Below are 53947 nucleotides of genomic sequence, written 5' to 3' on the forward strand. Positions count from 1 at the left end.
GCCCCTTGTGGTCCCCCGAGACCCGCCGCAGCCAGTCAGGCGGGGTGCAGGGCGCGACGGCGAAGGGGGGACACACGCTTACCCGGGTTTGAAACCCCCTCCCTTGCCGCACCGGAGAGCACCCGGTGTGGGGGCAGCGGGGAAAGCGGGGAGCAAGCAGCAGGCCGCCGGAGCTCGCCGAGGCCAACAGAAGCCGGAGGCTTTTCTGTCTTGCTCGCCGCCCCCCCGCCCCAAGAGCAGAAGGGTGTACCTGGGGAAGGGGATGCTGCGCTGCCAGGCCAGGTGGCCGCTTCTCAGGGCTTCGGTGGGATCTCGGGGGGCCGCCCAGGACAGGCCTGCTGGGGAGGGGGCAGCAGGGATGCTTCCCGCCTGGCCGGGCTCAGTGGTGGTTGCACCAGCTTCGGTTTCAGGCGTGCTCGGGACCTGCTGCCTGCATTGACTTCCCCAGATCCGCCAGCATTTAGCAGGTGCGGAAAACCAGACCCTTGGGGGGGTCAGAAACCAGCACATACTTCAGACAGCCGAGGCGAAATGCAGTCTAACCGAATGAGAAGGGCTGGACCCACTGCTGCTGGGAACACACACCCTGTTGCAGAGCTTTGTAGCAACCGACCAGTTTAGTCCCACCGGTCAGCCGGGCACGTTGGGAGGTGCAAGGTCCGGGAGGGAGATACATGTTTAATACAGCACGGCACAGTCCCTGGAGGGAGCGACCATGCCTGGCGAGCCGCTTGTGGCCAGGGAGCAGCCCAGTTGCAGCCACAGCGGGGAGGGAAGCTGCGGTCCTGGCTGGGCTTGGAGCTCTGGCCAGAGCCACTGCCCCGGGGCTGTGGGCATCCACAGGAGGAGCGCAGGGAGACGAGGGCCTGCCCTGAGCTCCCGAGAGCTCTGCAAGCCACAGTGCTGAAACTGCTCAGTAGTATCCACACAAAGCCAGAGCTTCCCACAGGCCGGGCGCCGTGGGAGATGGGCAGCAGGGTGCTGAGAGCACCGCTGGGCAGCGGCTGACTGCACCGCTCCCTTTCAGGCCATGCTAGCACACCTGGGTCCACTTGGCTCCTGCAGCTGCCCTGGAGAGCCGTTTCTTCTTGGAAAAAAACCCCTTAGCAATGCTATTGCCACTGAGCTGGTTCATCATCTAATAACTCAAATGCATCTTCGCTAGAAATCGGACAATAATGGCACATAGTCCATCCTGCATTCATTTCCCAGTTTCCAGTAAAATATAAGAAAATAAACCAGCCCTGGCATTTCAAGGCAATTATTCAGAAGGGTCAAGAGACACAGACCAACAGAGAGGGACTGGACAACGTCAAGTCTCTTTAATGCGTAGGGATAACGTGATAAGGCTGTCAGTTACCCTGCAGTGAGTGAGGCAGGGATCAAGCAGTTGTAATCAAGTTTCGGGCTTCTCTGACCTTACCCGCTCCTCAGTGGTTATTATCCACTGCACGCAGTAAAAGATTCTGATGCCGTGATCATGCCCTGGGGACTGCAGTGGGCGTGCTGGGCCCCTGCAGAGCCACAGACACAGAGCCGCCACGCAGGCAGCGGCCCGGACACACAGCTGGCTGCGGCTGGACGTGCTACGTGCTCTCCTTCCTTTAGTTCTTTATTTACCGATTTGCAAGGCGCTGCCCAACGCAAGTGGAATCTAAAAAATTGGCAGCATGGATAGTTTTTCTGTACAAACTCAGGTAAACTAGCGACTCTGCTGTGAAGGGAGGAAGGGAAGGGTCCCCTGTGATATTCCCACGGAGGGAAAGCCGCTCCAACAGTTGCTAATAGGAAACGTTGGCTCCGCAGAGCCACGCTGCTGGAGAGAACTGTGGTGAGCAATGGATTCTTTTCTGGTGAAATTGGGGCAAATCTTTTGCTGGTATAACACGGGCTAGCAGCACCCAGGCCAGGCAGGCGATGCTGATTTATGCTAATGAAGGGGCTGGGCCAATCTCCTCATGCTATTTGAGTCAATAGGAGCATTGCCAGTAGCTCCAACAAGGGCATGATTTCATCCTGGTGTGTGTCGCCTTAGAGTGGAGCAGCCACGGAGCAGGCATCTCCTCCCTGCGCTCTCAGGGGCGGAGTACAGGAAGGAGCCACTTGCCCTCCAGAACTTTCCCCTCCAGTTTTAAGGTCTTTCCCTTCTCTGTAACACCAAGCTTGCGAACATTTGCAAACTGCCCGTTTGGTGATAACGCAGCCCTCGGCCTGGTCAGGGGCCCGGTAGAAGCAAGCAGTGACAAAAGTTGTATACAGCCGTATGGCTGCGTTTAACCCAGCAACATTGTCTTGCATCAGGCCGAAGTCATTCCTTGTGCTCTGAAGGCCCCCGGGAGCAAACGACAAAGCAGCGGATTGTACTGAAGCTGCTGAGGGCTGTATTCACTGGTCGAACACAGCCAGCGTGGGGATTGCGCAAGCTGAAGTTCAGCGACTCTGTGCCAAGTGATGATGTTACCGGCTGTGGAAGGGAGCCAATCCGAAATGATGGAAAAAACATTTTTGTAGAGAAACATCATCTCTGAAACCATATAAACAAATCAGTTTGGGCACAACGGAACAAAGAGCTATAAAAGGAGAGTGTGGGAAAAACACCACCAACGGGTGATAATTCACATGGTGCCCGCCAGACTGTATTTTTGTAATTTCTGTTCCTTGGGGACACTGGCCTATGATTTCCAAAGCACAGAGAAACACAGAAACAGCGCAGCCAGATGTGGGGCCACACTCGGCACCCCTTGTCTGGGAAGATGCTCCAGAGCAGGATGCAGCCGAGCAAGCAGGGGGCTAAGCACAGGGGGCTTTGCAAGAGCTGCAGGCGATGGCCTAGGCTGCTCCCCTGGGTCCACGGCCAGCAGGACCTTTGCGCTCAAAGGCTCCACGAGCGGAGGCAAAGCGTTGTCCGAGATGTCTGCTTCATCTGTGCGGCCTTGTCTTCGGGAAGAGCAGAGCACAACAGCCGTGGCCAGGCAGCTTCACAAGAAACTAATCACTTCTAATGCAGTTAGAGAACTTCAGCCCTTGGGAAAACACAGCGCACCTTTCCGTGGGTCTGGGAGGAGAGACCACTGGAATTCAGGTTTAGAAGAAAGAAATTAAATTTGTATTAGCGGCTGAAATCCTTTCTCTGCTTTGAGAGACTATTTCAGAGAGCAGAAGAGCAATAACCTCTGAGGAGGTGAAATCCACAGCAGAGGAGCAGGTCCTCCACACGCTGCAATGGCACCGCTACCGGGGACATGATTCCGGCAAGATCAGCTGTTATTAGGTTCCAATTTTTGTTTTGTTCTTTCTCAAAAGATCTGTTTCTCTAGCATGCCATCTCAGACAGCAATAAAACGTTACGAGCTGCTGCTCTGTGGGGCACACCAAGGCTTTTATGAGCAGAAACCCCAAGACCCCAGAGAGCCTTTGGACAAACATAAGCTGGGTCTGGAACTCAAGACCTGTTGAATTCACAATTTGATCAGACCAACATAAACCGGGGAAGTCACACAGGGCCCCTACTCCTACCCCATCTCAACTGCTTTTGTTTGTCAAAAACCCCGTTGCCTTCACCACTGCACGTGCTGGGCCGTCAGCTGTAACACAGTCAGCCAAGACGTGGTGCCTCTGTGTGCCAGGGAGTAAGAGCCCCCATTCCCCCTGCCGTCTCTCCTGTGACCAGGGGCAGAGGTGACCTTTGGCCCCTAGCACAGGGCACCTAATGGGCCTCGCACCCTGCACAGATCGCACCCAGGTCCCCCGACCACATGACTGCATCAGCAGGTCTGGCCCAGGCCCTTTTCACACTTCCATTTTCAGGCATGGTTTTCGGTGTTATTCTAGCAGCACCAGCTGCATCAGGACCCAGCAACACTTCTTGGTCCAGCTCAGCATTTTCCCAGCTGAGCAGCACCCCATTCACCCCAACCCAGGGCAGAGCTGCAGGGCATCGTCCACACCGCTGCTCCAGCTGCACATGCCTGATGAGCTCAGCACGTACATCCCCCCACCACCCTGGGCTCTGCTCACTCTCCCACTACCACCGTTAATCCTGCAGCTCTGCACTGGCTAGCAGGGCATTGCCCCGTTACAACAGGACCCCGAGCAAGCTGGGTTTTGCACCACAGCTACAAAGTCCCTCTCTGCCCTAAGCCCCAGACAGGTCGCTGCCAGCCGCAGGTTATTCCCCCCTGAACTCACTGAGCGGCAAAGACGTTATGAAGTGAAAACAGCCCCTTGGCCTCTGCACACCCCCTTCACAGGAGGCTCGTACACACACTGAGAGGTTTCTGGGTTGCTTCTTTGAAAAGCCATTTGAGGTCAGGCTGACTCAGTGTTTCCCAAAACGCAACAACTCTTACTGCTTTGGTGCAGGTCTAGAGCAGCCGCCAAGCACTGCCTTGCGCGCTGGGGCCTGCTCCGAGTCCCACGGAGATGTGGCTGCTTTCTGCACACGTAGAGCCAGACTAGACCTGCTATTCCAAAATTCAAATGCAAACTGCAGCTCTCTGCCTGCAGATAACCTTTTCCACAGCAGGCGGCCAGTTCTGGGAACCCGGGTGATGCTCCCAGGAGGTGAGGAGGGGATGTGCCTGCGGCAGCCTGCGCACCCTGAGAACTTTGCATCTTCACTTTGCAGGTAGCCTCTGCAGCTCCGGAGCCCCTGCACGGCTGGAGACAGCAGTCTCCAGCACACCTATGGGAAACGAGCCTTCCCAGTCCACAAAGAGCCAGGTGGCCCCGCTGCAAGTGATGCGGGTCAGAAACCAGGCTGCCTGGCCCATGCAGAGTCCAGTACTCGCATCGTTGAGGGAAATTATGTTTCCAGTTCCTCTGCAGGACGTACTGGACACCACAGCACAGAGCCTTCTGCTCGGGGTTTGCCCCCCCACACCACACCAACCTCCTTCCCAAGGAGGGAGAGGCAGGCTGCAGCAGGTGGCCATCGTACTCCCATGCTGGGGAGAGACAGGGCCACTGCAGCCGGAGCTAGCGGCAACAGACCTGTGAGGCCGATTCAGACTATTTCAAAGAGAGCAAGTGAGCTCCCCAAAGCACCAGTCCCTCCTTTAATGTTTCCAGCTGCAAGAAGACAGGTTACAAAGAACCACTGCAAGTAACCTTTCCTCCTCCTGAGGAAAATTCAAGCCTAAATGCTCATTACTGCCATTTCTCTAACACCGGGCAATTGCACAGGCTGTGCAGCCTTCTCAGGAAAGCGTTTCATTCTGGTCCACAGCATTCACAAGCTGAATTCTGATATGGCTCTCCTCTGGGCTCATGCCCATGGATCCACTCCCCCCCTCCAGAGGCTTCACCCCCACACGACTCCATGCCTACATTACCTCTGTACCTGAGCACCTACTGCCAAGCCCCTGTAAGACCTAAACCACCCCCTTTCTCCCAGCAGTCTCTTTGAGCAGTAACCCAGAGGGTGAAGGGCAGGAAGGGCTTTTGCAAAAAGCCGCTCCATCACATGCACCCACATGAATGGCAACCGCCATGAGGCAGCTCAAGAGCAGGTGCGCATTGGAGTGCTGAGCACATGCCCACAGACCTGTGGGGCTGCACATGGCTGCAACCCCCCCATGCACTTGCTGCACTCCAGTCCCATGGGCCCACCGCAGTGTGCGTGGCCTTGACACTGGGGCCCAAAGAACCGTGAGGAGAGGGGCAGCCCTGGAGCATCACAGCATGGTCTCCAGCCAGGGCCAAGCCCTCCCTGTTCCCTGGGGCTCCCTTGTTACCTGGATGCTGGGGCTCACCAGCTTCCTTTCCAGCGTGTCCCAAAGAGCCGTCTCCACATGGAGCACTACCAAAACGTTTATTGAGAAGAGTGCAAGGTGGCCAGGCTCCCCAAGACCCCTCTGCAACTGACCACACATCTGGGGAGAGGAGCGTGGCCTCGGCAAGGGGCAGCCAGCCTCTGCCTAGCCGATGGGCACTGCCACACTGGGGATCTCCCGTAGCGCCTTGTGTGCCTCAAAGCATCCACAGGGAGACACGGACACTTGTTTCCTTGAGAGGAAATGTGTCCCCGCTCTGGTGTGGGCAGGGAGGTGAGACCGGCTACGCGATCCCTGCGTGCTCAGCAGCCGGAGGGAGGAGGCAGCAACCCAGCACAGTCACTGAACAACGAGCCGTGAGATCCAGCGACTGGCTCACACTGGAGAAGGGCTGGGCGCTGCCTGGTCTGCATCACGCTCCACCTCAGACCTTTGGCTGCTGCTGGCTTCTGTCGCACCTCCCACGGCCATCCCAGGAGAGCAGACCTGCCCCACACCGCTGCCGAAATCCTCATGGCAGCAGGTGGGGGACGGAGACCGGCTGCATGCAGTCCTGGGAGCGAGTGCTTGCTCGGACCATATCCGCGGCATGGAAAAATAAACAAACAGGTATTTCTCTCACAGGGAGGAACATCATTTCAAAGGCGCTTCCTAAACCTATCTGCAAACATGAGAGCAACTACTGCTCCTCCCAGAGGGTGGTGTAACTGCACTGCGGGGCTCCCCTTTGCTCAGCCCTCCCTGGAGAAAACAGGGAACTTGGCCTCGCGGGTGCGGGCAGCTGCTGCCCGCCAGGGCAGCATGGCACACGGCTGCACCATGCCAGCTGAGCCCCGTCCCATGCCCCAAGGTGGCACAGCTGCGACATGGCAGCAGTGTGCGAAGGAGAGTGCTCCCTCACCACGGGCAGCCCACTGCTCTCCTGTGCCCCACAGCTCTCCTGCTTGCCGTTTCCATCCGCAACCTCCACCGGATCGACGGGCAGCGCTAGCAGCCCTTTGCCCGCCGAGCGTGCCGCGGTCCTGCCAGGAAGCACTCGTGACAGCCCCATCCGGACACATCTATTTACACGAGAAGAATCACAGACCCAGGGCAAGGAGGTGCCTCCCAGCTGGCACAGGCTGCTGTCCCCTGCGTGCTGCCAGCTCAGGGCTGGCTGGGTGCTTCGCCCAGCCACCGCCAGGCTACCTCCTCCCTTGCACTGGGTGAGGGCAGAGTCACTTTGCAGGTGCCATATTTTCAGAGGTTGGGGGCAGCAACAGGTCCCTGGCTGCACAGACAGTCCAGAGATAGGCAGGGGGATCTGCTGGTAGCATCATGCCCTGGCAGCAAGCAAGGGCAGGGGCCCATGCTGGCAGGAGAGGCATGGCCCAGGCAAGTGTCTGGCCCAGTCTTAGTCGTTCTCACTCTGCAAAGGAGAGAGGGGAGAGCAAGGGTGAGGTGCCGAGGGCTTGCGGGGGGCGGGGATACAGCCCCGCTCAATGCACCAGGGGCCACCTGGTAAGTCTCCCTGCCGAAGCACAGCCCTGCCATGCCACCTCACCTCCATTTTGCTGTATATCCAGCTGAGAAGCTTTGTCACACGCGTGTAAACACCGGGCTTGTTCTTCTGGCCACATCCTGTCCCCCAGCTTGTGACCCCAGCCACATACCAGCGGCCGTTGTCCTCGCAGACCAGGGGCCCTCCGCTGTCACCCTAGTACAGAGGGGCAGAGCAGTGAGGACAGGAGACAGGAGACGCCCCTCTGCCGGTACCCAGCCAGCGGACACTGGCACACAGGAAAAGCGGGCAGCCCTGTCCGTCCTGCATCACCTTGCCTGGTGGGACCGTGTGCCCCTGGCTCACCTGGCACGCATCTTTCCCCCCCTGCAGGTACCCGGCACACATCATCCGTGGGGTCAGGTAGCCCTCGTACACCTTGTCGCTGTTGCAGACCTTGTAGTCAATCAGCTTCACCTCGGCCTCCCGCAGCTTTGGGGACGTGTTATCTGCAAGGCAGGAGCAGCCATGGGGCAGGGTGGGCCTCGTCCCCCCACTGCCCCCTGGGCCCCTCTGCAGCACCAGGCATTTCCGTGGCAGCGAGGGAGGAAGCTGGTATTTCTTGCAGGCCTTATTTCTGCTGAGCTGCATGGCCAGGAGGGCAACCACTGCGAGTCACCCCTGTGGGAATGGCCCTCAAACACAGCAGCAGAGCCACGCTCACTCCTCTCGCGCACTGCCTTCGTAGGTCAGGCTGCGGCACACAGGAGCTGCCTGTGGAGAGCCGGCATCCTCCCTCACCTTCGTTCTCCCTGGTCTTCCCAAAGCCGGTGATGAAGCAGGACCTGCCGGTCTGGAATTGCTGGCCGTACATGGGGAGGCAGGCTGGGCGAACCTGAGCTGGAGGGAGACATGATGAAAACCAGGAGAGGAGAGAGGGGTGAGTCACCCAGGAGCAAAATAGCCATTGTAGTCACTAGCCCTGCAGCTAGGGAGGAGCGTGGTGTGCAGGAAGCACTCCCCTCTGCACCCACCCAGGCAGGGTCTCTGCCGGATCCCCCCGCCGCACTGCCCATGTGGGGCACGGTGAGCGGCACGATGCTGGCTGCGCAGCTGAGCCCACGGCTGCATGTGTGTCGGGCCGTGCCGGGGGAGGACGGGCCGGTTCCTGACCACAGGCCAGGCAGGGGAAAGCAGTGTGGCCACAGCAGAGCAGGATGCTCCAGCTGGCAGCAGCCCCATGCAGCCCAGAGGACGGCTCCAAGGGGACCCGAGCTGCCTCTTGCTCCTGCCCGTCCCCCGCAGCCTCTCTCTGTCCCCCATACACCAGCCCCTGCCAAGCCCAGCCCTGCGGCATGGCAAGATGAGAGCCCTGACCTGAGAGCGTCAGCGGCCTGGAGAGCTTCATGAGTGCAATGTCATAGTCATCGTGATCGTCGCTGTAGTTGGAGTTAATGATGACCTGGGAGACGGGAATGCCCTCCGCATGCTGCTTCAGGTCCGAGACCCCGCCGTACACCTTCCAGTCATCGAGGATCTTCATGCTGTTCCTGGGCAGGGAGAGAGGTGGGGGCAGCAAGGAGTGAGACGCTGGGCAGAGTGCTGGCGCAAGGGCTGCCGGCCACAGCCGGTGCCCCTGGCTGGACAGCAGCACTCACATGAAGAAGCAGTGGGCCGCGGTGAGGACCCACTGCGCGTCGATGATGGTGCCGCCGCAGATGTGGATGGGCCCATACTGCACACTGACTTGCCAGGGCCACTTGGTCACGGAGGTTTCCTTTCCTCCAATGATTCGGCCAGAAATCCTCTGCCCGCAGGCTGGAGGGGAAAGCAGGGCTGAGAGAAGGGCTCAGAGAGAAGGGAAGGCTGGAGGGGAACGCGCATGACATCCCCACTGCCCGCAGGCACCAGCAGTGCTCAGTACGTTCGCAGGGGCCAATGGAGACCATGGGAATGCAATCTTCATAGTTTTCTGTTACCCAGAAAGTTTGCTGGAAAATGCCCCATTTGCCCAGCCCTGTTCAAAGAGGGGAGGAAAGCACTCCCAAGCCTGTGTTTGGCCTTGCCCGCCCTTGGCCATGTGCCCTGCCAGACAGCCCCCTTACTTGTGCATCGGAGGGAGACGTACTTTCCCGTCAGACAGTGGGAGCTGCAGCAGAGAAGAGGGAGATGCGGCCTCAGCCCCTGCCCTGCGGCACCAGGGCAGGGGCAGGGCCAGGAGGTGACACTGCCTGGTACCTGTTGAGGCTCTGCTGGATGGTCTCTCGCTCATCAGTCACAGTGAGGCTCTTGCCGGAGACGTGCAGGGGAATGTATTCAGTCTGCGATGCACTGGGAGGGGAGAGGAGAGAGGAAGTGAGGGTGTGTGTCCCCGGCTAGGCACTGACTGCCTGATCCCTGCCTTCTCAGAGAGGCTCTGCATGCTAAACCTGGGGGGGACAGACTGAAACACCCAGACCAGTGCTGGACGCATGGCCTCCCAGAGGAAAAGCACAATGCTGGGGGAAAGAGCACAGCCGACTGTGTATGCAGGCAGGGCAGGAGGGTCAGAGCAATGCCCAGGAGGCCGGGCAGGGCCCCAGCACCTGAGCAGGACGACCCAACCTCGGGGAATTACTTCTGAAATCCCAGCTGCTGGCAGGTCTTTCTGGAGAAGGAGTCATCCCAGGCGCTGCTGCACACCGGCAGCCACTGGCTCTCAGCACTCGAGTAGATGTGGAGCAAGGACTCGTCAGATGCGAAGCGCACTGCAGGGATGGAGCAGGCAGGTCAGTGGTACCCAGCACCCTGGGGGCTCCCCTCACTCCCACCACCCCTGGCTCCCGGTGCCTCACCGCAGCCCAGCTCGTCACTCCTCTGGGAGCAGTCGACGATGCCGTCGCAGCGCACGGGGCTGTCCTTGCAGCTCTCAGCAGGCTCCTTGTACACGATGCCGGTCTGCGACCGCCAGAACATAACTGGAAGCAAGTGAACGCCGTGGTGAGGCTGGGGCTACCAGCAGGGGCTTGCTGCGGGCGAGGGTGCTGTAGGACACCCGGACGGGAGTCCAGAAGAGGTCTGCCATGCACAGGGACATTGCCAAACACGAGGCGTGAGCTGGGGTGCAGGGCTGCCGTTTGAGCCAAGGCTGAAGAGATGCAGGATGCAGGGCTGAAGGAGGACTGGCCAGCCCTGAGCATCCCCCCATGCCAGCCAGCTGCTGCTGCAATTCCCTCTCCCCTAACCCACTTCTAGCTGGCTTCTGCAGAAAGGTGCATCCAGCCTGCCGAATGCTTCAAGCCCACCAGCTACAGCAGCTGGAGAACTGACAGCTAGACATTACGAGGATTAAAGCGATTGCCCTGGTATCTGTGCCTGTTCCATCGACAGAACACACTGTTTTTGACAGGTCCTGCCTGCTAACCCTGGTCCTCAGGGAGGGCGAGCGTGGGTGCTGCTGGGGGTGCCCCGCCGCCCACCGAAGCAAGCCCAGGAGAAGGAAAGCACGGTGCAGCACATCTCCTCTCCCCAGCGATCCTGCTCCTGCCTGTCCACCAGATGTCAGGAACACTCAGGAAACGGGAAGAAGACATCTCTGCCTGCTCCCTCCGAGCCTGCATGTCTCCCTAGCATCTGCTGACCCCCAGCCCCTCTGAGGTCTTCCCCCCTGGGGAGCCCCAAGCCGGGACCCCACTCACACAGCAGGATGAGAGCGATGAGCAGCACGATGAGGACGGAGATGCAGAAGATGAGCGCAAGCCGTCGCTGGCTCATGCAGGGAGCTCTGAACATGGAGGATCCTGGCAGCAGGGCGGAGGCAGGGTCAGGGGGAGCTGCTGTCTCCCCAGGATGCCCGCATCCCACTGCCCACTAGCGTGTGCCAAGAGCTCCCTGGCTCCCCATGCACCTGGCTCCCCAGAGGGCCCACGAGATGTGGGAGAGGAGGGCTGCACACACCCCGCACCATCCCGTGGCGTCCCCCCATCCTGCCACAGTCACTGTCCTCCCCCTTGCCCCCGGCACCCCTCACACCCCCAGGGAAACACCAGCCTGTGGCTGAGGCTTGTGCCAGCTGTGTGCACAGGCACCCATTCCCTGCCTCTCTCCATCCCTCCCCACCCTCGGTGGGACCGGGGCCAGGGTGGCCAGAGACCACCCTCGGCACCATCCTCTTACGTGCGCTCTCACAGGTCGTGCAGGGGGCCGGGGCTGGGCTGGACTCCGGGCTGTAGGGCTTGAAGCTAATGCCGAGGACGCTTTCTCGAGGCTGCGGCGGTCGGGCACTGAAGATGTTGCTGACTGTGGAGGCATGGAGGCTGGGAGGGACACTGCTGGACGATGCCGTGGTCTGTGAGCAGAGGAGACTGTTACTGGCAACAACCGATGCCCACCGGAGAGTCCCTGCAGAGTCCCCAGGTGGCCGTGAAGGCAAAGGCAACAGGGAGCCGAGCTCCCCAGCAGGGCCAGCTGTTGCCACTGGTGGCTATTCTTCCACAGTACTAGGAACCGCATGGAGAGTTACTGCCACGGTCCCTCTTTCTGTACCATGGAGCCCGAGCCGTACCCCCTCTGTGATGGCTGAAAACCTCTTTGTCACAGAGCTTTTCCCCTTTAGGTGGCTGCTGGCCAAATTTCCCAAACTGGTCTCTTTGATCAGAGCCATCAGCCGGGTATTTGGCATCGGGTCAGTCACGCTGTGGCCCAGTTCCACGGGGCTAGTGCCCCAATTTATGCATCTATCTTTAATTAGCCATTTGAAAAATACAGTGCAATTTCCAGCTGTTATTTAGTAATACTTAATAATCGGTGTTTTCCAAGCCCTGAAACGTCCTGCACCCTGGAATGCTGTTCTGCAGTTGCGTCACTCCTGATCCATGAATTTGCAAAAGAACATGCATTTCTTCCCTTTCCTCAAGATACACTCTTCCCAGCGCTCCGTCAGCTTTGATCAGCTACAGAAGCGAGAGCCTCTCATTTGCCTTCAGAGAGGACCTGTGCACAAAGCCCACAATAAATGCCGTTCTCGCTGCCATTCGTAAAATCTTATACACATCTTTGGCAGTAAGAAATGGCTGCGTGCCTTGCAGAAACTGCAAGGGCATCGCCAGCCAGCCCACAGCACTGAGAGCCCGGCCTGGGCTTCGTTCTCGACAGGTGCTTCCCACATTGCCTCGCTCCTCCTGCCCGCCATCTCCCAGCACTGCTCCCAGTGGCACGCAGCCACGACCGACCGCATTTGCACTGGGCTGTTCAAGGGAAGCCAGTCAAATTTGGACTACGTCTGTCCCTACAGACAACCTCGCTGCTGTCCTGCAGAAGGGGCACCGCAGGGAGAAACGGAGCTGCCATCCTTTGGCAGCAGAGTGCAGCCAGCTTGGCACCCACACCCCAGCCCACCTCCCAGGAGGTGGGCTCAAACACGCCCCTCTGGAAACCTGTCTCTGATTTTTGGCCCTGCAGCTGCTAGAGATCACATTTCCCCATAACCAGAAAACATCCCTTTCCCTGCCAAGCCGGCAAGCAGCACCTGGGCTGCACGGCTCTGGAACAGGCAGAGAGGACAGGGACCTTGGGCAGAGCAGGCTGCCACCACCAAGTTGTCCCCTTCTAGCTGGATTTTCTTTGCTCTCCTGTTTCCTGCTGGGAACTGAGGGCCGTAATGAGCACGTCGGGAGCCTGCTCAGGCTCATGCTTTGTAAATACGGCTGTGCCCTTTCTTGCAATGCGGTGGTGTAACTTCCTGGGCATTATCCCGTGAGTCACAAACCCCGGCGTGGCCACGCATGCTGCCCGCGCAGGGTCTGCGTCTGCCTCAGCCCCCAACTGAACATCGCGGGGGGACACACACCACCTCTCGAGCTGTGCCTCTGTAACTGCTCACAGCCCTGGTGCACCAGCCGCAGAGCCGGCAGGCACAGCACCCCGGGCTCCCGGGGAGGCTGCCTGGCCACCTGCCCTGGCCAGCGGCAGGGTGCGCAGGGCCACCCCCCGGCACAGACCTCCTCCCGCTGCCTGCGGGGCCCTTGGCACGGGCACCGCTGAGGTCTCCCGGCCATTGAGAGCCACCTTCCCGCTCACGGCCAGCGGCTCCCTGGCCTCCTGCACGTACCGGGAGGAGCAGAGGCAGTTTCACAGCACCGCCCATCCCTTCTCGCCCCTTCCCCGTGTGAAAGCGATAACAAACCTGAATTTGCTCAGCCTGCAGCTGAAGACCAGCTTCCCCTATGCCTGAATTTCACAGCATCCGTGCGGGCAAGCCCGGGACAGCCATGCTGCAGGCTCGCCTTATCCTGGGCTCTCCCAAAGGTGCCAGGGAGCCCAGGGGAGCCCCTCGGTGTGCTCCACAGGGCTGGGCTGGCACAGCAGCCAGGAGGGCTGGGGAGTGCCCCAGCAGCATCCTCTCCTGATGAGTCTGAGCAGTCATGCCGATGGGATTCAAGTTCTTGCAGCAAGTATCGCACGTCCACACCATGAAACATCCCTGGGTACCTTTGGTGCCCATTGTTAGAAAGCGTACGGGATCAGCGAGAGAGCCAGAGCTGCTGCAGGTCCTGTGCCACTGCTTTGCAGAAACAAAGCAAGGCATAGATGCCAGGAACCCTTCCTAGGAAAATAATTTCTCTGGTCTATGTGTAAACAAGGTGTTTGTAAATACCCAGACAGTATGATTTACATTGGCATTTGTATGCTATCTCCACATGTCTGATATTTCACCTGCCTCATCCTGCAGCAAGGGCAACCCTTTGGTTATCAGATCAGCAGAATTACAATGCTGTTAAGGACAAACCTCCCCATCGTACTAGAAAATGCAGCTCAGCTTCACCAGTAAGCCAGTGATGCTGGATGCTAAAGCATTTCAATCTCCAGCGTGCAAACGTTTCAAATTAACATGTAAGTATTCTATAGTTTAAATTGCTCTTACTATTCTTTAGCAGGAAACACATGCCCTTTCTTACTCTCAGGTGAACTATTAGCTACTTATTTCTCTAAAAGTCTAAAGTCCAAGTATTTTTTTTCTGTCTGTCGCAGAAGCTAACAAAACTTTTACCACAGGCTCCCGGTAACCAGCATAACTGGTTGCTGTTTGTATAACCACTGGAGCAGAGAACAAACAGCAGCGGCTTTACGAAGATATTTCTGTTAAGGAGTGTGCATTACCCCGGTGAGTGAGCTGTGACTTCTGCCCACAAAACCTTTACTCACTCTTTGCTGGCTTTAGAATAAAAGTCAGACCCGGAGCCGTGCCTATCTCACACGTGCGGCTGCGGTTTGAGCCCCTTTTTCTGACGTCCTCTCTGCAAATGTTCCACCAGCCACGAGAGTGTTAAGCGCTGCTGTGGGCTGGCATCTGAAAGTCAGGCGTGGGGAAGGGGAGAACAACCGGCTCCTTTCCGTGACAGGCCTGACTTTCAGACAACCGGGGAGGAGGGATGCTGGGGATGTGCGGGCAACTGCTGCCCAGCTCTGCTCGCCTCATACCCGGCCCAGGCTGCCTGGGGGATGAGCAGACAGTGCCAGTCTGCAGCACGAGTCCTTTGCTAAACCTGTCACAAGCGTAAACACCGCCTCACTCTGCTCTCAGGCTTTAAGCAGAGCTGGGAAAAGCACCTAACCCACAGACAGCAGCGCTGGGGAAGCCCATCCCCTTTGCACCATGAGCTACTATGTGCACCAACCTCCAGCTCGACTCCCTGCTGCAGAGGGCAATCACCAGGTGAAAGACCCAGTCCGGGCTGGGTTCAAGGCTCAGGATCCACGCGTGATGGGGAGGGAAGGCTGGGAAACCAGCCAGCAGTCACCCATAGTTTCGGAGCAGGAGGGAGAGCAGAAGCGAGGCAACACCTGGGGTGTTGCAACCAGACCCAGGGCCAAGCCATGTCTCAGAGGAGCAAAAGGGCACAGTGACTACCAAAAACGTGGAGCATCAAGAGTGGAGAGAGGCAGCCTGCCTTAAATAAGCTGGAAGGAGCTGCCTAAAGAGGTGATCATCTTTCCCAGCTGAGCTCAGCAGCCCACCCCTCACCATCGCTCTCTGCTGCTCACAGCCCCCTTGTTTGGGGCAGGGAACTGGCTCCTTCACCTGGTTGCGGAGCCCTGATTGTCCAGGGCAGATTAGCTCAGCAAGCACACAACAGCGACATTGTCCTCGTGCTCCCTTGGGACCCGTTCCCTCCCAGTGACACCCGTCCCACTCGAGTGCCGCAGCTGAGCGATGCCTCAGCAGTGCCTCCCTGGAAGGAGGCAGACCCCCCAGTCCCAAGGACGAACTGGGCAGGAGCTGCGAGAGGACGCTGCTGAGACCCGGATGCCGTAAAGCGGCAACACACGGGGAAGTGAAATCCCAGAGCACAGAAGGGCCATTTTGCAAGTGCAGTTGACAAGCCGTGTTGATTGAGTCAGCCCGATCTGGCCAGGGAGAGGCTGCCATATGCCAGTGTGAGCAGCCCTTCAGGCAGGGATCAGAAAATGTTCCAGCGGGTGAATAATCGCTGCTCACCCCATTCCATGGAGGGGCAAACAGAGGCACAGAAAGATGAAGTGACTCTCCTGCAGTTGCAGAGCCAAGGGTGGCACCCAGGAATCCTAATGGCCCATTTAATGCAAGTGACAAAGCCAAGGTGGCCCGGTGGGCATGCCCAATACTGGGTAATTGTCTCCATATGTGGGCATCCCAATTCCTGCCCCGCTTTCAGCAAGACACAGTGCTGCTGCCCACTTTCAGGGCCACCCAGAGCCAGGATCACACTGCAAGGCAGTGCTGGGGGCAAGCTGCCCCTCCTTTGGGACCCAGCCAGGATCTGGTAAGAGCCCACTCTGCCCCTGCTCCTGGCTGCCTCTGAGGCACCTGCACGCCAAGAGGCAGGAAAAGGGTGGCTTTTACAGCTGGCCCTGCCTCCCCTCGAGCCCCATCCACTCCGTCACTGCCGCCTTTGCATGTTCCGGATGTTGCTGGCACAGCCAGCAGCGCTCGGCGTGGTAATTACCTGCTGCCTCACCCGGGCAGGCTGAGCCCAGTGCCCAGCCGGGGATGGATGTTTTCCTCATGACAGGATGCTCAGCAAGGTCCCATAGCCGAGACTGAGCAGGACCCAGTCAACCCAGCCCGAAAAGAGCATGAGGAAAACTGCCAGGAGAGCGGGCGAGGGAGTGCAGCGGGTGCCAAGGCCACCAGCGTGCTGCCGCTGCTACCGATGTGCTGGCGGGAGGTGCCAGAGGGCTCCAGGATTGCACAGTTTCCGTGGGCGCCAAGCGGCACCAGCAGCGCCAGCCCACTCCACCAGCCTGTACCCCCTCAGTTCACAAATTTGCTCCAGCGTGGAAAAGCAGCGGTGCCAGGGGCCCCCAACACCTCCTCTGCTGGCACGGGGCTGACACCGGGGATGCTGGTGGCAGTCCTCCCTCCGTGTGCCGAGGGGATGCTGGAGGCAGCAGCCCCACAGGCAGCTCGCCCCGGGTCTTCCTCTGTGAAGGCAATGCCCCAGAGAGCAAGAGGCAGAAACTGGGCACTCCACCAAACCCCAAGGAAAGCAGGTCCGTACGGCCACAGAGCAACCCCCAGTACTTCTAGCTGGGTCAGAGCTGGGGGAGCTGCCCACGCCTTACCAGAGAGGTTTTCCCGTCCATCGGCCGCTGCAGGGCTGGGCTGGGATCACAGCTCCGGCACAGCCATCCTTCGCTGCGCAGCGCGGTGCAGAACAAAGTCAGGTCCGCAGGGACGGGGCAGAATCTGTTTGGCGAGCGGGCTCGTACGTCAGTGCCAGCGCCGGGTGCGGAGGGAAACCAGTCCGACCTGCCGCCCGGCTCTACCGCTGCCTGTTTCCCAACTGCTCCAGGCACAGCGTGCAAAATACCTGCCTCTGCTGCCGGTCACCCCGGCCAGGCCCTGAGGAACGCTGGGCAGGGGCAGCAGGAGCCTCGGCTGCTGCCAAATGTCTGGGAGTCTGGGAGCAGGTGGGGTCTGGCCCTGGGAGAGAGCAGCATCCCAGGCACCTGGGGATCCTCACTGCTCTCCCGGCTGCTTGCCCGCCCAAGGCCGCCCTTCTGCACTGTGTGCCTGCCCCGCGCTCGCCCACAACTCTCCTGCCCCAGGCTGAGGGCTGTGCGCGCCAGCCGAAGATGGGAGAGGAGGGGATACGCAGCCATGTCCAACCCCGGTAAAAACCCTCTCATGCGCCCCGGGTGACCGAGAAGTCCGGAATGCCCTGTTTCAAGGGAAAAGAAATGCCATTTCCCTCCAGTTTCTCTAGAGGCTTTGTCACTCCTTTGCTAATGGAGCAATGCTCTCACATTGTGCAAGGAGAAAGCAGCGGTCTCCCACTTCCTTCTGTGGGCATGAGCCAAGGGATGCTTTGCTTAACCCAGAACTCACATTTGGGTGAAACAGGTAAAAATATCCAGATTAAAAGGAAAAAGGCCCAGCTACATTGTGCGTTTTCTGATGTCCAGGCCCTGGACCCATGACCCTCGGTGCCACATGCCCCTCTCGCCCCAGCCCCTGGCTGCCAGAGGAGCGACTACAGGGTGGATGAACGAGGCTGGTGGGGAGCCTGTGCCCGCACTTCTTGCTGGCCAGGGCTGCACCGCGGTCTCTGCTCTGCACCGCGCAGCAGAGAGGCGGGATGGTGCTTCATGTAATCCAGGCTGCTCCCAGCTTTGGCCAGCGTGTGGATGAGCAGCCTCTGGGATAAGAGGTCATTGCAAGAAATGGCCCCCCTCCTGCCTGCCCACTTGTGAGGGCTGGCACTGGGCAGTGTGAGGGCAGTGCATGGCTCGACCAGGAGGAGGGCAACCTCTTCGATGGCTCAGTCCTGGGAGGCTCTGTCCGACAGCGTGGTGCCTCCTGTGAGCCCCATCCCAACACTCTATTCCAGGCACATTTCTCCCGGCATTATTCATAGCATAAGTCCCTTATTCATCCGGCTCCCCACCCACACCTGCTCATCGGAAGCGCAGGAGACAAGCAGGGCCATCCAAGCTTGAAGGAAACCTGCTTTGAAGCCCCCTTGATTTCAAGGCTGAAAAGCCCGGGATGGATCCCGCTGTCCCCTCCACCCTGCCCCGGGGCTCCCCATCCTGTCCCTTCCCAGAGGGGTCAATTCCTGTCCTTCTCCTGCGCACTGCCTGGGGCCAAGCCCCGGTGGCCAGAGAGGGGGATCAGGGAGCTTGGTGGAGAAGACCGACACCCAACTCCATCCTGATCTTGGTGTTTACCCCTCTTCTCTTCTGGCGAGCTTATTGTCAAGCCCTTTGCCTGCCTTTTTCCAATGAGCCCACGCAGGGCCTCGCTGCCCTGGCAGGTCCAGCACGTGCACTTCAACGCATGGGGCAAACACTTGCCCAGTGGTGGCCACGAACCAGGCCACCTGCTCTGGGGATCCCCTGCCTCCAGGGTGGTTTCTGAGCCAGCCCTCGCCCTGCAGCGCACTCCTCCCTAGTTTCCACGTGTAGGACTAACAGCATTTTGTTTGCTTTTTGCAGCTACCCCATGCCGCTGAGGGCTCTGCCCTGCTGGGGTGCAGGGACAGAGGGAGGCAGGGGCTGCCAAGCAGGGAGCTATGTCCCCTGAGCTGGCCTTGCCTGCATGCCTGTGCAAGCTGCCACGTCCTCTTCTGAAAAGGGATTCTCAGAAAGTAGCTCCAGGTGGCAGCTCCAGGAATGATTGCTTGCTGGTGTTTCTACAAAGCCACCTACGGAAAGCAAGTTACAGAGAACTGTTGTGTCTGGGCTTGACCCCATCAACCTGATGTTAAATGTCAGGCATGTGCAACACTTCTCAGGTGAAATCCTCACACTTTCTTGCTGATAACCATTCCTATGAGCGCTGCTGCACCCTCCTACCCTCCCAGCTTGCAGACCAAGGCACAGCTGGAGCCGGTACCACCAGCCTGGGAGAGCCCAGCGGCACCTCCGCTCTCTGCTCCAACCTCCAGGCATGAGAGAACTGGGAAGGGAAGAGGATAACTCTGCTCTTCCAGGCAAGGTGCTTTGTCCCACGGCAGGGCTGTGCCCACGCAGAACCAGGCCTCCGGCCCCAGCCCTGTGCCGCAGGGTGCAGCATTGCTGCCCGATCCTGCCCCTCTGGGGCTGTACAATCCCCCTGCCGCCCTGGGCAAAACTCCACGAAGTCTGCAGTAGTGGAGGGCAGGGAAAAGCAGAGACCAGCTCCCCCAGGGGTTCTATGGGCTAGGTTTCTCTGTGGTGGTGTCCGAGAGGAGCTGCAGAGGCTCTGGGGAAAGACCTGCTGTGCAGTTCTGACTCAGGTGATTTCCAGGTTATTAAAACCAGGGCTATTCCTATTCAAAGATTAGTCAATTATTTTGAAGATGAAAAGGAAACTCAGCAGCGTTCTCGAGGGCTGGTTTGACCCATGAACTCAAAACCTCTCCTGCTGACATCAAAAAAGTGAGGCTGCTCTTTTCTGCAGCACCCTGTTTTTAATGCAGTGCTTCAGGTGGTCAGCAACGCCTGCTACAAAGCTCATCTGCGATTATCGCCGGCTCCCCTGCCTGTGCTGGGGCTGCAGGGGCTGGGGGTGCCTCAGCACAGTGCATGGCCATGGGACAGGGCTGCATGCCGGGCAGGGGCTGCTGTGCCCACCTGCCTCGGGCTGGGAAGACAGGTCTGCCCTCCTTTCCCTGTGAGACAGCGGCTCCCTCCCTGGGGCCCCTTGCAGCAGAGCTGGTGCCAGCAAAGGTAGCGGGGAGACAAGAATTCTGCTGCCTCAAGGATGCCAAGTGGCATTTCATGGAGGATGAGGGGAAAGCACTGACAAGACAGGGAACCTGGGCAGCATCTGCGCTGCGAGCCACAGAGTGGGCAGCGTGCAGGGCACCACCACGCCGTCCTGCCACCAGCTCCTCCTGTGGCACCTGGCAGTGCCCACACCTGCACAGCAGCTCAGGTGCCAGCACGAGCACTTCGGGGTAACTGTGCCACTCACGATCTGAGGGTTCTGCAGAACTGTCATTTCTGCTCAGGCCGTTTCATTTTCCCCGAAATTGCCAACCATTTCTCCCAAGCCTCTGAACCGCCTCACCCACAGGACCAGTCCCATGGTGTCTTTTCCACACAGCTCCCTCCTTCCACATTTTTGGTCCCATTGCTTTTGATTTTCATTCCTTTACATGAAACACGAGCTGTGGCTTTGTGTGGGATGGGCTGTGCTTCATCTCAGGACTCCTAAATTCAGTGGATGCCAGATCTGACTCATGAGCTGATAGCAGAGTGACAGGACATCAGCTGGTCTCCCAAAGAGGGGAGAATAAAGTCAAGCTGGGGTGAAGCCAGGGAGGGGATCTGCTGCTGGAGCCCTCATCCCCTGCCCATTCCTATGGCTAGCCCTCAGCAGAGGAATGGCCTTCGGTGAGGGAGAGCCTCTCCCCCCTGCTGGGCACCCAGCACCACCACCCCATGCCTGTATTCGCTGTGGCCCCGGTGCAGCGGAGCCGAAGCTGGTGTGTCCCCAGGTGCCACAAGAGCCAGGCAAGCCACAGTCCTGTGCCCGAGGTCCTGCTGCCAGGGTACCGGAGGACAGCTTGGCAGCACCGCTGGACTCAGCCTGCAGCTGATGAATTTGCTGGTGCTCTAGCAAGGCTGCAAGTTCGTGGAAGCCTGTGGGCTTTAGCAGGAAGGATGAGTCAGGGGACGGACTCTGTTTAGAGTCAGGGCAAAAAGCAGAAATCTCCCACTTTGGGCATTTAAGGTGGCTCTTTGAGGAGCCATTCCGCTATGGCAAAAGGGACCTGGGGTTCTGCACCTCTGCACCCACCGAGCCAGGGACTGCTCTGAAGCTTTCTGAGGCTGTCCAGAGCAGTCTCAGTTTCGCTTGCTCTTTTTATCTGTGTCCTTTCCACTAATTCCCCAGTGGGAAATTCCTTTTCTCAAGACAAATCGCTCTCCATCACATGAGGGCCCCTGGATTTGCACAGGCCCCAGGAAAGCCCTCGAGCAAGCTCTATTGTAATTCTGCCTGCCAGAAGGCAAAGCAGAGGACCCGCAGTCTGCTCGGTGGTAATTCAGGTCCTAGCACCTGAGGCCAGCGTCACCAGACCAGCAGGACATTGCCGTGAGGCCAGACTCCCACGGCCATGTGCAGCGTGGCCGTCTTGGGGCCCCGGGTCAAGCTGAGAGCTGCCGGAGCCCCGGGGACAGCTTACAGCCCCCTCTGCCGCACCTGACGTCAGAGCTTGCGCTGTCACGCACACGCGTAGGCGCTCGCAGGACACATAACAGCCCAGAGGCTGTCACTCGGCCCCGGAAGTGGGGAAAGGCGAACGGCGGACTGAAGCAGCAGGGTACGGGCTGAGCCCAAAGGAAGAGAAAGCAAGAACCCCCTCCCGGGGCTGCCGGGCTCCCCAGGGCTGGCTAGGACCCGACCGGCTTTAGCCGCTGGCAGGACAGGACACTGGCCCAAGAGGACACTGCTGGGCGGGTGCTGTGCTCGGTAAAATCCCGGTGACAGGTCAGCCTAGGTACTTACGCTCAGCCCCTGTGCTCTGCTTTTAATACCTCATTTAATAATGAAGCAGCAGCCGCACGATTTACTCCTATTTTCCCTTTCTCAGCGGTATACCATTTTGTTTAGAAAAGCCCCCAAAGCTCTTCCTTGAAGGCTGCCTGTAGGAAATGCCCACCCTGGGCTGAGAGATTAGCTGTGGGTGAGTGGGTGGACAGTAAAGAAAAGTGGAAGTCGCGACACAGCTACTTTCCTCCCACTGCGCTAACGCCTCCGAGACGTCACTAAGCCAGCCTCTGGGGAAAAACAAGTGTTCAGCAACCCGCCAGAGCAGAGCTTGGCACCCTGCTCGCCCAGCCCAGCGCTCGCAGAGGATGCTGAGCCGGCATGGCCCCCTCCACCACAGCCCTGGCACTGTTTGTGGCACTGCTCCTTGCCTGGAGGACAGACGGTAAGTCTCTTTTGCCCACACCGCCCTGGTCTTTAGCTCCCCGCTCGCTGTGCCCGAGCCCCATGGCTTCTGGCAGGCTGCTCCGCTGCCCTCCGCGCATAGGATCCAGCATGGGGCTGGGGACCAACACGGGGGAAGGCACGCAGGGCAGGCAGCGAGTGGAGCCGCTGCGGTTTGGAGCTGCAGGTCAGACACCTTTGCTGGCTGGTCGGCACTCAGGCTGGCGGTGCCCACAGGCTCCTGCCTGCTTGGAACAGTACACAGTCAAGGCTTCCTGCTCACCGCCCACTTTTCTTTGCTGGTTGGGAGCCTAAAGGCTGTGTTTGTTATTCCTCAAGCATCAGCCTTGCTGATCTCCACCAGCGCGGACCACGGTGCCTTGTATTGTGGTGAAATGCCCTGGTTGCTAGCGCGGTGCTCTGCTGCCAGCCATCCTCCCAGGGCACTGGCACAGCTTAGTGTTTTCTGGCAGACAGCGACTGCTGAGGAAACCGGTGCAGAAAGGGTGAACAGATGTTATCGAGTGATGCTTTGCTGCCAGGTGACAATACTGAAATTCAGGCAGGAGGTGTGAAAAAGTCTCTTTGTTCCAGACAGCAGACAAGCAAAACAGGAAAGCTGAATCCAAACAGAGCCCCTAGCAAATGGCAGGCGTGGTCACAGGTGCAAATACAGCAGGCTCCTTTCTCGGGCCAGAAAAGCACTGAGATCCTCTTGGCTGGGCTGAGCTGGGCTCTCCCCAGAAGAGAGAGGAAGGGAAAGAGGGGGTTGAGCAAACACTGAAACTTGGAAGTGGGACAGGCCTGGGCCAGTCCTTGTGCTTTTCGGGTGGGTGGTCACTGCTGAATATGGCAATCAAGCTCCAGGCAAGCCATCGAGGGGGCAATCATAAGGAGCTCTGCCCAACTCTTGCGGGCACCAGCGGGACGGGATGATGTGCAGCCTCGCCTAACGCTTGCCTTTGGTCCCGCAGGTGAGAAGCTGGCGAGCCCCACACACGTGCACTTTGCTGCAAAGGTAGCGCATCACCTGCTGCGGTGGGAGCCGGGACACAACCCCCCCAGCAATGTCCGCTATGAAGTGGAGTACAAAGTGTGAGTACAGCAACAGGGGCACAAGGGGGTTTGGCCCCTGCCTGGGATCTGATACTGAGTGCGGTGATACCGGAGTCACTGGTGCCTGCCCGCACTGCTCTCACTCCAGGTGCTTCTCCCTGCAGCTATGGCACGAATGTCTCCTGGACAGCCATCCCAAACTGCATGAAGATCTTGCGGCACTCCTGCGACCTCACATACTACACCCTGGATCCTGCCCTGCGCTACTATGCACGGGTCAGGGCCGTGTCCAGAAACCACACGTCCCCATGGCAAAGGACCAACTCTTTCTCCCCACAAGAAGGTAGGTCAGGTGTCTGCCTCCACCCTGCGGCAGGGGGCAGGAGGCTTCAAGGATGACACAGGTCAGGGTGCCAAACTGCTTGGGAGGAACTTTGGGACACATGAGAGCAGGGACGTCTCTCTCTTCCCACTGTCCCGGAGGGCAGCCAGGCTGTGGGATGGGATGGGACAAACCTAGGACGGGCGGCACTGGCTGCGAGGAACCGTCAACAGCTCCATCCGCTGCTGCAAAGGCTCTTAGAGCTGCAGACAGGAGAAAACCCTAACGTGCTCTCCCAACTGACTCATTTCCAGCCCGCCTGCACCTGTCGGGCCAGAGCCTCTCTGTGACAGGCAACACCATCCACGTGCAGCTGCAACTGCTCTTCAGGGTGGGCAACCTCACCGTGGAATACGACAACATACAGAAGTACTCGAGGCGATACCGGGTGTACATCAGGAGGGCACAGGACAATCGGACGGTGAGATGAGTTGCTGGTCCAGTGCTATCCCCATCTGTCACGCGCAGTGCTGCTCAAGTTGAAAAACATAGTTTTAAAATACAGTCTTCTGTAAAACTTAATATTGAGCTTTCTCACAGCCACAACACAGCAGAGAGATTTCTCTGCACGTTCTATTGCAGTACGTTCCCCAACTCTTGTTGGGATTTTGGGTCTAGCTACTGTCAGCCGTATTGCTAAGCACCCTGGGGACTTTCCCCAGGGGACAGTGGAGGAGGAGGGAGGAAAACACGGGGGCCCAGCACTCCCGCAGGAGCTGGGGGCTCTCAGGTACCAGCCCATGCTCTCGTCATTGCAGTACGAAGTGGTGGAGACCACCCCAGAGTTCAACGTCAGCAATCTCTTCTGGGACACTGAGTACTGCATCAGCGTGGAGCCCGACGTGGCCAGCCGGCACACCCGCACCACACGCACCGACGAGCAGTGTGTCACCATCGGCGAGAGAGACAGTAAGTGGTGGGGGAGCCAGGGAAGGGGGGACCTTGCGGGACGCAGGTCCTCCTCAGCCTCCTGGCCCTGGGGCTGCGGGAGTCCGCACCAGGGCGGCCACTCCACGTCCCTGCTGCAGGGCCTTTGTGCTACATGCACCAGGGACTCTGCCCTTCCTGCCTCACCTGGGCACGTCCTCTCTTGCAGGGGGCGCAGAGCTTGTCCTGAGCACCGTCAGCTCCTCATTCATCACCCTGTTGCTCTTGGGTCTCCTGGGGGCTCTGCTGGTGTGCACCTACATAAAGAAACCCATGAGGCCACCGTCCGTCCTGGTAAGGCAGCCAGGCATGCGGCACCCCTTGCGGCCGGCGTGAGGGTGCAGGCTTGGATAGCTCTTGGGAGAGGCAGGCAACAAACAGGGAAGAAGCACGGCTCACTCCCCTCTTTTCTCTCCCTCCCAGAAATCTTTCATAAAACAGAGCTCGCTCTGGGTGGAGCAGGAGTCCTCATCCTCAGGCAGCCCAGACGCAGATCCTGTCCAGCAGCTGTTCCTGTGCCAGAAGGAGCCCCAGCAGGACAGTGGCCCTGACGGCAGCACCAGCACAGCCCAGCTGCCCGTGGAGAAGGGCTGGAGGCTCCCAGCATGGCCCGAGGACTGGGTATGCCTGCTGGGGCCAGAGGCCAGGGGGAGCGGAGACAGCAGCTGCACCAGCACCGACAGCGGCATCTGCCTGCACACCTCCTCCTCTGAACTGAGCCGCTCCTCAGGCCCTGAGCCCCAGGGCTACAAGCGGCAGCTGCCCACTGGTGACGACAGCGGCGTGGGGTTGGAGAGCACCTGCCCTCGCCTCACATGCTCCTCCAGCAGCGGGAACGCCAGCCCTGCGGAGGCCAGGCAGCCCTGCAGAGGGGAGCTCAGCCTCTCCCCTGCCGCCGGCCAGGACGGCCAGCAAGTCATGGAGTTCCGTGGGTACCTGCAGCAGTCCAAGGGCATGGTGGAGTCGAGGCAGGACCCAGCCAAGGGGCTGCCCTTCTCAGGCTGTGCAGGATCCCTGCAGGGCCCTGGCAGCACTGACGTCGTGCTGGATGTAGAGTGCTCCGAGCTGGCTGTGGCCAAAGGGTACTTGAAGCAGTTCTCTCCCGAGCATCCCTGCAGCCACGCACAGGACCTCACTCCATGGGGCACCCCTCGGGAGCCCACTGCCTGGGACTTTTCCAGCCAGGTGGGGCCCCGAGCCCCGACTCTGCTGAGCTATGGGGCTCCAGGTGCTCCCTCGACCTCCAAAGTCAGCCCCGAGCTCCTGAAAGCTCCCTTTGACCTGAGCATCTTCAACACTGACCTCCTGGGGACGCTGCCCCTCATCTCCAGCCTCAGCACCAACAAGTGGCTCACACTGCAAATCAACCCCCTGAGCCTGCTCAACGGGGACAGCAAGGACAGCCGCCTGTGAGCCATCCCCGTGGTGGGGAGTGGGTGCCCGCCAGCCCCACACGCTGTCCCAACTACCTCTTCTAGCCACTGCCCACGGGGAGCAGCTACTCCAATAAGCTACTGCCAACCCCTGAATGTTAACGCATCAAACTGAGCGGTGCCCTGGCTGATACTCGCCCGAGAAGCACCAGCTTAGCTACTTCTGGGGCAGCTTTGGCCCCGGTACTGCTGTGGCAAGCCTCCAGTGTGCCCTGCACCTTCACTCCAGCCAGTCTCTGGTGTAAAGCTAATGAGACACAGGGATGGGCTGCGCTGGAGGGCCTCGCCCCCACCTCCTCTGACCACCAAGGATACACACCAGGACGTTTCCAAAGGGTGATCCTGCCTTGTCTGCCCTCCCCAGCAGCCCAGTGTGGGCCATGCACCCCCTGGGCTCAAGGCCACTCTTGGGGCCAGAGCCGGAGCCAGCCCTGCGCTTCCCCTCCCCACTTCCCCCTTTCACAGGCGAGCGCCGGGCTCCTCCAGCTGACGTCCATGCTGCTGATCCCATCCAACCTTTCACAACATGGATACCAAGAGCAAAGAGCAGCCTGACGTCAGCCATCCTGCTGCTGGGAGCACGGAGCTCCCACCCTGGCTGGCCTCACTGGGAGGGAGCAAGGGACTAACCTGACTGTACAGAGACCCTTCAGCATTCAGCCCCCATGGCAGAGACCCAGGGTGCTGGATACTTCTGACGGGGTGCAGGATGCATGCAGCAGCTGCCGTATGAGCCCAGCATGAGCCAGGGCAGCCCTGCCCACACTATAGTCCACGTTCTGCCACTATTGCATACAGATGTTATTTATTCTATTTAATTTGTAAATACAGAAAGGATGTGGTGTTATTTATTTGGTCCATTCATCTGTGCACCCTCTTCTAAGGTCAAGCTGCGCTTTCCATTTTCAGCCATGGACTCTGCCCTGCAGCAAAGGGCAACATGCCTTTACGTTACACAGGGAAGAGTGTTTCCACCTCTCAACTGGCAAAACAGGAGAACAAAGCCAGCCCACTGAGAGCTTCACACTCATCTGAGGACCAGCGTAGTTGTCCCAGGCGAGTGTTGTGTTGTAGGAGTGTGCACCAGAGGAGCAGCAGGGAAAAAGACCCAGGCAGCTTGTGGTGATTTCACAGGGACGTGCTGTGCGTGCGGCACATCCCGTGGGTGGACCACGCACCAGGGAAGGACAGGAGCTCTTCCAGGGCAGAGCGGAACAAGTGGAAACCGGGGGGTGGGGGAATAGTTTCTGTCAGAACAGGAACAACTTACCGTGGGCTACGTTTGACTACTACCAGGCCACTGGAGAGTTTTTCCAGAAGCCGCTTAGTTTCCAAGAACCTTCACGGCGGGATAGTCCCATTAAAACTGTTGGTGGAAACCCAGCTCGGGGAGTACTTTTTTCCAGGTGAAAACATGAATCACTGCAGTCAGGAGAAGGGTTGTTGATGCATTGCTACATTTCCTTCTGTTACGTCTGACGTTGCACTACTTGTACTTAAGATACGCTCCCTGCATCATGCGGAGGGCCCGGCTGCGGCAGGCACCCCGCTGCACCGGCGGTGCCAATGCCAGCTGTGTGCATCCTCCTGCCTTTCCATTTCCACCATCTCTTCTGCCTCTGGGTATTTTGGGGGTTGGGGCTTTTTGCTTTCTTTTTTTCCAACTTCCTCTGAAAAACAGAATCATCAAAACTAAGCATGACTTTTTTTTTTTTTTTTTTAAATGCTCCTGACGTCAAGCTCTGTGGCCGGATCCCATGCAGTGCTGGGTGCTGCCGGTTCCTGCCCACCACGAAAGGCTCCAGCCGGCAGCATCCAGGGGCAGCACCTGGGGCCGAGAGAGAGACGGCATTACCCTCCCCCTCCACAAGCAGCCAGGGCTCTCCTTTCAGTGAAACCCAGATGAGTTTGCCAGAAAGCCACAGACCATGTGCTTTGGCTTTAATAGCCGAGAGCACGGACGGTCCCTCCGACTCTCTGGAAATCCCGGATGCTCACATTTTCCTCAACTAAGTCACAGCCTAACGCACGGAGGACATTCAGCTCTAACTCCTCTGCGAGTGGCTCTCCTTCTCCTGCTCTTGCAGCAGGGAGCACTGCACCTTGGCCACCCCAGCGAGGGGCTGCACCCGTGCAAACACCTTTCCTCCCCCAGCACCCTGCGAGGAGCAGCACGGCGGGCACGGGGAAGGAGAAGGGAGGGGGCTTGTGGACAGCCAGCAGCTGCCTTGCAAGCCAGGGTGCAGACTGGGGCTCTCCACTCCATCCTCACCGGTTTCCCTAGACGTAACCACACGGTCTCCCGAGCTTCTCTTTGTTTTCCTTCTGAGCAAACAGTTTGCAAAGAAATGGTCCCAAAGCCCCCGTGCCTCACCAGCCCTCACCTGCCAGGCAGGGGCCCCTCTCCGAGGGCCGCAGCAGCTTTGCCAGGGCTGCTCTTGTGCTCCAGGCGCTTCCACGGCCGCTTGCTCTGCCGAGGCTGAAGGCGGCTGGCATGAGAAAGCCCGCAGGGGCTTTCTGAGGTGTTTGCTTGCACCATCAGTGCGGAGGGCAAATTTCCACATTGGTCTAGATATTCAACCGAGGAGGGAAGTCTGAAGCAGTCTCATTTCCCTATGGCATTTTCCCCTGTTGCACAAAACCAGCTGTCCAGTTCTGTGGCTCATTGCTGTCCTTTTTAGCTGGTTTCCTGCACTCCCACTGCCCTGTTCACCAACAGCCTGGGCACGCAGCCAGCTGGTCCTGAGGACTGGGGTCTCTCTGAGCTGTGGGGGTCCGTGGGGAAGGTGTCTTTTCTCTCCAGGATGTGTGCTGAGGAAGCATGGGATAAGGCAGCTCCCTCCTCCATCTCAAGCGAGGGGAGGCTGGGCCAGTGCACCAGCCTGGGGATGTCAGCCGACCTCAGGCACCTACCTGTGCTGCCTGTGGTCGGGGAGGGCCAGCAAGAGAAATGCACCTGCAAGGAGCAGCTGGAGAAGCTCTTCTGAAAACAGAAACTGCACCGTTACAATTTCAGTAGAAATCCAGCACATTCAGGGGCTGTTTTTTAAACAAGCAAGAACAGAGGAATTCCCCCATGGCCAGTTTTGGTTGCTCTTTCTGTTGATGCTAGAAGGTGGGTGTGAGGCAGCATGGGGAAGCAGTGCAGGGAGCACACGCACTCCAGCCCCAGCCCCCAGCCCCCAGCCCCCAGCCATGCGTCCAGTCCCAGGGCAAGGGCAGTGGGGCATGAGGAAGGAAATGAAAACCAAAGCCTGCACTGGGGGAGGGAAACAAAACCAGAGTCCAGGGAAAGCCCCTGATGCCCCACAGGCATGGGGAGGACTTTTGCAGGAAAAAACTTGGGACTATCCCAGGGAAAGCTGCAATGACCAGGGGCTACGGGGAAGCATGGAGGCTCTGGGGCACAGCACTCCCACCCAGCGCCTCGGCTCCCCGCAGAGGCACCCACTGCTGCAGCTGCCCCAAGCACCAGCTGCTCCCAGGCACCTTCATAGCGCTGCTGCTGTGGTGGGCTGTGCTGGGGGATGTACACGGCCGGGGACCCGCTCGTCCATCACCGGGCAGGGTGATGTCCTACCTGCATGCCAGCCTGGCTCCCGCCTCATGGCCCTCGGTCCTGGAAAGGCACATAGCTGCTCCCTGTCCTGCTCAGCAAGCCGCTGATGCTGAACGGTGGCACCAGCTCCACCGCCACTGACCCCAGCCCACTGCAGGGAAGGCAGAGATGTCAGTGAGCTGCCTGTCCCCCCGCCAGCCCACAGCGTGGGGACTGTCCCTGGACAGCCAGGACTCCCCAGGGCATCTGTCCCGGAGGGGCAGCACCTGCAAACAGCAGAGCTCAGTGGGTTTAGGGACTGGTGAGTGTTTGCGACCCCTCGGCACCATGCAAAGGGAGCAGCCAGCCTGACCCAGGTACCCCACACAGCCTCACTTACCAGGTATGGTAGAGGTTGAAGACAAAGTCAGGCCCTGGAGAAGGGGGAAGGAGAGGTGTCAGAGCCATGTGGTGCCTTTGCTTTGCTGCAAGTCTGTGCAGCAGCATAGGGATGGGCAGGACAGCCAGCGGGACAGCCAGCTGCACCAGGACATCACTGTGCATCCCCCTCCTTGGCCTCTGCATGCCTCCAGCTTGCACCAGAGCCACCCTGCACGCCAGTTTCCCCAGCCCCCAGCAAATGTCAGGCGTGCTCCCATGCCCTGGGCCCTGCAGCCCTTTTCTTTTGAGCCCTCCCTGCCCTGCTGCTGCCTGTCCCCCTGCTCTGCCCGTACTCACGGCGCCAGCACTGGCCCCTCTGGTACCACCGGATGAAGGTGTAGCCAAAAAGCACCAGGATCAGCAAGGTCAGCCCGACACCTAAGACAACCCCAAGCACATTGATGTGTTCTTGCCCTGTAAAGCAGAGGGAGAAGGGGCTCTGCAGTCAAATGGCTCTGGGAAGCTGTGGGTTCTGACCATCCCCTGGGGGCAACAGGACAGCTGTAGGGCTGGGATACATCCCTCCACCCCATGCTGTCACTATGGCATGGAGGGACTGCACTCCATGAGGCTGTTGAGCATTGTGGCACAGAGATTTTTGCTACCCCCAAAGCCCCGTGCTGGAGACTTGTGATCTTGGTCGCACAGCCACCGCCTCTGCTGTCCCCCAGTGAGCCAGTGGGCAGGATGGTGACCTGGGAAGGGAGCCCAGAGGGGAGTGGGGGTGACCCACTGCCCTCAGCCTAAACAGGAGCCCACATTCCCCATAAGCAGGATCCCCTGCTATTCCTGCTCCCAGCCCCGCCGGGAGCTCAGCTGGACCCCAGGCAGCTTTTGGCTGTGCCCAGGGCCCATCGCATTGCACTGGGGGTGGGGAGCTGGCCGCCCTGACGATGCCTGTACCCCCACTCATGGTCCTGTGCCCACTCCTCCTTGGCTGCACAGGGAGCTGTTGGCAGTCAGCAGGGTTTAGCCATGCTATGTAGCTGGAATTTTGGCAGCAAAAGTGCAGGCAGAGCAGGGAGGTAGCAGAGCAGGGCTGGGGCTGAGGAGACACTTGCTGGCTGCCACCTCGCGCAGCTGGGCTGTCCTGTGGCTCTGGTGCATCTTGCCAGCCGTGCCCTGGCAGCACCCGGCTGAGCGGAGAAGAGCCAGAAGAGCAGCAAGGTGCCACAGCTGCAGCACTGGTGCTGGCTGTCCCAGTGCTCCTGCAGCCATGCAGTGCCATAACCCACTCTGTCCCCACAGCCGTCCCTGCGCAGCTGCGCAGGCCCATTTCTGGACAGGCAGTTCCCTCTAGAGGATGCATTTCTCAGGGCGAGCAGGTCCTGCTACAGGATGACGATGATACACAGGAGCTCCGCACCCTCTCCATCCCTCCCGTCCAACACCGCAGGGTCTGGCGAAGGCCAGCGCCAGCCAACACTCCTGACATTGTCAAGGGGACACCAAGGTGCCCAGGCACAGCCCAGCTGACGAGCAGCCATTTCTCTGCTGACCACACGTTGCATGCTGCACAGAGGACATCTCATGCAGTGTACAGCACAGGGCTGCGAATTACACCTCTCTGGCTGCTGCCAGCTTCTGCTTTCCCAGACCGCTGTGCAAACGCCATCCTGGACCCTTCTCCGTTGTCACAGCTGGCTCCTGCACACCCGCCTGCACCCCAGCATCCCCTTCAATCCTGCCACGGGGCCTTCCTGACCAGCAAGCTGCCCGCTCAGTCCCAGTGTGGCCCATTAGCAAAACGCAGGCAGGGGTGGTGGTGGGGATAACTCCGGGGGCTGCTGTGCCCAGGAGGGGACAGCAGGGTTTGGCCACTGCCCCAGTGCACGGTCAGCCCCGCAGCACTCCCCTGCCCGCACAGAGGGCTTGGGGCAGGTGCCCGGCACAGAGACTGGGTGCTGTGCCTTGCAGCATCAGGAGTGAGGTGGCAGCGGAAAAGAATGACCTAACAGCAGCTAAATTTAGACAGATGCCGGTGGAGTGAGAACATTTCCCCTGTGGTCACAGTGTTTACATAGTGAGCAAGGTCCCAGGTCATCCTGCAACCCACAGCACTTGCTCTACCTGATGGAATCCAGCAATCAACCCGGGGAGCTGCAGAGCATCTCGCTGCCAGCTTCCAAGTTGTGCTTGGAAGATGAGCAGGACCAGCCTGCCCTTCCCTTCTGCTGCGCCCCCACGGCAGGGCTCAGGAGGCCAGGATACATGGGCAGCCAATGTGCCCTGCTTCTGCTGGGCCAGGGCTGAGCTGGGAGCCCCGGGACCCCAGGCGCCGGCATGGACCAATGCGGGTGAGGTCAGGGAGTCTGCTGAAGGAGTGACTCACGCAGCAGGAGCTGCGGGACAGGAGGAGCATGGTGCAATAGCCTCCCTGAATCAGCTGGCTGCCGAAACTGCCCTCTCACCGTGCCTACCTCTGGTGGGAGGGCGACAGCTTCATGCCTGGCCCCTGCCCTGTGCCGTGCGTGGGAGGCGCTCCCTGCCCTGACACCCTCGGGAGCAGATGTCCTCGCATCCCAGTGAGATGCCGCGGAGCAGCACTGCTTGAGGTAGAGCCACACCAGCAGCTGAGCCCCAAGCCCCAGCTCCACAGACAGCAGAGGGGAGGGGAAGGTTAGCAAGCCACTGCCCATGCCATAAACCATCCCCACCTCTGCCCCACAGGGGAAGAAAAAGGCCACCTGCTCACCTGCCTGGGAGTCCATCGCCCAGCGCCGTGCTGCAGGAGCTGCTCACGGCTAGCCCCAGCTGGGAGCTGCTGCAGCAGTGGTGAGTGCTGCACCTGGCACGTCCTGCCCGTCCCCTCCTCTCCCGGTGACACAGCCGCCTCACCGCCTGTCCTGCAGCAAGGCCGGGCACCGCTCCTTGCCCGCCGGTTCAACTGGTTCCCAGGGGAGAAAGCAGAGGAGCTCCAGCAGACGTAACTGCTCATGCGATGGACGGCACATCGCCTGAGCCCCAGCCCACAATGGCTGCTCCCAGCCCAGCCCCGCCCAGCCTCCCCACCCGCTTGGGGAAGGCATGATGCCCGACCACAAGGGCAGCTCTGCCCTCCCGCTGCTGGCAGGGACAGGCAGCTAGGCAGAGGTTGAACTGGTAGCGCTGGAAGCCCAAGGGGCAGGGATGCCCTGGACACAGGGGTGTCCAGCCCTGGCAAGGTGCCCAAGTGGCTATGTCCTTCTCCTGGCAAAGAGCAGCAGCTGGAGGGGGGCAGGAAGGGTCCCACACAGAGCCCGGGCTTGGGCGTTTGGGGACACCTGCAAAGGTTAGGGCTCTGTGCAGGGCAAGGGCACCCACGGGGAGGGCAGGACCCCAGGGTGACAGGACGTCCCCCACCAGCTGCCCCCAGTCACAGACACCTCCTGGTATGGCACACTCACAGCTGTATTCGATCATCTTCTCAAAGCCCTGAGCCCCAGGGTTTGGTGGCAATCACTGCCTGCTTGCGGAAAGAGGGGGAAACCATCTCCCGTGGCTGCAGGTAGAAGGTAACAAACAGGGATAACAATTAACAGCTTGGAAACTTGGGCAGCCAGGGCAAAATCCCTCCCCCCTTTGCGTGTGCTTTGCCAGGCGCAGCCTCTGACTATGCCATGCCCCAGTGCAAGTAGCGCAGGGCGGCCAGGGCAGGAGCCAAGCCTCTGAGCAGCCCTCCCTGGGAGCGAGGACCAAGACCCAGGGGTGATGCCTTGGACCCGTGGGGATGCTTGCGTGGATGCAGGGGGGATGATGTGCACCACAGACCCCGAGGCCCTGGCAGCGTCCGGCTCAGACAGAAGGCCCGGGACTGCTCCTCGCCAGGCAGCGGAGAGGAAAGGGTCAGGGTGCGTGTCCACGTGGCTCGGAGAGGCTGGCAGCTGTGCAGAGCCCTGGGCCAGCCCTGCCTGGCCTCTGCCTGACCCCAGATGGAGCCGGGGTGCCCGGAAGCTTGCGTCATGCCAGGGCTCCATGCGCAAGAGGCCACGGAAAGGTGATGGGCTGGAAATGCAGCCGCACTCCAGGAAGCAAAGCCCCGAAGGCACGTGGAACTGTGACATAACATCTGCAAACCTCAGCTGCTTCCTCAAAACCCTCGCTCAAGCTCAAAGGAGGAAGAGCTGCTCCCCACCTTGCCACCTCTCACCCCACAGATGCTCCCGGGCTGCTCTCCCTTCCACGGCAGCAGGTCCAGGCCGTGGGGTGTGTGGGGCTTGCACTGGGATGCTCTAGGAAGGCTGCCCACACCTCGAGGAGGTCTCTGTGGCACAGCACAGGGCTGCAGCTGCGCCGGTGGTGCTGGATGCATGGGACCGCTCCAGAGCCTCTCCCTAGTAGCACCCATCTCTTGAGCTGCTTCTGCTTTTAAGCCACAGTTTGTTCCCTGACAAGGGACAGGCATGCCCAGACTGGATAGGAGAGCTTGCTCCACCGTGCTGCAGTTCACGCTGCATCAGATGCCCACGCAGCCATTTGCCTGTGCTGCCCCAGCCAGGGCCCACGGTGGCACGTCAGGGACGCAAGCCCTCTGCCCAGCTCCCCGCTGTCGCGTGCAGCCCCTTAAACCAGTTTGCAAGCTGGAAGTTCCCACAGCAGCGCAGGGCACCCTCCTGCACAAAGCGTGCGGCTGCACCCACCGGCTGCCGCTCTCCACCCTCCATCCCACGGTCTCTGGGCATTGCATGGACCATGCGGGCAGGAGCCGAGACCCCTCACACCTCCCGAGGGGACTGGATCCTCACCAGTGAGTGTGGAGAATGCCCTTACCTGCAGAGCCACATGCAGATGCCAGGATCCCTGGTCAGGCCCTCCCCAGTGCAGGCAGGGTCCCTGCTGCAGCAGGGGCGAGCTGGCACAGTGATGGCATGGCTCCCCGGCCGAGGAGCTGCAGATCCGGGATACTCTGCTGTCTCCCCACTGGCAGGGTGCACACACCTGGCAGCAGCAGCTCTCCCTGACCATTGGGAAAGCTTGATTACAAAAGGAGGAGAGGGTAATTAGCTGCTTGGCAAATCCTGCGCACCCACCACTTCCAGCATGAGTCTGCACAAGGCCAAGCTTTCCAGCCAGCTGCCAGTGGGGCCGACCGCAGCCCGCAGACTCCCTGACCCCAGCCGGCTCCCTGCACCAGCCTTCGCCCAGCTGCAGCAAGCGGCTCCCACACGCCAAAACCTAAATGTCCATCCTGCCTGGCAGTGCTGCCAGCAGCAGGCTAAAGCAAGCAGCTCTGCGTCCCAGAGTGGTTATTCCTGGTAACCAGAGGTAACCTGCCATGGGCATCCGCTCGCTTTCCTTTTAACTTCGCTCTGGCCCTGCCAGGCGCACCTGCCAGCCATGACCTGGGACTGTGCAGGGACACACAGACCAAGTGACCCAAGAGGCAGGAGCATATAATGGCCTGGTATCCTCATGCATAAACTCTTCTCCTTTCCTCCTCCACCTACTAAAACCTCTGTTTAAAAACAACTCAGTGCAACGCGGAAGAGACGGACAAAGAGCGGGATGGCTGTGGCTCCTCTTATCATCAGGAGAGGAGCAGGAAAAATCCTGCTCTATCAGTCAGTTGGCTCTTGATAAGCTATTTTGTGACAGCAGCTCTGCAGGTGAGTCACCCTCCAGTGGCAGATGCTCAGGAGATTATTGCAGGTGATGGTGCTGCTGATAAACCGGTGTTATATTACAATACAAATCACAATTCCTGTTTCACAACTCCTGTTGTGGGTTTTAAGGAGTGCTTGGGCGGTCCTGCCCCAGTGTTAGTACAGCGCAGGCAGAGCAGCTCAGGCACAGGGGTGGCGGGAGCATCGCCGGCCCGGGCTCCTGGGGCATCGGGGCACCCACAGCCTCCCTGCGTCCCAGACTGGAGGATCTTTGCTGGGTTTCTGCAGGCGGAAGACCACGTCAGAGCTGGATGAACATGGTGAGTTACCGACAGCTTTGCCCACCGCTTTGCCCGCTCCCTGCATGTCAGCCTCCAGCCCCTCGCCCCAGGAGCGAGCAGTCGGCACCCCGCACACCCCGCGGCTGGCTGCACTCGCAGCCCAGGTCTGCCAGGAGTGGTTTACCGGTGACGAGGCAGCCCAGGCTCAAAAGAGCTGCTGCTCCCTGACCCTAGTCCCCCACGGCATCCAGGCAGGGAATGATTTTACCCATCTCTCTCAGTACCCTGCCGTGGCTGTTGGATACGGCGCTTGGCTATCCCCACAAGGTCTCACTCCCACATTTCTCTGTGGCTTGCCTTGGCCGTCTCCCAGACTGGGAAGCAGACAGGCAGGCAGGGCATCTCACAAGTCTGCTCACCAAGGACACGTGCCCTTCTGGAGCATCTTGTCCCGTCCCTGTCCCCCGGAGAAGGAGCTGGTTCTTAGGCAATGCCTGGGCAAGAGCCCGGCACCCCTGCCTCTCTACACAGCTCACACCATGGGACTGCCCAGTCCCTCTGCTCAGCACAAGGGGCGTGCTCAGCTCAGCTTCCTTCATTCAGTGCCTTTTGCAAGCAAAGCCATGGCCACCAAACCCCAGCCTGGCATGCAGTCCCTCCCTAGGAGGAAAAGGCTTCTGTAAAAGAGGGCAGCCATGTATTGCCCAGTTCGCTATAAAACCATCCACCAGCGATACACTGGGACAACCCTCTGGGGTGGGGAACTCACCCACCTGCTACACACACCCATGGGTTAAACCCCCTGCACCCAAGGAGTTAGCCCCAGATCTGAGCACCCTTTGAAGGTGGGGTCTGCACAGGAACATCCTACCTTACCTCATTCAGGAGCAGCCAGCACAGCTACTTGGTGCACAACAGAGCCTTTCAGCCACACACTGCGGAGGGCAAATGGCAAGAGTCCGCCTGCACCCCAGCCGCCTGAGCCTGCTCAGATGGTGCGGGTGCAGAAGTTCATCAGGAGTCCACAGTTCGTGGGCTGACATTTGCACAGCTGGAGTGCAGACTGGCCAGAGCGGCATTAGTGTGCTTCCAGAGAATACGGCAAGGGAGTTCAATTAGTTACGGTAGCCTTGAGTTATCTAGGAAATCATGTGCTTCCACTCCACAAAGGAGCTGGCACAGCTCTTGCCTTGCTTTGAGCTTAACCAGTGCGGCTCTTGCTCGTAGTGTGGTTTTGAAAGCAAGTGGGCAGTCATGGAGAGGCAGCCCCTGGGGCAGCTCCAAGCTGTGAATCTGTTTGAAACAGAGGAAGTTTGTGGACTGAAGAATATGAAAAAAAAAACCAAACCCCAACAATGGGCAATACCTTCTCTGTGTGGGAAAGTGGCCAGCACCACAGCATCACCCCTTCCACCTGCGTCTGCACGAGACCTGCCCAGGGTTGTCAGAAAGGAGCCCGACACCAGACGACATGATGGGCACAAGTACGGGCAGCTTGCCGGCAGGCAGAGGCAGCTGCAGTGCCCCCCAGCCGCAGAGCCCCGGCCATGCCACAGAGCCTGGAGGAGCCGACGGGGCCCTGGGACTATTCCTGCAGGGAACCGTTAGGATCCCATTATCTGGGTCATGCCCGGCCCAGGCCCACGGTTACACAAGAGGTCAGCATGAGGAAGGACTGGCCCCACGTGCCCTCAACTGGCGGCGTTTGGGAGTAAGCTGAGCCGGCATTACAAAATTCCCAGGGCTCCTGCAGGCACTGGACACTGCAGATAAGCAGCTCTGAAAGGGCGGCCAAGATGGGAAGTCCAGGAGACATGCTCCTCTTCCCACCCTGCCCTCCTGCTCCCAGCAGGTCCCCGACTCCCTGCCACCAGGAGCCAGGCCCCAGGCCCCCAGGAGCTCAGCTGGGATCCCCTGGTAGCACTGCAGTGCCCTGGTGGGAGCCAAAAAGACCTGAGGGGCTATGCAGAGCCCATCCAGCAGCCAGGCACTCGCCATGACTTGCCCATGCTCAGCATCGGTGCCAGACGAGCTCAGCTGTTCAGAGAAAGGGCCCTGGCATTCCCTCAAAAGAGCCGGACAGCTGCATGCTGGGGCACAGCGGCATGCCCACAGCACTGGGCAGGATCTGGTCCTCCCCTGCACAGGTCACTTCTTGTTCCCCGGCAAGCGAGCAGCCAAAACTGGCAGCCCAAGCCATGCGGCAGGGCCGTGATGGGGAGGCAATGTTTCCTGGCTGGGCGAGGGGCAGTGACAGCTGAGCTAGCAGCACATTAAATCCAAGCTATCTTTGTGTATTAACCCACGAATAATGGCTTGGCACTCGTCTGTAAAATCCTGCTGGTAGAGTCTTTGTGCATGGCTAAACATGCCCAAACACAGTGACCTGGAGAGGGAGAGCTCCGCCACTCCCTCCTACCAGCCTCGGGCTGGAGCACAGCCCCTTTACAGCCTTACCACAACCCCGGTCTCGCTGCACCGCTGTTCTTCAAAGCCCCAAACTCCGAGCTCTGAGGTTGCCCAGGGGCCTCTGCTCTCGTTTGAGACAACAAATGCAATCATCTCCAGCTCTCTGCTGCCCAGGAAAAGCGTGCTGCTCCTGATGCTCAGCAGCCAAATGAGCAAAGGCTTCTAAATCCCAAACTCTCCTGGATCTATGGGTTTATTGCAGTGTTTTTAATCTTCCTTACCTCTGTTCATGCTGGGTACTGGCCCTGCAAAAAAGCTTGTCTTACCTGTCGTGGTAGGGTCCAGAAGCAACAGCAAAGGAAAAGCGCTCGCCTGGGGATGGAAAGGCATTCAAGGGAAAAGCAAGCATGCTGCTTTCCACAGCCTCAGCAGGGCAGGAGCACGCTTTCAAACCGCAAGCTGCCAGGAAGCAGCTCTCAATAGCGTGGCACAAGCAGGGCCGCAGAACAGGGCAAGAGAAACATACGGTCTCCACCTGAACCCCCTGCAAAGGGGCTCTGATCTTTGCCCAGCACCAACCTGCCCACCGAGGACAGGAGTGGCTCCTTCAGCAACGGCTGCCTGGTGCCGCTGACGGGACCCTTCCTACTGCAGTTGGGCACCTCTTGTATGAGAAGCTATTACAGGAAAATAATTTTGAGGAGATCAAGTGGGATCAATGCCTTATTCATCACTCGCTCCATTGCTGACTGCAGCCGGGGCTGTGTTTACGTGTGTCCTAGCAGCAGCACAGCCCTCCCTCCCCGCCCCAAGAGCACCCGTTCCCATGGGCCAGGCTGGTTTCTCCAGCGGCTCTGACAGTTTGTCAGGGAGGACTCAGGCTGTGCTGCTCGGTTTCTGACCCCACACTGGGCCAGCCAAAGAATAACCCCCATCGTGACATGTCCGGGTGGCACAGCCCTGCAGGCACATGTATTTTGACTCAGGGTTTCTTGGCACATCAGAAAGTGCCTCTTTCATAACACCTATGACTTCTTAAGCCTCTAGTGCATTAAAGGCAGTATCTCTGTAACATTAATAGCCAGTTACTGGAATTGCACAAGTGGCATCCATGGGAACACCACAGCCAGAGATCCCTGGTGACAGCAGAGCCAAATGCTGTTGCACTAGGACGTGCCACCCCCGTCCCCAGCAGCTCTAAAACAACCTCAGCTGTGGGTTGGGGCAGTTTCCCTGCCCATCGTCCTGGTGGGCCTCGAGCAAGCCCAAGAGACAGCAGCCTCTGTGCCTGCCCAGGCTTAGCTGATCCTCTGCTTTCTCTGGGCTGCCCTCCCCAGGGCGGCTGATCACATTAAGGATCCCACGTTAGGCGTGGGGATCGCCAGCTAGCCAAGCTGCTATGGACCCTTTCCGCCTGCCGACTTGCTTTCTGGCCGAAGGTTCGGCTCAGTAACTGGTTTTCCTCTCTGGTTTGCAGGATTTAGCCTCCGAGCGACTGAATGGCAGAGGTAATGCCCACAGGAGCTGGGGGTGTGGGTGCTGCCAGGCTGGGCCTGGCGATGCGGGGCCATGCTCCTCTGTGTCACAGGTCCCAGCACAAGACGCAAAGCCTCCACGGCTCTGGAGTCCTTCAAGCGGATTGGCATCCCCATCCTGGCAGCAGTGTTCAGCCTCGCCTGCCTGGTTATGGTCGGGTTCTTGAGTATGGCTCCTGCCCTTCTCTCCCCCTTCCTCCTGCCACTGCTGGGCACAGCCGCAGCTTGGCAAACACAGCTCTGGACGCAGGGCTCAGCCGGGACTGGCTCTGCCACCTTCTTGCTGAGCCCCCAAAGGCAAGCCCTGAGCCTGCCCAGCAGCACGAGCTCAGCACTAAGCTCCCCCTTTCCCTCTAGTCAAGGTTTACCTGGACTACCACTACTTCTTCTGCAAACAGCCCCTGAAGCTGGTGCTGCTGCGGCAGGTGTGTGATGGGCAAATGGACTGTCTGCAGGGCGAGGACGAGGCCAGCTGTCCCCAGTGGGTCCCTGAGGGGCCACCAGCTGGGGGTGAGTCCAGGACACCCTGCCAGCGCTCTGGAGGGGCCGGGCTGCTGCAGCAAGCCTCCACCTGCTGAAGTCACCTGCAACAAAGCTGACTCTGTGTCTTTCTCCAGCCCGTGTTTCCAAAGACAGATCCATCCTGCAGGTGCTTAACAGAAACACTGGAGCCTGGTCCTGCATCTGCCACGACCACTTCAACCTGGTGCTGGCAAAAGCAGCCTGTGAGCAAATGGGCTATAGGAGGTACAAGGCTGCTTTCTCCACACCTCTCTTGCCCATTTTATCTATCCCTCTCCCACAAAACCTCTTTTTGAGTGGGGCTCTTTACTTACAAAGCACTCAAAGCTCTCCACTAATGGTTTTGGTCCATCCCCGCCATGCAGAGCCCTCTGTGCATCCCTAGGAGTCAGCTAGTCTCTGTGCTAGAAGCCCTGGCAGCTTCTCACATAAGCACAGTACCGTGCCCAGCATCCTCTGCTCCGTCCCCAGCCCACGGGCACCCTGCCTGGCTCCTACCCCTCACCTCACCCCCACCTACTCACAGGCACCCATGCAGCAGGGCTGCCCTGCAGCTCACAACAGCATGCACTCTCCTCACCAGAGCACTGCACTCCCCCTTCAAAGGCCCAGGAGAGCAGCAGTTGGGTGGGTGGTGTGGGTGCTGGGTGGGGGGTGTGGGTGCTGCACAGCTATGGCCAGGGCTGGGTCCTTGCAGCTGGGATGAAGCTCCATGTCACCCACCTGTGTCCACCTCGTGCACTGCCCTGAGCTAGCAAGTTTGTAGTGCTGCATTCAGCTACAGCTGGTTAAAGCTGAGATTTGGGGAAATAGCGTGCTAGCCCTGTGTGTTTGGTGTCAGCCCTGGGTTAAGGGAGAGCTTGAGTTAAGTTAGGGGTATACTAGGGAGAAGATGGGTTCTGGTGTTTGAGCCCCTCTAGGACCCTAGAGTGAGCCCAAGATGGTATTTCCAGTTCCAAAAAATCAGGGACAGATGCTTTGAGTCCCAGGCCACGAATATCACAAGAGGTAACCGCAGGGACACCCCTGAGGTCCCCCGGGAGCTACGTGCCCCATGCCTCCCCGAACAACAGGGAGTAGCTTCCCTTCCTTCAATATGCTCCTGTCCCTCGTCCTGGGCTCAGCGGCCAGTCCCCCCTTCCTGCACCCAACCCTCAGGGCTGTGGCGCTTCTGGCATCCCTGTGTCCCTGCCCCACGGAACCCCCTTTTTCCTATGGGGTCTTTCTCTTGCTCACTGGTGCAGGGTTGACGTTCCCTTCCTAAACTCCTGCTTCCTCCCCATCTCAGCAGCTCTTTGTCGGGGCTGCAGGCAAACATTTAAGACCTACTCATAAAGCTTCAGTCCCTCAAGTTTTGGAACCGGGTTATACCATCCTTGGCTCAGTCTGAGCCAGAACCGCCGAGTTTCCTGGCTTCTGGAGATGCTCGGGCACCAATGCCTGTCCTCTCCCAGCACCCGTGCCCCACTGGTAGCATGCCTGAGACTTGCTGACCTGTGTCAGCCCATGTCTTTCAGCACCCCCACTTTCTGGCCAGTGGAGGCAGACGCAGGGCAGCCCCTGCCTCCCCGTGAACTCATGCTGAGCAACGGCAGCCTCCAGATGCCTGACCCAGGCAGGTGAGCAGTGGGGCCCGTGCAGAGGCGGCTGCCGTGCCCCTCGCCCTGAGTGGGCGCCTGCTGTGCCTGGCTCCAGAGCCAGAGCCTCTCCTCTGCCAAATCCAGCCCTTTTCCTCCCTCTTCCAGGAAATGCTTCTCTGGATTGGTTGTTTCGCTCTTTTGTTCCAGTAAGTATCGAGGTGCTGTTTGCACCTTGCAGGCCTCATGCCGCTCCAGGTCCTCATTCCTGGCACGGCCCCATGTGCTGCTGCGCTGCGGCTGCAAGAGCTCAGCTCCGGCCCAAGCCCTGGCCCTCCCTGGTTCCCGCACTGTTTGCATGAGAAAAGTTGGACTTAATTAGTACTAGCCTTATTCCTAAGCCAGTATAAACCTCCCAGAAATGAAACACCTACAAGAGGCTTAACCAGCTGCCTGGATGGGTTTACTTTTACTGATGAATTACCCTGATTAAACTAATCTGCTTGGTGGGCTGGAGAAGGCAAGGAATGGACAAACCAATTTCAGCAAGCCTGGATGATGCGCGAACAGAGAACAAAAGGGGGGTGTGCCAAGTGTCCCAGAAAGGGGTGACCCAGGCAGTGTCACGGGGTGAGGGGGAGGCACCTGGGCCACACTCCCTTCCCTGGGAGGCGCAGGACCCTCCGTCCCCGCTCACCCCCAAGGATGGAGGAGGGCAGAGCGGGTGCTCTTTCTCTCCCACCGCCACAGCTAACGTGTTGCTTTGTCGCTGCTCCGCCATCGCTGCCGGGCAAAAGACTGCGGGGAGAGCATCAGGACTCCGCGTGTGCTGGGCGGGAGTCCGGCCGCCATCGAGGCTTGGCCGTGGCAGGTCAGCTTGCAGTACAGGAAGGAGCACATCTGCGGGGGCAGCATCATCGACCCCAGCTGGATCCTAACGGCAGCGCACTGCTTCAAGTGAGTTGGCGACCTCCCCGCTGCGGCACACTGGTCAGCCGGCACCGACGTGTCAGGGCTGGGCCGACTCCTCGAGGCCAGGCTGGGTCCCTCGGGGTTTAAGCTACGTGTTGCTTAAGTGTCCCGTAATTAACACATCTGTGCAGGGCTTTGCGCAGGTCTTTGTGCCCCTTGGGCCAACACAGCTGACTGATGCTGAGCGGGGCAGCGTGCAGGCAGGGCTTTGCTGCCTGTCCCCACAGCAGGCTCATGGAGAGGAAAGAAGGGAGCAGTAAGAGGCATGTCTGTGCACAGGAACAACCCCGTCATTCAGAGTTGGCACGTGAAGGCTGGCTCCGACCTCCTCTCGGGCACCGTCACCCTCCCTGTGGAGAAGGTCTTCCTGGCTGAGGTGACACCTGCGTCTCCCAAGGACAATGACATTGCCCTGGTGAAGCTGCAGTCTCCCCTGCATGTCTCAGGTGAGACGTGGCACACACCTCACAGCAAGAGTCCCAAGTGTCTTCTGACGGCAACGAGAAGCGGGCTAGGAGGGCGATGCCCCCTGTGTGGCAGTGCTCAGTGGGCACCGAGCAGCAGCGTGGAGCGGGCTGCGTGCAAGCGGTGCCTTACGAAGAGTGCAGCGGGGAGCTGGGTGCCCGGCCGGCTCGTGGGCCCAGCCAGTCCGGGCACGGGCACCTTCCCTGCAAACCTCCCCAGACATCTCCTGCACCTCACCTCTCCCAGACAGCAGCAAGCCCATCTGCCTGCCCTATTTCGATGAGGAGCTGGTGCCGGGCACGTCCCTGTGGGTGATAGGCTGGGGCTACACGCAGGAGCACGGTGAGCGGGACAGCGTGGAGGCGAGCAGGAGGAGCCGGGCTGGTGCAGTCCCTGCTCGCCCGGGGCTGCTGGGGGCGCCCCTCTGAGCGGCCACGTTTGGCGCAGGCAAACTGTCGGAGACCCTGCAGCAGGCGGAGGTGGAACTCATAGATGCAGAGAGCTGCAACCTGGTCGCCTACCACGGGGAGGTCACCGAGAAGATGCTATGTGCCGGCTTGCCCCAAGGCGGGGTGGACACCTGCCAGGTGGGGGGTGCCGGGTCCAGAAAGAGGCGGTGGGTTGGTCTGCAGCTATCGATGAAACAGCCCTTTTCAGGGAAGAGCTGTGCTCCCGGGAAACGGCTGCGAGCCGCAGCTGTGACCACCGGTGCCCGCCATGCTGGGGACTGGGGGGGTCCTCAGCACCCACTCAGCCGGTTTGTTCTTCATAGGGGGACAGCGGCGGGCCCCTGCTGTACTCAGGCAGGCACTGGCAGGTGGTGGGCATCGTCAGCTGGGGCCAGGGCTGCGGGACCCCCAGCACGCCCGGCGTCTACACCAGCGTCCGTGCCTACCTCAACTGGATCTACACCGTCTGGAGGGTCAGTGCCGTACTGCCGACACCGCTGCAGCGACACCCATGGCTGCTCTGTCGCGCAGGTTTTGGGGGGCGGTGGGGAAGGGCCAGGGCCCCCTTGGCAGTTCTGCACAGTGGGGAACCGCACTGTCGCTGCAGGACAGGCTGGGGGCAACCAGCCCCCTTCAGCTCTGTGCGGGAGCCCAGCCAGCTCCTTAAGGATGCGACTCCGTTTGTCTCCTGGTTGCCGCTGCCCTTCAAAGCTTGCAGTTTCTTCTCTCCCTCCCTCTCTCCTTCCAGTCAGAGCTCTGAGACCAGCCGGGACAGGTCCCTCCTCTCTCCCCAAGCCTCCCTCCCCATGCACTTGGCTGTCTTGGCTCCAGCGGTAGCTGGGAAATGGATCTCCAGCCACGGAAGGTGAGCGGTGCCTCCTGAACCCTCGCTGGCAGGCTGTGATTTAGCACACCAGAGGCCAGCTAAGGAGGCAAAGGGCAGCTCGGAACAACGGCCACCGATACCACAAAGGAATCTGACCGGCTCAAGCTCCCTTCCGGAGAAAGATTAATTTATTGCTCTGTGCTGACCCTGCTGTGGCAGGAAGGCTCCTGTGGGGCTAAGTTGCTGTTTGCTCACTACCGTTACACAGAGGGGAAAGGACGTTTGTGCCATAGAGTATCCCCATTAAAAGAAAGTATTTGTTTTTTCAGGCAGCCTCTGAAGGCTTTGTCCCTCTTGCTTGCAGGGGTTATTTTTCGCAATACCTTGTGCTGTGCCGGAGCTGCTTTCCCAGCGCAAAGCAGGGGTTATTTGCTGGCTCTTGTGAACAAGCTGTTCCTGCACACAAGGAAGAAAGGGCTGCGTGGACCTTGGCCACTCAGTCGGACAAGCTGAGCGGAATGCAGTCAGTTTAAATTGTTGTAAACAAACAGGGACGTTAGGCATGCTTTTAAATCAACTTCTTCTAGCGTAGCTTCAGCCCCAGTAGACATCGGGGCCATTCCCGTGCAACGTGGCAGGGAGAGATCCTGCTTTTCAGGTGCTCAGAGCACCTTTTGCACTGGGAAATACCCCCAAGCACCCTGCAAATGTTGTCCCTCCAAAAGTAGCACCACAGCCCCCGTCCTGTCCTGCACCCCACGCCAGGCTGGCTCCCCAGCTCCAGGCACCCACAGCCCCTGGGCTTGAGTGGGCAGCACTCACCCATGGGTGCTGGGAAGCAGCACCCAGCCCTTGCCCCAGCGTGTCTAGGATGCAGCCAGCACAGTGGCAGTTATCCACCTGGGACAAGCAGTTGCAGAGAACGGACACAGCCCATGCTCGGCACACAAGGGAAATGCTGCTGCTCTTTGCCTCAGTGCAGGGCTTGCAATGCAGCATGCATGCCTGGGGGTTCATGATAAGGCTAGGCAGGCACCCACAGCAACCCAAACCAGAGCAAGTTTCTCTAGTAAACATAAACTTTATTTCATTCAAGGCAAAGCTAACTAGACCTCTACAGTGCAAAAATGTGCTGTAAGTCATCACACAGCATGTTGTACACATCCTGTGTTTATTTGCAGGTATCTCCTACATGTGTTTATATATGCTTATACACATACGGGTCGGTCGCAGCACACACCTCTGGCAGGCCCTTCTCCCCCGCATGCCCCGGAAAGCCTCTGCAGACCCCCCAAAGCCCTTGGGACAGCAGGGGCCCCGCAGGAGCTGGCACAAGCCCCCAGGCCAGCCCGCTCCCCTGGAGCCCCCTGCGTGTCCGTACAGCACCCACACACATATGCGTATAGAGTTACATTTCAAAAACTGGTTATGTTGACTTTTCCCATCAAGCCAGATGAGTAATCCATGCATAGTACAGCATTGCATATCCTGTGGTAGGTGGAACTGTGTCCAGATACCGTCTAAAAAAGGCCAACAGGTTAGGACAGCTAAAAATAGTTCTTTAAAAAAATCCCTTCCTCCCTTCACTGTCCTCTCCCATGGAAGTTCTCCTCCAAGCATGGGCTGGGGGGTCTCTTGGGGCAACTGGGAGGTGTCACGCCTTCCTGCCCAGACTGTCATGCGTAACAATGGTTCGGTAACAATACTTTGCATTTACGGAGTGCCTTTTGCCCCAGGGTCTTGGAGCACTTTGCAAAGCGATGCAGGGAGACTCACACCTCCTGTGAGGTAGGTCCGATTTACTGTCCCCGTTCTACAGATGGGGAAACTGAAGCGCAGACAAGTCAAGTGATTTGCCTGAGGGTCCCATGGATCCTCAGAGAGAGGACCAGGATCCCGGGGACCTGACTCCCACTTGCCCATCTAACTGGCCGCTAAGGAAACCTGCCTGGGGCCAGGTGCCTGTACCTGTCCCCTGTCCCAGACGCACGGCCCGGGCAAAGGCTGGAAGGTGCTCTCTGTACCACCGCCCCCATGAGCCGGCAGGTGGGCTCTGACCTCTGCCACAGAAGTCTTGGCAGAAGATAGTGCCTGACCTTTCCTTGTTCACCTTGCCCACCAACTCTTTGCCTACCTTCCACTCCAGCACCTCTGTCGGGGCACAAGCCCCTGCAGCCAGGGAAGTCAGGGCTCAGCTTCGATTCCCGATTTTGAGTGGGGGCAGGGGAGCTGCCTGTCCTGCAGCTTCACTGACAGACACCCACAAATAAAGGAGGACTAGGGAACAAATCACACTCGAGTTCAGTTGTAGGATCAGCTCGTTCCCTTCATGTCTCACATCCTGCTACAGCCCTTGGGAAGGGGGCTGGGTTGCCCAAATCCCCACTGCAGTTACCCTTCGCAAAGACCCTCTGACTTTCTATGGCACCCCTCATCCAAGGATCTCGAAGCACTTTGCAAATGTTAGCCAAGGAAGCCTCACAACAACCCCTGTGAGGTAGAGCAGTATTACAGATGGGGAAACTGAGGCATGGAGGGGCAGAGCGACTTGCCCAAGGTCACCCAGCAGCTGGTGGCAGGCCTGGGAGTGGGCTGGCGCAGCCCTAGCCCAGCTCCCCTCCCCAGGGCTCGACCATGCTCCCTCCCTGCATTGCAGATGGAGTGCCACAGTTTTCCTCAGGTGAAAGGGAAATGCAATCAGCCATTTTCCCACTGGAGTCTAATATAAAAAATATCCGCCTAACGAGTTAAGCCTTGGCGAGTCAGCATCAAAAGCATTGCTGCTCTGAGTGATGAGCTTTAAAAAGAGGGGAGGAGGAGCAGGAGCAGCAGCAGCACAAACCCAGGGAGTGCCTCCCAAGAAGGCTGGCTGGGGGAGAAGCCCCCCCCGCTGCCGCCGGTGGGGGTGGCCCTGCACAGGGGCAAAGCGAGCGTGAAACATGGAGTTTCACGCTGCCGCAGGCCAGCGGTGACCCCAGGACACGGCCAGCCCCAGTTGCTGGTCCCCCCAGCCCTTGGAGGAACAGAGGCACCTCGGGGCCAGGAGCATGGCTGGGAAGAGATGACAGCCCCAACAGCAATGGGTCTTCCACCGATTTGGTTCTTGAGTGTGCTTAACAAGAGAGCTGAAGCAGGAGCCTCCATCTCTACGGCGAGTTCCGTGCACCCTCACTCTGCTCCAGATACCTGCTGCGCGATGCAAGCAGCTCCTGCCCACCCCAGCTCAGCATCGCCGCAGTCAGACGAGCCGCCCCAAGCTCCTCGCAGCCTCTACCAACCTCAGGTACGCCAGGACCCCCAGCCGCCCACCAGCCCTGGGAGCACAGTGCACCCAGCTGCAGACCAGGGCACTCCCCAGCACCCGGCCCCTTCACTGCCTGCCTGGCACCCTCTTGCCTTCCCTCAGAGCGGAGCAGGTGGCTCTCCCTCACCCAGGCACGTCCCAGTCAGAGTCTGCAAGAAGCTCCCAGTCCCGCTGCAGCTGAAGTCTTTTTCTGAGAAGCAGTGCAGGTTGCAGGCACGTGTGTAATAGAAACATGTCTCAAGCGTTGGCAGTTTGGAAAGAAAACAAAAGGGAAAGGCTTGTCCCCCTGCCCAGCCTCCCCGCTGCTGGGCGGGCCGGGGCTCGGGGCGCTGCTACTTCATGCCTTTGGTGGTGCTTTTTGTTCCGCCTTGGAGCCGGCCAAGCCGTTCTCGGTGTTGTCGTTCCCTGATGAGCTCACGAGACACTCCTTCCTGGGGGAGAGCACATGGCCAGCTGACAGCCCCCAGCCCCCCCCCGGCCCCTCTCTACACGACCCCGGCCCCGGGCAGCCCCACCCCAGGGCAGCGCCCGCCGAAAGGTGCCGGGACCAGCACCTGCACTCACTTCCCATCCTGGGTCTTCTTGATGATGAACAGGACAACCCTCTTGACAAGCATGAAGAGGATGAGGAGGCCGATGAGCCCCCCAACAACGCCCACGATGATGAGTGTCACAGTGTTGTCTGCCTCCACCACTGCAGGAGAGAAGGTGCTGAGGGGTCTCAGGAGGGGAGCAGGGAGCTCCCAGCTGCACAGCCCCCCCAGCAAAGCAGCAAGCCCCTCCACCAGCTGCCAGCCCACGGCACAGAGGGCCACGAGGCCAAGCCTTGCCCTTCAGGGATGCCAACCACCTCCAAGAAGCCAGGACACCCAATGAAGCATCACAACTGTGAGCTGAGGTGGGGTCAGTGCGGGTTTGCATCCCCACCGCCCCAGTGCCGCTTGCGGGGCAAGGGAGCCCTGGCCGGCACTTACTCTTCTGGACCACTGTGAGGAAGATGGTGGCATTGTGCTGCGCATCCTTCTCCTTGGGGTTCTTGACATGGCAGGTGTATTTGCCAGCATCACTGAACTCCACGCTCTTCAGGACGATGGAGATGTTGTTGTCCTTCCCAGTCGTCGAGCCAACAAACTCCACCCGGGGGTTGCGTCCAACAAGGAAGGGCTCCGAGGCTTTGCTCTTTATCTTGCCGTGGTAAATCTGCAGAGGCAGGGATGTGGGACATGGGGTCAGCTGGGCTCCCAAAAACCCCAGGGGAGGGAAAGACTCAAGTTCTCCTGCCTGTGCCCTGCCCTACCTCTGCACGCATAGACATGCACAGCCAAGGGTCCTGGCACAGCCCGCTACAGCAGGAACAGCTGTGGAGGGGGACCTGATGTGCAGCCCACCCGGGAAGCGACAGATCAATCTGACTTGCTCTGCAGTAATGTTGCAGACCACACAAAAGACGGGAGAACCCCAGGGCACGGAGAGTCCCTTTGCTCTAGGGCCATGCAGGGCTGGCCAGCCTGCGAGGATGGACCTGCTCTAAACCAGCCCTCCTGCTAAAGGAGTTGAAGAGCAGAATCTTCCCAGCAGGAAGCAAATCTATACAGAACCTTTAGCATTTCAGGGCAAGCGCAGGAGGAGAAAATTCACCATATTTTGCCCAAAGCACAGACTTGCGCCTGACCACCCAGTTTATGGCCAATTTATGAACAGAAACGAGCCTGCAGGCAGCAGAAAATCCAGAATAGCCTTGTGCCAAAAGCACAGATGTGCCAGGATATTTGAGTCACCCTGTTTGCACAGCCCTGTCCCCCCAGAGCTGGAGACACTCAGAGGGACGGGCATCCTGCAAGAGGAGAAAGGGAACTCTGTGCGAACTGCAGTGCTGGTCTGCACTGGGAAAGTAGAAAAGGACCTGCCAGGAAAAGAGAGGCAAAGCCCAGAGAGCCACCCACCATCTCCGTCGAGTTGAAATACCACGTGAAGACCAGGTCCTGAAAGCCTATGCAGGTGGTGAAGGTGCAGGGCAGCAGAACATTGGAGTTATTCAGAGCCATCACAGTGTTGGTCTTCCCCACGGACACCTCCAAGGCAAAGGCGACGGTGAAGATGTGCAAACCTGGCAGGGAGAGGGGAGGAGAGAGTAAGGACACGGCCAGGACGCAGAGAACGGTGTGGTGCGTGGGAGGGACCACTTCTCCCCCGCTGCAGCCCAGCCTCTGGCTGGAGCATCAGCCACTGTGGGGATCCCCTTCCAGGGAACATGTGGGGGGTGGCGGGGCTCAGCCCTCACCCCCCGAGGTCCTGCTCCCGGCTCTGCCAGGGACCCACAGCATCCTCCTCCCCGCAGCCTCAGCACGGGGGCATGAGCCCAGCTCTCCTCCCCTCCCAGAGCCCAGGGATGGGTTTGTTACCCCTCATCCCCTTCGGCACAGCAGGCTGCCGTGGCAGGAGCAAACGCACCTGTTCCCGGCCAGCTCGGCAGAGATAGGGGACGTGCTCCCACAGGAACGGCGGGGCCTGGCTGGCACCCACAGAGGCAGCGGGGATTCAAAGGGAACCATAGCATCACCACGAATAAAGCGTGCGAATGAAAGCCCTGATTTGCATGTTATCCGCAAGGCCTTCAGCTAAACCTTAAAGGGGGGAAAAAAGAAGCCCAAAGCAAAGCAGAGCTCTCTGTTCTTCAAGCAGGGAGTCTGAGCGCTAATTAGCATTGCTATCCTGGATGCCTGACACTCGGCCCGTCCGCCACCCCAGCCAAGGGCTCTGGCAGCAAGGCAGGGCAGCAGGCTCCTTGCAGCGCCTGTGCAGACCTCCGGAGTGGCACCCCCTCATGCCTGCCTTGCAGAGAACTTCGTCTCCTGCTGTAGCTGACAGATGACCTTCAAACTGCAGAATGCAGCTCTCCCACTCCTCTCCTCCCTGTTAGCAGGGAGGAAGGCATGGAGGAGAAGGTACGAGTCCAGCCGCAAGAGCCGAGAGCACGCCTGAAACCTCCTGGGGTGCCATGCAGGGGACTGGCACTTCACCCCTGGGCACCGGGCTGGGCCAGCCATGTCCACAGGAACCCTTGCCAGGGGGCACAGGGATGCTTTGCTCCGGGCCAGGGGAGCAGCCGTGTTCCCCTTCCCTATCCCCATCCCACTGGGGCCCGGTCCCACTTGTGTGATGTGCTATGGCCAAGATGCGAGAGAATGCACCAAAGCCTTGTCCTCCCCGTTCCCAGACCTCAGCCACCAAAGGGACCCTGCCATCCCTACAAAGCTTTCCCTGGGCACTCGGACAACCAAAATACAGGGGACGCAGCCCTTCCCACAGCTGCAAGCTGCTCCCCAGCTCCACCGACACCTTAACTCAGATACACTGCCCTCAGCTTCAAATTTGCGTCTCTCTGCAGCCACTTCAGCTGCTGATTTATTCTCCCACACACGCCCGTGCTAACAACTCTGCAGGCACGTCGCAGCCTGAGCCAAGCCCGAGAGCCCTGCATCCTGGGCTTCAGGCCCTGCTGCAGTGCTGCATTGCAAGCACTGCAGGGAAGGAGTTACTTAACTTTACAAAGAAGGACTTTTCATTTTGCTTGAGAGGCTTTAGCTAACGTCAGGGAGTGGCTCCCACCAGATGGAGGTCTCCTGCAGTTGTGAGGCTCAAAGACCAGCCCTGGGGATGCTACAGAGGGGACTTCACATCCGGGAGCATCCCAGGGGAATCGCGCTGCTCCCTGGAGTAAGACTTTGCAGACGGATGCCTGTGTCTGCAGGTATGCCCGAGTAGGCGGGGTGCTGCAAGAGGACAGTTACTTGCAGGAAAGATGATTCCATGCAGCTTGTAACACTTTTAATCCTGTCTGCCACTGTTATAACGTCATGAACATAACCTGAATTGAATGTGTGGGGTAAACGGAGGCTGATCTTGTTCCTGTCATGCTGTGGTCTCAGGAAGACAGAATTGATACGCTACTGCTAAATAAAGCGCAGTGGAAAACACGTTGGGAGGCTGGGAGATTACTGACTCAACCTGCCATGCCAGCTGCCACCGTTACTTTTCCATGTGCCCGAAGCTGCTGCACTTTGCACCACCAGAGCCCCAACCTTCAGTGTGCAGGTCAAGCCCTGTCGAGGGCTCTAGGCTAACTGTCATGCACGCAGGCACAAGCTTTCCTCAGGAGACAGGGAAGGGGAACCAGGGAGCAGCTGCTCCTGCTGTTGTCAGAGTCCTGGCTGCCTGCTCTTGCTCTTGCTCAGGCAGAGTCCCTGGGGCAAGCCCCTCCGTGATGAGGGGTCCCAGAGCCACTGAGCTATGTGCAGCGGTGCTGGGTGCGCAGCCCAGGACCCAGCCCCAGTGACAGCAGCGATAGCCCTCCAACCCAGGCCAGGGCCCAGAGCAAGACTTTCCCCCCATGTGCTGCTGGCAGCCTGCCGCTTTTCCCGCGGCCAGTCAGGAACCCGGTCTGGAAACCACTGCCCTAATGGAAAGGGCACATGGGATTCACCTGAAAAGGCATGGGACACCTCCACCATCTGTGAGAAAGCTTGTATTGCCCATAAAAATCAACACGACCTCCCGGCACAGACAGCAAGCCATGCCCGGTGGGCTGGGCAGGCTCCCCTCAGCCAGCCCAAGCTCAGGCACAGTGTGCTCCGGGACAGGACCCATGGGCCTCATCCCTCCTGCGGGCACCAACGAAAGACACCATGGTGTTGCTCCCCGGCGCAGCCAGGAGCCCACTGCCACTCCCTGGAGAGCACGGCATCCCCGAAACACAGACACAGAGAGCCCTGCCCAGATGCTCTCCCCTTCCCACCTCCCCCTCCAGGCTCCCAGCCCACCTGGGCGACCTGCGGGACAAGGTTCCCACCTGCCCGCCCTGGACCCCAGCCCCCCGCATGCCCTGGGCTCCAGCACCTTGGACTCTCTCCGATCACCCTGCTGCCAGCCCCATGCCGAAAGCAGCTTGTGCTGCATCTGTCCAAGGCGGCACTTTCCACCAGGTACCAGCAGCCGAATCCTGCAGGGAGTCAGGTACTTACATGTCTTCTCGTCTCTCCAGCTCGCTTAAAAGAAACTTATGGACTATGCCCTCTGAAATGCCTCTCGAGGCAGTTTCCCAACAGCAAGCGCTGCCAACCAAGGCAGCCCGTGGTCTCGGGCTCTCTGTGCCCCTGGACACAAGGATGACCTACACGAGCAGAAGTGCAGCTGGTGCGTGAGGGCAGATGCAGGCAGCTTGGAACCAGCCCAGGGGGCTGCAGCGCAGAGGGGACGGCTGCAAACTCCTTCCTCCACCCTGCAGCTGGGGAACTCGGGCATCCCCGCACACAGGTCTGCACGTCACGTTCCAAGCAGTGGCCCTGCGGTACGGGTTCAGGGAGAAGCGCATGCAACCGGCTGGTTTACAAAACCGAACTGTAAAAAGAATGACCTGTCGGCAGGCGTGCTGGCGGCCCCGTTGAAGCAGTGCATGGCTTCCCTACGGCTATTCCCCCGGCTCCCATTAGCAGGCAGGTAGCCGCCCACCGTCCCTGCTCAGAGAGCGGCCGAGCGGAGCAGGGCAAAGCGGGATGCAGCCGCAGTGCTCGCAGGAGGAAAGCTCTGGCGATGTTAGCGACTGATGCAGGCAGGGCAGGGGGCCGGAGCCAGGACTTCGGAGTCGGCTCTCGGACTCGGCTGCGAAGTCACCTTGGACAAGTCACTTATCCTCAGTGCTTCGGGCTCTCCGTCTGCAGAGCAGAGAGAACCGCGTTAGCGCCTGCGGACGGCAGATTCAGCTGAGCGGCGGCGGCAGCGTCCGACTCCTTTGCGGTGCGGGAGGGGGCCAGATGCAAAGCAGCCGAGCGCGAAGCGAGGGTCACCCCGCCTCGGGAGGACGAGGACGAGGGGGGAAGCCCACAGTGCCCCCGCCCCGGGCTGCCGGAGGAGCCCGCGGGGTCCCCAGGGAGCACCCGCGGACGGGGGGCTCTCCTCTCCCGGGGTGGGGCCGGGGTGTGTGTAGGGGGGGCGGCAGGACGCCGGCGGTACCCGGGGAGGAGCGGGTCCCCGGTTCGCCCCCCCCCCCCGCGCCCCTTACCCAGGAGCGCTGGCAGCAGGCGCGGCGCGGCGCGGCGGCGGGCGGCGGGCGA

At 59.5% G+C, this 53947-nt stretch overlaps 4 protein-coding genes across 4 annotated transcripts; 2 read left to right on the forward strand and 2 right to left on the reverse strand.

The window, feature by feature from the left end:
• Positions 1-7167: 7167 nt before the first annotated feature.
• On the reverse strand, positions 7168-16857 carry TMPRSS13 (transmembrane protease, serine 13). The gene is made up of 13 exons (XM_010575095.1): positions 16837-16857; positions 11406-11581; positions 10932-11035; positions 10089-10211; positions 9872-10001; positions 9493-9585; positions 9360-9403; positions 8913-9072; positions 8632-8804; positions 8056-8154; positions 7621-7763; positions 7318-7470; positions 7168-7182 (listed from the first exon to the last, which is right to left on the reverse strand). Exons 1-13 carry the CDS (start codon positions 16855-16857, stop codon positions 7168-7170), a joined length of 1434 nt encoding a protein of 477 aa, XP_010573397.1.
• A 5197-nt stretch (positions 16858-22054) lies between these two features.
• Positions 22055-26497, forward strand: IL10RA (interleukin 10 receptor, alpha). Its single transcript, XM_010574993.1, has 7 exons — positions 22055-22139; positions 23113-23233; positions 23359-23537; positions 23831-23997; positions 24335-24485; positions 24673-24797; positions 24927-26497. The coding sequence occupies exons 1-7, from the start codon at positions 22076-22078 to the stop codon at positions 25914-25916; spliced, it is 1797 nt and encodes a 598-aa protein (XP_010573295.1). The 5' UTR covers positions 22055-22075; the 3' UTR covers positions 25917-26497.
• Positions 26498-35522: 9025 nt separating this feature from the next.
• On the forward strand, positions 35523-44467 carry TMPRSS4 (transmembrane protease, serine 4). Its single transcript, XM_010575096.1, is given in 15 exon segments — positions 35523-35652; positions 35655-35789; positions 35792-35817; positions 39665-39695; positions 39776-39889; positions 40080-40232; positions 40340-40469; positions 41762-41863; positions 41990-42030; positions 42619-42778; positions 43073-43239; positions 43505-43600; positions 43706-43845; positions 44031-44180; positions 44456-44467. Coding segments are annotated over 15 exon segments (1587 nt in total).
• A 3573-nt stretch (positions 44468-48040) lies between these two features.
• Positions 48041-53947, reverse strand: SCN4B (sodium channel, voltage-gated, type IV, beta subunit; the record flags this gene model as incomplete). Its single annotated transcript, XM_010575097.1, has 5 exons — positions 48041-48268; positions 48402-48531; positions 48812-49037; positions 49781-49944; positions 53896-53947. Coding segments are annotated over 5 exons (666 nt in total), but the record flags the coding sequence as incomplete, so codon positions are not given.

Source organism: Haliaeetus leucocephalus, unplaced genomic scaffold, assembly GCF_000737465.1.
Source record: "Haliaeetus leucocephalus isolate CR32 unplaced genomic scaffold, Haliaeetus_leucocephalus-4.0 Scaffold450, whole genome shotgun sequence".
In the NCBI taxonomy this organism is placed as follows: domain Eukaryota; kingdom Metazoa; phylum Chordata; class Aves; order Accipitriformes; family Accipitridae; genus Haliaeetus; species Haliaeetus leucocephalus.

Excerpts from the sequence above, each read along its gene's own strand:
- TMPRSS13 (XM_010575095.1), bottom strand. The coding sequence starts at position 16,857 with ATGGACGGGAAAACCTCTCTG. Across the intron at positions 9,586-9,871 it reads CAGCAGCTGGGATTTCAGAA|TGCATCGCAGACTGAATACA; the intron begins GTAATTCCCCGA and ends CTCCCCTCCCAG. Across the intron at positions 9,073-9,359 it reads CGTCTCCCTCCGATGCACAA|CCTGCGGGCAGAGGATTTCT; the intron begins GTAAGGGGGCTG and ends TTTCCCCTCCAG.
- IL10RA (XM_010574993.1), top strand. The coding sequence starts at position 22,076 with ATGGCCCCCTCCACCACAGCCCTGGCACTGTTTGTGGCACTGCTCCTT. Across the intron at positions 22,140-23,112 it reads CCTTGCCTGGAGGACAGACG|GTGAGAAGCTGGCGAGCCCC; the intron begins GTAAGTCTCTTT and ends TTGGTCCCGCAG. Across the intron at positions 23,234-23,358 it reads TATGAAGTGGAGTACAAAGT|CTATGGCACGAATGTCTCCT; the intron begins GTGAGTACAGCA and ends TTCTCCCTGCAG.